The 72,089-nt window shown below is 38.9% G+C and overlaps 1 protein-coding gene and 1 long non-coding RNA gene across 6 annotated transcripts in view; both read right to left on the reverse strand.

Annotated features, from left to right (window-relative positions):
* Window positions 1–15,563: 15,563 nt before the first annotated feature.
* Window positions 15,564–47,225, reverse strand: LOC122180559. The gene is made up of 11 exons (XR_006179155.1): window positions 47,161–47,225; window positions 45,624–45,777; window positions 42,994–43,120; window positions 41,265–41,328; window positions 40,149–40,250; window positions 35,366–35,482; window positions 32,875–32,984; window positions 29,372–29,426; window positions 23,008–23,126; window positions 16,886–17,068; window positions 15,564–15,640 (listed from the first exon to the last, which is right to left on the reverse strand). It is a non-coding gene; the product is annotated as an uncharacterized LOC122180559 (long non-coding RNA).
* Window positions 47,226–59,540: 12,315 nt separating this feature from the next.
* SNCA (synuclein alpha) overlaps window positions 59,541–72,089 on the reverse strand; it is a 66,716-nt gene continuing 54,167 nt past the window's right edge. For all 5 annotated transcript variants that reach the window (XM_042872232.1, XM_042872231.1, XM_042872230.1 and 2 more), the window contains 2 exons: window positions 61,582–61,671; window positions 59,541–60,166 (listed from right to left, as the gene is read on the reverse strand). In XM_042872232.1, coding sequence (XP_042728166.1) covers window positions 60,134–60,166; window positions 61,582–61,671 — 123 coding nt within the window. In that variant the 3' untranslated portion in view covers window positions 59,541–60,133. The remainder of the gene's footprint in view (window positions 60,167–61,581; window positions 61,672–72,089) is intronic.

Raw genomic sequence — 72,089 nt, forward strand, 5'->3', positions numbered from 1 at the left:
TTATATTTAATAAGTCTCAAGTACTCCTGAGATAGAAAATTAGAATGTGAACAAACCTGAAATGGATAGTTCAAATGAACTTAGTTTTGTTATCTAAAGATAAAAAAAACTAGTTTTATCTTTTTGGTTTTCTGGACTTTTTGTTCTGTATGTCACTGCATTAGGGAGAGGCAGCTGCACAGACTGTTCTCCTTTTCTGATCCTTCCCTGCCTGGTTAACTATTTGAATATCAAAGATCATAGAAGATCTAGGCAGATCTTCCACGCTACGCTTCCAACTTGGGGGATCATCTTTTGGAGTAGAAATAAATGCAGAAAGAGTTTCTTCTCTCCTGGCCATCCAGATCTCACAATCTTGCACTTGAGGGGTGGGATGGCCCCGCTGTGCCCAAGGGCTCTCAGTTGTCTTTCTGGCCATCACTACCTTGCTCAGTAACCCCCAGTCACCCTCCTTCATTTTAATCCCTGTCCCAAGTATGTGAGGACATACAGCAGGGCAGGGTGGAAGTGCTCTCTTGCTGCATTTCCTTTCCTGCTGAGACTCAGTATACTCAGAATTAATGTTTGGTTTGGCAATAAGCAGTACAAACTCTGTTCCTCTCTCCTTGCACAGCTCCTGATCTCAACCTTTGCAGGAGAACAGAAATAATATTCCAGGATATGTGCAATGACTTTAGAAACAGTGCTTAAGCACCAAAGCTCTTCACATTTTAGTCTAATCCCATAGCATCTGAGGCTCTCAGAACAAAGCAGAGAACGTTTTAAGGCATAAAGGATTAGACTGGGCGAGTATTGCAACCACAGTCATTTCAGAATCAAAGAGCAGATAGTCTGTGCACGTTCAGCTGGATTCAGCCCTGAAAAAGCTTATATATCTCCTCTGACTGTAACTATTCCTGCTTTCCCTAAGCCGAATACAGCCAGGCTTATACACTATAGCAGACTAGCAAAGCAGGTTCAGGCAGCGCTTGGTAAGAAGCAGCAACACCGAACTTGGAAGTAAAATAAAAAGACAAGAATAATACATGTACACACAAATATTATATATATGTGTATATACATATATAAATTAGCCCATGCTTTGAGGCTGAAACATCATACACTAAATGACTTCAGTAACTCTAAAAGAGAATGAGAAATATTTCTGCTCTGATACTCAGAGCTTAGCTTACAGGCCCTGTCTTGCAGTGGTGAATGTAAGCAGGGACTTCCCCAGCTCTGCCACAGCTCCCTGTGCAGCCATACACAGCCCTGGGATGCAGCTCTTGTTTTTCTGGGCTGGAGAAGACACCGGGGGGAACCACTCCTGTTTTCAGCTGGCGGATTTTTAGGAAGGAAGTTTCATGAGAAGTAATTACCTGGGATATTCTGCTTTTAGGTGGGGGTTAGGCAGACAAATCGATAATGGAGGCAAGATTAAGCTAGAGGTACCATTCTATATGTGGCCCTCTGCTTCTCTTACTGGTCTGCATTGTGCACTTCTTTGCTGACCACTGTATTCACTGCTTCTCTGCAAGCAATATTTAGGAGCAGTTTGGCCAAATGTATGCTCCCAGCAGGTATAAAAGTCCAGCTGAATAGTGATTTATATGAATTGTCCTCTTTTCCCTCTAGAAAAATTCAGTAATTCTTGTCCAGACTTCAGTCTGGTCTCAGTTATCAAAGATGTGCTACCTGTAGCATCCTGAAGTTCATCCTGTCTGATGATTCACACTTTCTGTTTGTTGTGTGACTCAAAGAATGAGCTGTTTTTGGTACTGATTAACAGTTCCTACACCTTTTACATTTGCCTTCCAAACCCTGAAATTGCCACCCTGTGTTCTCACTGCAACAACACCTGCGTTCTGTCCCCTGCTAGGACTGTTGCCATGTGCCTAGTACTTGCCTGTTCTCTTTTTATGTTATTACTCCTGCTAATCGTTTGTTTGCACCTAGAAGCCCAGATGGAGATAAGGGCTGCAGCAGGCCACATACTATACAAACATACAAAGCAGCATTGAACTTAAGGGCTTTCAGGCTAAATAGACAGTAGATACGAGTGGTGGGGCAACCAGCAAAGAAAAGGGCATTACTCAATGCCATTCACATTTATTGTGAAAGCCAGGAGTAATGACAAGCTTCCCAAACACTCATCCATAACCATATCCCACTGGCTAAACCTCCTTTGGCCCATATGAAAGAGTTTTTCCTGTTTTGTGTCTTGCTGTAACGTGATGGAAAGCACAACAACAACAGCAGAGCAACAAGATTCCAAGCTGCAACAAGTCAGAACTCATTCAAGCACAAGAGCAATAGACACAAAAACAATGAAAAGAAGCTACTTACCTCTGGAAGGCCAAAAGTATGCAGAGAGCTCCAGACAGATACCCTCACCTTCACTGCCAACCCTTAAATGAAGTCTGGGAAGGGGTGGATCCTGGCTTCATCCCTCCTGGTTGCTCAGGTACATTGCATGCACCTGAGCTCTCCTGGCTTGGCCCTGCCTTCCACCAGGTGCTCAATCACTTGTTCAAGCCATGACTTAGCATTTCTGCTACACTTGCCTTGTGAAAAAAAAATAATAGGAAGGACTGAAACCAGTAACTACATGAATTGTGATCACAGAGTGAGACCATCTCTCCAGAGAAACGTGGGCAACTGCATGATGTATGTTGCTTGTTCCAGCCTGGAACATCTGTTCTCATGTCCTGCTATCTCCTGAACACCTTAGGATTTTTATTTCTGTGTTTCAGCTGTCTTCATATGCTGTTTTTGTGGTCCTTTAGTGAAGGGATATCCAGATTTTCTCTTGTGCAGGTCTGCTGTTTAAATCAATGAACATGGCTAGTACATAATTCATACACACACAGCCTCAACCATTGCTCAGTCACTACTCCAAACTCCTTTCCTTTTTCAGACTGTAGCTGAGCACCAGCAACATCTGGAGGAATGACAAAAGAGAAATAGGACAGAATTTACTTCATCTAAAAAGAACAGAAGGCTTCTCTAGCACAAGTTTTCAGTTGAAGCAATCCAACTGCTACCATAAAGGGTATGTATTTTTTAATTCTATTACTTTATAGTTGTTTTCTTACTCTTTGCATTCATGTTAATCTGTTAAGTGAGGAAAAATTAGTGTGCCATGTAGATAGATCCTTTGCAGACAGCTGAGAATAGTGAGGCTGTCCTGTTGCGAGCATCTCTGCAACTGGATCAATGCAATAAGGAAGAGTTGCAAAGGAGGTGGCTAACAAGCTTAAAGTCGCAGCACAGGCACTGTAAAAAGAAAGCGTTCTTTCAGTTAGAGGTTATCAGAGAAGAAAATGAAAGAAAACGAGATAAAATGAGTTGTTTACAAATTGTTGGTGTCCCCATAGATATCTATGTCCACATGTATCTGTGACTTTTCCAGGGCTCTGAGGCAGTCATGGAGATGAGGGCAGTATTTTTACTGTCCACAGGTTGTCCGTGCACCAGAATCATTAAAGCTGGAAAAGACCTCTGAGATCATCTTGTCCAATCCCTGCCATGCCCACTTAACTGTGTCCCCTAGTGCCACATTCACACTTTTCTTGAGTACCCCCAGGGACAGTAACTCCACCACCTCCCTGGGTAGCCCTTCCAAAGCATCACCACTCTTTTAGAGAAGAAACTTCTCCTAAAATCCAACTTGAACCTTCCCTTGCACAATGCACAATGACTTGAGGGGCCATTACCTCATGTCCTAGGTTCTCAATAGCTGCTTATTTTTACCAACTACCTTTCACACGCCATCTTATATAAAGACACAGGAATCACACATATCCATAATTAAATATCTAAACGACAAAATCCAAGGAAGCCTTGGAAGCTACCCACTGCAGGGAGCAGAGATAAGAAATTCTAGCTTGCTTTGCAGCACCAAGCAAACAGTGTCTGCGCTTTATCAAAGCCCTGGTGTATGACTCGTGGAGGACTGCTGCTCCTTGGAAAGCAATCTACAGGTTTAACTGTGTGTGCTGCTACTCATTCTGCCCTCAAAGTGAATCAGGAGCTTGTGTCCTACCACCACAGAGCTGAACAGTACTTCTTTTTCCAGTGGCATTTTCCCCTTAACGCTGCAGGTGTCACTGTGAAATAGAAAATCTGTGTTTAACAGCTTCTGCTCCAGTTACTTTGTATGGGGAGAAACACAGCTAGAATTTATGGTGAGCTGGCCACGAAAATGTTTGACAATTTTCTCCTGTAATAATAGATTAGAAGCTACCCTCTATTCTAATACAGCTGTTCAAATTGTATTTGGGGGTTGTGGTTCCCACAGAACATGTTGATGTTGTCAAGGCAGACTTTTCCCTTTCTGATGTTGCCATCTGTGAGAAAAATGCATAGTATTCCTGGTCTGAAAATCCAAAGTGTTGCTTTGTATGAGCATAGTGGAGCTGTGACAGTTCAGTGATGTAAAAAAGCAATTTTGTTCTGTCTCCATGGGGATAAGGTTGTCCATGGAGCTGTAGTTTTAAGGGATGCCTCAGTGATTCCGTGCAGAAGGAGGTTCAAGGGCTTTAATTAGAGGGGGATAGCCAGTCCACAAAGTTATTAGGACAATGAAAATGATGTGATTTATCTCCAGTAAGCCTGATGGGTCCTGTAGTATTATTGCTCCCCAGAGTCCCAGATCTGCCACGCAGAATTAAATTACAAGCCATAGTCCACAGAAGTGGGTTATTCCAAGTGTGGATTGATAACAGCCGGAGATGCAAACTCGGGCAATTTCCATCTCTCTTTGTATAACCACCTCTCTTACGTTTACTTTCCCTTTTTCTATATGGCTTTTTTATTTCTGCTCACAAATACATAAAGAAGCATGGCTGCTACTGATAACCAGCAGTAGGCTCATTCCCAGCTTACTTTGCCATTTTGGGAAACGCTCAATTAATGATATGCATTTCTGGAGCCTAAATACCTTGAAAAACCCAGTCCAGGACTTTGTACTCTGCCCTCCAAATCCCAGCTTCCTTTTGTCAACATGGATGTTTATAAAAGAAAAAAAGACAAACCATGGCGGTGGGTGGTTTTTGTTTTGTTTTTGTATTACTTGTAATCATCTCTGCTTTTGAGACATCCCTAGGGATGTTTTCTTAACATGGATTTTGGTACATAAATGGCTTACTTCCTTTAAATCTTTTGTATAACTTTAAATCCTAGCTCTAGTTCCTGTAACTGCTTCTGACAGAAGGTGCCTCAAAGAAATAATGTTAGGAGCATTTGTATTTGCAGTTTGTCTTCATCCCATTTGTTCTTTTTCTTCTAACATGAACATGTTCTTTGTAATATTATGGGTTGCAGATGCTATAGGAGGTATTAAAGCAGTGGCGACATGTCCCGGTGTTTCTGGTTCCCCATCACTGCAAAGCTTCCCTTCTGCCTAACATGAAGTTTCTAGCTGCACTTCAGCCCTGCTATTTTTTGTTTGCTTCCCTTTTTTTGCCATTGCCAAACTCAAGAATGACTGATAAAACATTTTCTCCTCACATGACATATTTTTCTAAACCTTTGCTCTTTCTCACATTGTGCTCTGGATTATGTACAGTTGCTCTGCATCTAGAACTGGACCCATGCTTCAGTTACTACGTTGCTCTAAATAGAATGACAGAATTAAAGGATCACATAATGCCTTGGGTTGGAAGGGTGTTTTAAAGACACCTCCAGGGATGAGACATCCACGACCTGCTCCTATGCCTCATCATGATCTGAGCAAAGAATTTCCTTTCCCTAGCCAGCCATGGAAGATGTCATAGGAAGCAGTCAAAAACATTATTGTCTGTGATGCCCCTCCGTGGAAAGTCAATTGCAGCAGCAGATAAAGTAGAAGCTACAGGTGAGCCATAGAAGTTTCCATCTCCTGTGCATTGCCAGTGAAAACTTCACATCTCCTAAATATAACCAAGATAAGCAAGCAGTGGATGTCTGTGTTTTTCCTGGGCGCTGCCATCCAGAAGGGAGCTGATGGGCTTTCCTTCTCAGCAATTCTTGGATAGCCCACTAAGATTTCAACGTGTTGAACTGTGACCTCTTGCAGCATCTTTAAATACTGACAGTTTCCTCCTCTTTTTAATTTTTTACTGTACCTAGACTTAAGGAAGTTCTAGGAATCCACAGACCTCCTTAAGCAGTTCTGATTAAGCACTCAAAGACAGGGAAATAAGACTAACCTGGTTTTTAAAGGTGCTAAGCGGTCCCAGGTTCCCACAGAGAAAGTAATCTGGCTATAAACATCAAACTACATGAAATAAAATGTAGAAGCATTGTCCCATAGGTGGAATTTTGTGCTTGCAGCAGGGAAAACATCTAGCACAGCCCACTGCACAGAGATCTTTTCCCTGTGATTAAATTACACCACTTCAGTGGATCCTCATCTTTGGAAACAAATCTCTCTCTGCAATTTGGACTACCTTAGCAGCTGATTAGTCTTTACAACAAAGGATGGGCTGCAGTCAGGTTTCACTTGTGGCTCCTCAGAATCAATGCTTCTCTCTCAGACATTTTACATCTTTAGTTCCAAGTGTCTTTTTTTTTTTCCCTACAGCAGTTCTTGTATCACAGCCCAGATTTTTAAACAAGAGGAAAAAAATCAAAAGTATTCATTACTAGTTCTAGACACACAGTTTAAATGACAAGCTACTGTGCATGCCTGGGCCTCAAGCAAAAGAAGATGTTGATAGGATCTATGCTGTGTTTGGAGACCCAGCACAGGAGCCCAGCTTTTGGTAGTTCCAGAGTCAAATGAGTCTACATTAATCAGAAAAAAATGTGAAAATCATGCAATAGTATCTGAGATGTGGCAAGTATTTTCATGTACCAGTGGATGGTGATCCTACCATTAGCTGCCAGCATACACAGGGATACCTCGAATAGCATCTCTTTCCCTCAGTGCTCTGTGACAAGGTGAACTCAGACCACATTCCAGCCCAGGTCTTGGCAGCACAGGGCAGAGGCAGGGCATTTCTTTAGCAGCAAGAGGCTTGCTTAGTAGCACTAGTCTCTTGGAAACTGCCCACTTCACCTCTGTTCCTCAACTCAGATAAAGCTTCATTAGTTCATCTGCTCATCGGTAACCATTTTACTAATTTTGTGGTTGACCTGCACAGGTCTGGCTTAAGTCAAAGTGGAGAACCCTATTTAGTACTTCCATAAAGCTGACCTACAGCAGACTGTCATTTGATATGAGATGTGAGCTAAAATGGAAAAAGTGAGAGGCTCTCAGAGTCTCTGTTTTTCAATATTTCTTTTACTGCAATTACAAGGCCTCCTTCACTTAGCCATTACCAGACCAAGCTGAGCTAACGCAGAACAGCTGGAGTTGCATGCAATTCACTCCTACTCTTTCTAGTATGTTTTTGTTTTCTCTGTAAGCCACCTTTTGCATATTGCATAGCAGTTTCACTGTTTCTCTTCTCACTTTGCAAAAAACACCAACTGCTGAACTATGGCAGGAAGCAAATGGTGCCAGGCTGTATAAGTACTATCCAGGTAGCAGAAGGAACCAGTCAAAGAATGGCAGTTTAAAGATGTGCAAATGTGCTTACTGAAAATACATCCATAGAGTCCTGCGCACAGGACAGAGGCTGAAGAGGATTGGTCAGGAATAGAGCAGAAGGCATCCTAGGATCAGGTATCCAAAGATTTATGGCCACGATGGTCAGAAATTGCCTTTCAGATCCAAACAGAACACTCGTGTTCAAGTATTTAAGTCAAGATTTTAAAGATTTATGGGTTTTTTGTTTGGCTGGTTTTGTTTTGCCTGTTCACATAATTGTGTAAGCAATCAATCAGGGCAAACTAGGTGATCAATGAAGGAAGACAGGACAAAGCTGTGCCACAATACACTTCTGCTTGGTATGAATCTATGCATGTTTTCCTAAAGTCAATTAGGGGCTGGAGCCTGAGATATGATAAAGTATCTGTAAAAAGAGTATCGTATCTCATATCAGCTGCTTTCCTGCTGTCCAAGGGTTCTCACAGCATTTTAAGCAGCATTTTTTAAGGATAAAGTAAGGACAAACATTTTAAAGTTAAACACTATTAGAAACTCTTTGTTTCCAGTTCCTAGCAAAGAGTAACCTCCTGGCGATACATATATATTTATACTATGTATACCTGATGGAATATCTTCTAAAAAGCTCTTGAGGACTCTTTTAAGAGTGATGAAGGAATCCCCAGAAAAAGGTGACCTTTTCAAATGACGTAAACCACCATTTTAATTTCTTACTGGGACTGACTGCTGAAGCTATGAGCCAAGAAGGAGTCTTCCAAAAGACTGCAGTCCTTGTCTTTTTTTTTTTTTTTTTTTTTTTTTTTTTTTTTTTTTTTCTCTTCAATTTTCTATTTTGGATGTATGCATTCCCAGCACTGTGCTCCTTAAGTTATGAGCATCTTCATAGACTTTATGTTGCTAAAACTGCCTACATTTCCTTTGGTTACACCACTGAATGCTTCACAGAATCACTTAGACACATTCACGCCAAGATGCCACAAGGACAGCTCAAGATCTCAGCAGCTGCAGCGATAATAAGAAGAATGATACCTTATTATGAACAAAATCCACTGAATAAAGTTTTCAAATAATCCTCCTTCTTCTTCTTCATGATCTGTTGTTGTCAGAAGGGAGCTAATACCTCCTATCCCATTTTAACAGGCTTTGCTCAGCACGTAGGTTCTCAGTTCACTCTGGGTTCTGCTCTGCTGGCATAGAGGGAGGGCTGCAACTTATGTATCCTGTTCAGGTTTGGGCCCCTCACTACAAGAAAGACACTGAGGCTCTTGACCATATTCAAAGAAGGTTAACAAAGCTGGTGAGTGGTCTGGAGCAAAAGTGATAGGAGGAGCAGCTGAGGAAGCTAGGAATGTTCAGCCTGGAGAAGAGGAGGCTCAGGGGAAACCTTATTGCTCTCTCCAACTATCTGAGAGGAGGTTGTGGTGTGGTGGGGGTTTGCCTCTTCTCCCAAGTAACAGTGATAAGACAAATGAGAGTGGCCTGAAGTTGTACGACGGGAGGTTCAAGTTGGATATTAGGAAAAACTCTGATCAGGCACTGGAACAGGCTGCCCAGAAGGATGGTTCAGTCACCATCACTGGAGGCATTCAATAAATACGTAGATGCGGTACTCTGGGACAGTGTTTAGTGACCAACATTAGTAGTAGGGGGTCAGTTGAACTACATGATCTTGGTGGTCTTTTCCAACTTTAATGATTCTATTCTATGTTCACACCTCCAGTAACAAAAAATATATTAAAATAATTTGTTAGTTTGCCTTTTTTGACGTACAGCATTATAAGTTCATCACAATTTGTATTCTTTAGCATGTAGAAGAAATGAATGCAAAACTAAATGTTAAATGAGAGCATATATGTTATGCAATTCCCTTCAGGTCACAGACTTCAAAGCTAATTATTTTCACAATGTGTTTGCTCCTTCCTGTAGCCTGAAATGACACTCTTGGTTCATAGCCAAGATTTTCAAGCAAGCAAATATATTGCAGGGGTATAAAGTAAGGTCTTTTGTATTCTTGAATCAGTTCTAATCCCTACAGTTTGGCAAGAATTACACTCTTTGACTGCAATAAAATCTCTGTAGTCAGCAAAAGGTTATCTATTCCTGCCTCATTCTCTGTTCTAAGAAATATTAGTGCAGAATCTATGCAACAAAAATGTAAAATCCAGAAACTGTAGATGACAGCCATTCTTAAGTGCTTATACTAGAATGATTCATCTACAGTGAGTGGTTCTAAAAGCAGGAGAAAAGAACAGGTACTTGTAAGAGACTTCAGGTGTCTGAATTCTCTTCATGAAGAACAGAGATCTCATGCTATCTTTCAAATATTCTTTAAAAATAAATGCATAAATTATTAATAATTCAAAATACAAAGTATACACAATAATTTAAAAATTCTAATAAAACCTATTACATTTAAAATATTTTTTATAAAAATGTTATATATAAAATTTTCAGTATATGTTGTATACTAAGCGGATATTTGCATATGATATGTATAAACAAAAATAGTCTCAAGAAAAATCCTTGCCCATTTTGGAAAACCGTATCTATTAAAAAATGTAATTCAATAGCTGTTTCTATTTCATGAGACAGCAGAGATTTCTGCAACACACTCAGTTTTGAACATCTTCAATGCTAGAGAAAAAGGTGCAAAAATCAAGAAAGTGATATTGTTTTATCTTTGCGTGTGTGTGTGTCTCATGAACTCACAGAAGTAAAATCCTAAAGTCTGGGAAAACACATAAGGCTTCTTCATAAAAGCAGATCAACTCCTTAAAATCACAGAGGGTTGTATAAGCTGAATAAAATCCAGTTCCTCTGAAAATTCAGGAAGTTTTAGGAACTTCGGTCAAGAGCAGTCAATGTTCTCCTGTGGACTTTATTACTTGTACAGTAAAATGCTGCTAACTCCAGCCCTGGTACTGCGAAACAATTAAATGCATGCTTAAACCACTCTGTCTTCACACATGCTTTGCTGAAGCACAAACAGTGTTAGGCAGTTTTCAGGTCTATTGCCCAGTGGATTGATGGTATTACAATATCCCATGAGAACTGCAGAAAATACCATTCCTCTAAGCAGATCAAAAAAGAGGAAACCAATTTCTTTTGTTTTTCTGGGCAGGAAAGAAAACAAGAGTAGAAATGCAGTAAGCACTTGGGCTGCTGGACTTGAGTGGTGCGTCACAGCTGTGGGCCTGTTTTCTGTGCTAGAAGTGATTATGAATGACGTGCTGAAAGAAAAGTGACTGCTGCAAAACAGTGGAGCAAATTTAATTCAGCAGTTTTCCTCACTTTTCATTAGCATGATACTGAATTCACACCGGACTAGGAAAGATCAACAAGCATGACAATAAGGGTCAAATGTGAGCTGAAGGGAAAGTACGTCATGCTGTCATGCCTTGTAATTACCCTATAGGACATGCACCACATCCAGACCTTGGTTGCTGTCCATCTATGTCCAGCCTATCTTCATGCTCAACAGGCAGTGAATGAATCATCTCCACTCCTGCTGGTGAGCTGGCACTGCAGGAGGGGGGTGCCAGTCTATAGCTCTGTGCACCAGGTCCAAAAGAAATAGATTTTTTTTTTTTTTTTTTTTTTTTTACTCTGAAATGACAGAGCAGTTTAAATATATATAAACATTAGTTTATACCAGCCTGCCTAGAATCCCTGCATTGCTACGGAATCTGCAAGAGCTGATCCTTATCAGCACAGCAAACTAACACAGGTTCAGGTACTAAGATGCACTATCATCTTCTCTTTCTCTGGACATCAGCATTCAATCCACTGCTGTTTAAAAAACAGGGAACTGGACAAATAGTAGAAAAGGGGACTTCAAAACAAGTAGGGTATTTTTTTTTTTTTTTTTTGCCATTTTATTGAAGACAAGAAAGTGTTAGTCTTCATAACAGGTCTGCATAATTATTTCAGAAGTACTAAGAGATGTGACTCTTTCCTCATGACATATATATATATATACACACAGATAAAACTAATATACAGATTTGCCTGATACACGGGGAAATATTACAAGAGAAAAAATGAAATAAGTACTGCTAAGACACTGTTTAGAAATGCACTAATTCACTGTCCTAAAAAATTTAGTTCAATAAGAGAGACACTTTTTTATGTCTCTGCCTTTTATCTACAGTAAGTAGAAATATATAATTTTGTCTAGTTTCATTATGGGATGTAATCTCTCTCCCTTTCATACACAAAGGCGTGTACCAGCAGAATGTCACATTAATCTTTGCCTCTCTTTTATGCAAACGTAGACCTATTAATTCTGAGATTTTTTTTTTTTTTTTTTAAGTATAGGCTGCCTTACCCAATTTATAGAAAAGTGCATGCGTTGGTTTTCCCTGTTTAGTGTTTTAAAAGCACCTAAGAATTTTTTTTCACACCTTCGTAAGTTAGCTACAGTTGAGGTACCAGTTTGAAAGTCTAAGTATTACATGCAGTGGAAGACTGTTTGTTATTAAGGACTGTAGCTTCCACAAATAAATCATTATCATATCATTATTATTTGAATATGAAAAAGAAACCACATTTAAGAAATAAGTGTTATTATTGTTAAATATTTTATTATTTATGTTTTATTGTATTAATATTAAATAATATTTAATTAAGAAATATATATACAGAGAATTTAGAAATTTTAGCACTGCCTAAAGGCCCAACGTTAAGTTAAAAAAATAAACCCTTCATTGTCCTATTTGTTTGCCACATGCTTCCTGGAGGTCTGTAAAGTTTCTGCACATTATGTTTTTCACCAGCAAAATCCTAGTGCAATAAAAGATGAAGGGAAGAGCCTTGAGTTGCCCAGAGCCCACAGCTAGACTTCACATTTCCATGCCCCTGGTATTTAGTGTACTAACAGGCGTATATTCTAACAAGTTAAGTTTCATATTAAGGCAATATGATGATCCTCTGTAATGCATTTCTCTTTTAACTACTGATTTCGCAGCTGGGGCTGCCAGAAGCCCAGATTCTTCTTCTCCTTCCAGGGAGGTGGTTGAGTCACCATCCCTGGATGTGTTTAAAAACAGTTTGGGTGTGATGCTCAGGGACATGATATAGTGGAGGGTTTTTTGGGCAATATGGTTAGGTTGCAATTGGACTTGATGATCTTTAAGGTCTTTTCCAACCTGAGCAATTCTATGATTCTATGATTCTCCTTCTTAAGACACTTTCACACTGCACAGTTCCCTATTGTCTCTATCTACAACAGAATTTTCTTGACTTCTCTTGGCGTTGCTGGTAATTATACAGTCCCTGGACAGAAAGACTTTGTGTTCATTGCTTATTCAGGCATTATGCAAGACGTAGAAACCACGTGGTGGCAGCAAGTGACAATGTCAAGAACAGGTCACGTTTCTTAGTAACTATGCATCAACAAGGAATCCAAATCTAGAATACTTTCTTCTCATCCTGCCTTAGCGTAAGCACAGCAACCAGTCAACTGTCATCATTCTCGCACTCTTGAGTCAATAAATAAATAAATCAGTGCTATGCAGCATCTTCAGAAGTTGCTGGAAGTCCTGAAGGTTCAGCACCTGAAATATTGTATTAAGTATTTGTATCTACAGAACATTTCCTTGGAAAAAATCTTGATTTTCATCTTCAACTATATTGGCACAGCTTCACTCAGATTTCTTACTATTAAATGTCACTGTTATCAAACAAGCCTTGTTAAAACTTTTAGTTAGCTCAACTGCTTACCAAAAGTAGTGAGAAAGAGAAAAGATTTCTTATTGAAGCGAGTGCTGCCTGTGAACTGAGGAATTTGTTCATTTTAACTGTAGTTAAACTAGTCGAGGAATAGCAGGGCTAAATCATAGACCTTTGTGCTTTCTTTCCATTACATAAAAAAGAATAGCTACTCACCTTTTGCCCGTAGCTAAACTATATTGGCATGTCCAGCTCTCTTTTTATACGTACAAAGAAATGAAGAGGCCTACGTGATGTACTCAGAGCCCATCCACTGGAATAGCATTGCAAAATTCTGCCTTTAAATGCTAAGATTCTACAAAGTCAGCAGTGTTAGAGTTACCACTAAGTTCAGGGAGAAAAAATGGAACAAGCATTTATGATTTTATGCATTTAGGCATAAGTAGATTCATATCCAATTTCTGGGATTTAAATTTGCAGCACTGGAGACTGTTCCAGTGTTAGAGAACAGTGTTTTCACTCCTTGTATCAATGAACATTTTATAAAATAAAGATAGTACGTTACTGTTATTCTATAGTAGATTGATAGTGAGCCCTAGAATACCTTGAACTTACTTACCTAAGTTAATAATCACACAACAATAGAAAAAGAAACATAGTACTGTAAACACACTTTTTCCAACTCGATAACAATGCATTAGATAATAAAACTAGAAGTGATACTTCAACACTATAATGTGATAAAAAGTACAGCAATAGCAGCCAAGTGGCACAACCCCAAGCTACGGAAAATAAGAACAAGCCCAACCAAATGCAGAGGCCATGGATGCAAAAGCAAAGGAAAAAAAATTGCTTACCTTTGCAAGGTCTCAGGAAATCAGGGAGCTCCAGCAAAATATCCTTGTCTTTACTGCCAGCCCTTCAATGAGGTCTGGGAAGGGGTGGCTCCACCCCTCCTGCTCACTCAGGTACATTGCATGCACCTGAGCTCCCCTGGGTTGCCCCTGCCTTTCTGCCTGTGACTTAGTATTCCTGCTACACCAGAATAGATCAAATGCGAATTCAAAGAATTAAGCATTGGTATTTGAAAATTTTAGCACAAAAGATATATATAAATCATGTATAAAATAAGAAACCATTAGTTTCCTTCTCACAAGTAATTTTAAGACAGATTTTCATTCCTGCTTCTTATCTATAGACCAAATGGTATTTCTTGTTGTAAAGCAAGAATATTCAAGTCTGGATTTTTTTGTACTGTCCTGTTTCATCCTCTTAGTCCTGAAGCACTAGTGGGGTCAAACCACCAGCATTCTCCAGAGTTTTTTAAATTACCATTTGTCTTCTTTCTTCCTCTTTTCTCTTTCCTATTCTGTTAGCTCTGTGAGCTACATCCTGCTCCCAGCTCCATTTTTGTAGTTCTGCAGCTGTCCATTGGAGTCACCACTACAAATCCATTTACACTGCTTGTCCATGTTTGGTTATAAACAGCACTGCAAAATTTTAAATGAATATTTTGAGTTTTCCATGGCCGTCAGCCCAGATGGTACCACCTTAATACAGGCATCTGTTGGCTCTGGATCATGCCAGTTGCATACCGCTGGTTTACTATCAGCCTTTGTGGAAAGAAAAGGCTGATCATCATTGAAATTCAAAACTATGTTTTAAGCTGCTTAAAAACAGCATTGCTAAGTGTTGACAAAGTTGTCATTAAAAACTCTCATTCTTTCTTGTAGGAGTAATAATGGCAATTTTGCTTCTCAGCCTCAGCTGCCACTGAGCCATTTCAAAGCTCTGACATACTGTTGCTATTTGTATGAACAATCCTGTCAGCAGCCAAGAACATAGGAACACCAGAGATTTCCGGTTGCTTAAAGACTTGAAGCTGCAGTAAAAGTGACGAAAGAACCATCAAACTGTCCATCAGGATGGCTCCTTCCAGGGTACATTTCTACATTACTGGAAACATCTTAGAAAAAAACATTTTTTCTCTTTCCTGCCCACCTCCAATAGATGATAGCATTGCTGAAATGTCTTGTGTACATGAAGCCACTACACGCTTTCTCATAGCATTTACTCTTGGGCTCTGCTTTTTCCATGCTGATTGGCCGAGTTTTGCAGTAAGGCAGATCCACTCTTCCTTTTGCTTGAACAGAAAATTCCTGTTGTGCTGAATACTTACAAAGAGCATCCAAAGCATTTCTGTCAGTTCACCACCTCTGTCTGTACCAGGAATCTCAGAAATCCTGACCTGGCAGGAGGGAGGGATGTCTCTCAGCCATAACATGAGCCTTCGTTTGACTTAAAGATGCTGAGTAAGAGACTGCACTGATGCCTCATACCTTATCACAAGCTGTTGAACTGATGATCTTGCAGTCTTCATCCTGTTATCTGTCCATCATGCTGAAGAAGTATGCACAGAGATCTCAACATTGACTTCTTGCCAAGGAGAGTCTGCTCCTTGTTATCAAAAGGAAAGAAATGGGGAATATGAGGAAGTAACCAACTCTGTCATGCTGCCTTGGCCTTAGATGACCTCATGTGGGTATTCCCCTCATTGCAGCCCTTCTCCATAGAGGAATTGAGACCAGATCTCAGACATTTTCATCTTCACACTGGCTCAGCAAGATGGAAGAGGCACAAACAGCCTCACCAGTGTTAAACTTTTAGATAAATTATTTAATTAGAGATCTTGCCCTTTTAATGGTTGACTATTTCATATTTCAGTCGGCCTCTGGTTTACCATGAGAAGGAAAAAGGAAAAAAATAACACTGAAAGAAAGCTCCGTCCACCCTCAGTAGCAATCAAATTGTTGACTTCCTCCCCCCCCAGTCACTTCTACTTTCATTTAAGTGAACTAATATGTAGACAGTGTCCTTTCACATTTTACAGAAGAGAGGCTTGCAGTTAGGAGTCCTAGCTAACTAGAGTCTGAATCTCAGATCCAATGGCTTCCTATTGTGTTTTTTTTTTTTTTTTTTTTTTTTTTTTTTTTTTTTTTTTTTTTTTTTGTTATGCTAAGCCCTTAATTTTAATTTCTATTTACTCACTTCTATTTTTCAATTGAAAGCTGGGTACTTTATTGCAGAAGATGGTGATCCCACCAGCTCAAGCATACAGCAATTTAACTCACTGTGTGTGTTTCTGAATGCTGAGAGAAAGTAGTGCCACAAAAGAATTATACAGTTATTACTAAATTCTGAAAAGTTTCTGAAAAGGCATTCTGATACACCATATTTTGCTCATTTCAAAAGAAAGGCATAAAATTCATCTCCAGTTTTCCATACTTTATTACTGATGATATTTGAACATGTTTAAGATCTTTCCCCAGATGCCCTTCCCAAATATAAACCTTTTGCTGTTCTTTTTCTTTCCCCACTGTAAATCTTATTGTTTGGTTGTCCATATGTCTTCCTCTGACTTAAACATCCCTAGCAGTAGCTTCCTCAGACAGTAAAATTTTATTTTAAGATACTGAGATATAAGAAATGAAAATAATCTGAATCCACTGACTCTAATTAACATATGGTGATCTTAAGAAAACCTTGTTCCTGCCATGTTTTATCGTGATATTAAAGGCATTTACCTCTCTCTTGTTAAGAGTAAACAGAAAAGATATTCTGCTATACCATGCTGGGTACTCAATCTAGTCTACATATCAAGCTATAATAATTAATCAAAACTGCTGTAGAAACACATATTACCTCTCAATTTTGGGCACAAGCTACATTGCCTCTGATCCTTTTAAAATGGGACAGCTTCATCTCAGCCCAGGGACTTTTCCTTATTGTGCAAAATTGATCCCTTCTTTCTTTTGATTAAGAATTATACATCTTCTTTGAGTGATCTTCTGCATGTGTATAGTATCCTTCTAAAGACCAGGGCCCCTGTGGAAAGATAATGAGAAATGTACCAGAGCTGCTTCACTCTTGCATTAAGACCTGCTGTAGGAAGTGCTTCTGCCAGGAAGAGCAGATAAACTGGAATACTTCCAGGAATTCTGGCAGATAAGGATTATTTATTTTGGAGACAGCAGGTTATCAGTATATATTGCCATATACCACTGTTATTCATTAATCTTTTACCTGTATTTTCCTTTGGCTATTGTTATTAGGAAATTTCTTGGTTTTTTTTTTTTTTTTTTAAACTTTCATACATGCTTGAGGGAGGATTCAGCTGAGAAACTGTGAGCCAAAAAGGAATGTAACTCATTAATATTTTCAATAAAATGAAGATGCAGACCCTCCTGGAGACAATGCTGGCTTTGCACAGGATCACGTGAGGAAATTATGAAGTCAGACATTTTGCCTGGAAAAAAATGGAATTAATCATGACAGAAATCTCACCAACATCTCAAAAACTGCTTGGCTTTATCCCTGTTTTTAGTCAGCTGTGTGATACGAATCATTATCCAGGCTTTCACCCATATATGCAGTGCAGTGCAAGTCTTTCAACAGAGCATAATTAGCATGGAAAAAAAGTTCTCTTGCTGATACTTTTATAGCATGCAAACAAATCTTGGAATAAAGCCAGCCTGCCTCAGAGAGAAAATATCCTCATTGGCAGAAATGAGGGGAAAGTCAGAAGGGATTGTATGAATAGATAATTTCTTCCTATCATAACAACTGAATCAATCAGTCCTAACATCTTCTCTCACAGCTTACATTTCAGACACCTATCTCTAAGTCTGTATTTCATTACTGGATTGGGTTTTTTTTTATCTTGTGATCCCACTGATATTTTGTTTTCCTTGTATTTACCTCCATTTACTTTAACTCCTCTCCTTTAGTCTCGCCAGTTGCTTACTTTTCTCTTTCTTGTGTGTCCTTATCACAGCTTTTATACTTAACAAACATTATTATCATGTTATAGATCTCCTGGTAATGGGGATTTGAATCTCTTCAGGAAGAGATCAAATAACCAGTTTTAGCAAAGGGAAACAAACTTCCTTTCTTTACCCTGCTTCTCTAGCTTTCCTTGAGGGAAAATTCCAAGCAGTGCAGTACAAAGATCATGGCTGCTCTCTACACCGAGACAAATCTGCTGAGTCAGCACTCTTGCGGAGGTCTCAGTCTGAGCCTTTAATACCACTGAGACCAAAAGCATGTACAAATTCCAGCCTGAAAAGACTTCCAAAAAGCTTTAGTTTGACAGGAGCCCATCTCCTTCCCTGGACGATGACTCTTATATCCAAGTATTTCTGCACTAAAAACTTGTTGCCTCAACTCAAACTATACAAATTTACAGGTCAGCTTCCAGGTGTTCTGGCAAGTACTATTTAAAATCTAATTAATGTCATAGAGGCCTTTGCTCTGATGTGATTCCATGAGCAAACTAGTCAACTGTGAAAATGCATCCTTGTTGCTAGATCTTTCTGACAGGTGTCACGTTTGCTTGGCTAGAGTGGCACAAAGGATTTGCAGAACAGTTGAGATGTTTATTTAATTTATGAAGAATAGGAAAGAAACAAATAACAGCAGTGCACTTTTTTAAAAAAAATAAACCATCATTTTACAAATCTGTAAACTCTGACTCTTTTTTCAATCCCCCTTTTTAAGTTAAATATCATCCAACCTTTTGGTTGGAAATGCTATCTGAACAGCTACTGTAGCTCACAACAACTGTATGAATAATAAAGTAGTAGCCATAATATTATTTATTACTTGGATTTTAAGGTTTTAGCCATTCAACTGAGAATACTGAATGTAAAACATCAAAGGATGACCGGAATCAATTGTTCTACAAAATTACATTTAACTACAGAACAGCACCCCTATCAACTGCACACTTCTGTGTTACTCATTAGCAAGTTTTCCTTTAACAATTGTAACAACTGACAGGTGCAGATTGACAGGTGCAAGCATCACATGAATTGAATAAGAGATCAGAAACACGTGGTGAGAGTTTTATTGACAGATAAACTTTAAATCATTTCCAGTTTTACAGAGAGCGTATCTTACCATAAAGAAAAGAGTTTTGCAAAATAAAAATCACTTGAAACGTGTATTGAATGTATTAAATATCTTAGAGATCAGTAATAGATAAGAAGATGGGAAGATGTAATATTTGAACCCACTAGTTAGGGACAATGCCTAAGAACTTGTGTTTTCTCTTGCAGGGATACATCACAAAATCTGCAATATCATTGCATGAAAGGGGCTGAAATTTTTGCAGTTAGCTGGTATGACCATCCTGGTAGCTCCAGTAACTCCTGTCTCCATCTTAGATTTCACTGAGTGTAAAACATGAAACAAAGCTTATACCAAGCAAAATGTTGTAGCACATTATCCACTCCAGCTTGTAACACACATGCACACCCTCATTATTACAAAAATCTCTCTGCCTTATTCTCTTCTGTATCCGGATTTCTTTTTGTTCCCCTACACAGAAAATCTTGAGATCTGAATTTCTAACTTCATACTTTTCATCTCCTCCCATCCATATTGAGGATTCTGTTAAATTCTAGTTTTTCTTTAGCGTCACTTGAATCTAACATCTTCCCCTTTCTAAACACCCGTAAGTATTGACCATTACAGTCCTCACCAAGGGCTCTGAGCAGCCTCTCTATAGCCACAACTTTGTCCCTCTTCTATTCCTTTTTTCCTCCCATTTCTGTGTCCTTCTTCTTCCCTCTTTATATCTACCTGATTCTGCTCTACATCTTGTCACAACAGAAATCATTTCCGTGATTGCATCTGTAAGGGATTACTTCTCCTAGTAAGCAGAAAGCCATCCAGTGGGTGAAGCATTCATTAAAATCTTTCCTCGGTCCTATTTTTGACAGCTCCATTGCGTGAATATACTTGCAGAGAGATCGAATTATGGTATTTAGACTGGAGTTAAATTTGTTACGCATACCCATTCTAAGCATTAACAGTGGTTATCCTATGTAAATTAAATCACTTTAAATAGAAAGCCCTGCTGTTAGTCAAGAGACTTTCTGAAAAGTTAGAAAATAATCCAAATGTTTCATGACTACCTGAAAAAATCATGAACTTATATTCTCAGATCATGGGATACACTGTAAATGGCAATTCTGGAGATTCATGCTATATTTACTATTCCAGGATATTAGATGATCTTGGCTGTTCCCAGTTAGTGAAGGTATCACAAATAATACACATTAGTTTTTGTTCCTGCCTAGTAGCAGGACTTCCAGTAGACTACAATGTCAATTTTTATCTTTTGGTGACACTGATTTCCTTTCATGGAGCGTATTTCCAATATAACAGCAAATATGAAACTACCTAGTAACAGCACAGGAAAAACTCCCTGGGCTGGCAAAGGAGCATTGCAGCAGCTGACCACATGATCCTCATTTTTTTTGCTGAGGAAATTCATCATAACGACAGACACACGAGAGAAAAGCCATAGTTTCTCTCCCAGTCACGTATCCACGGAGCGTGTATTAGAAACAAAGCTCGTCTAGTCCTCTTCCACACAAATGTCTGGTTATTATCTGGCATTCAAAGCATAGGAAGCCAAACAGATTGTGGATTGGACAACATACATGCTATTATCTTCCTTATGCTTTATGTTCTGAATGAACACTCTGAATTGGTTTCTTCTGAAGCAAAATGTTTTCACTAGCAACTGATGTGTTTCCTCCACTGATATTTGACAAAGAGAAATGCTCCGGGCTTTGCATGGGTGCATTTTCCCAGTTCTGGAAATGCTTCAATATTGTATTATTCTGGGGAATGCCTTTATGCTCCTCAGGAATGACTGACCAATCAATTATTCCACATTCTCTAAAGATATTCAGTCACTCACAAGCCTACCTCTTATTTACATTAGAAACACTGCATTTCCTGAGTTAAATACATAAATACTTTAGAAATTAAAATAATTCAATATTGTGTTCTCACGGTGTTTTGTAGTCAGAGCCTTAAAAATGTGAGCAAAGTGAATTAACATTACTGGAAAAAAAAAATAAATTCTGTGACTGCTTGAGTGATCTGTTCAATAACAGTATATAAAATACCTTTTCCCTCAGAGTTATTTACAGATGTGCTGGGATTAATACACAGAGATATGTGGACATCCAGCAGAATAAATGTAACTAAACTGAAATCTGGTTATGGAGATTCTGCTTTTCTGTTTTTCAGCTCTGAAACACCTCTCAGAGACTAAACCTTGCCTGAGTGTAATCTGCAGATGGAAGGAAGGAAATGAGGAATAGGAGACCTCATGACTACATGTAAAATATAAGAGCTACAAATCATCATTACACAATACAAAAAATAAAAGGTCAGCCAATAAAGGTGATAAGAGAGGTGAGTTAAATTTGATAGAAACACTTCCCTCTGCTGAAACACGGCTGAAGAGTAGCTCCTCCCCAAACGAAAGCCAGACATTAGAGACCTTTCAGAGACTACAAAGGACATGCTTGAATTTCAGCAATATCTATGTTCACACCAAGACCCCTAGAAAGCCTTCAGCCAATTGCACTTTTTTTTCTCTGCCTCATACTCAGATGATTTGTGTAATGTTTTTCCAAGCTACTTGCTTTGGTGAAAATAAGAATTTGTGGAGAAAATCCTTGTTGTAGTTCATTCAAATGATTGTGAGTAATTTGCTTAAAAACCTTTGAAAATCCAACTCTAAATCTCTGAGGGGTTATGTGAAGATATGCACAGATACTATTAACGAACACAAGTTGAACAGTGAGGAATGTATAATTAGGCTGTTTCTGATGTTTATCAGAGTGGAAGGAGCTATGAATTAAAAGCAGGCGTTTAATCAACATGGTGAGACGTGCATGCTTGCTGCAAGCAGACTTTCTCCAGATCATTTAGACTGTTAATGTGGAGATGCACTAAAAGGTGTGTGGAATGGCACGATGTGTGGAGCACACATTCACCCCCGGGAGGATATACAGGTGCACAGCATTTCAGTGCTGAGGCTGTCACAAGTCAGCAAATGAAAACGGAAGTATATTTCTGCCTACACTCCTCATGGAGCATGTTTGCAAAGAGAATATGTGAGTTGTAGTCAGGTCATAAACACTGCTGTCCTTTTGATTTACCAGTGGCATGCTTGGGACTTAGCATGATGCTGGATGTTGAGTGAGCTGATTTCCAGAGATGGCAGTAGTATGCCACATAGAGTCATGGTTTTCAAGGCAGTTTTTAAGAATGCATAGGAAGAGGGATGAAAACATGTAAGGTTTCTTCCACTCTGAAAACATCCATCCATCTTGTCAGTCAGGGCAACTGGTAAAACAAAGACGAGTTAATCTAGAAGGGCATAATTCAATGTGGAAGAGTGAGGAAACTTTTCAGCACAGAATAGGAGAAAGAACTGTGGACTACTGTCTAGAAGGATGGTGCTAGTTAAATGCCTGATCCAACATCTGAGAGCTACATTTAATTTTTCATTCAACCAGACTAATCCCATTATTATTCTGGCTACATGCCCCTGTAAATAGTGCAGCAGAAGCTTTTTCTTCCAGCCTCTGTGCTGCTCACTTCCATCTAAAGCTGTCCCCAGGACAGGGAGAATCTCTGGGTCAGGGAGGTTATCATGAAATACTGACCTCAAAGGCAGCTTTTAAGCTAATACCATACTACCGTATTTGATCTAAAAGTCTTCTCACTCATAGGGAAAGACAGTATTTTCACTGCATAGCTACAAAAACAAAATTTAGATAGAACTAGATAGAACTGCTAAAGAAGGCTGATTACTGTAGTTTAAGAAAATTTCATATGGAGCAGATGAGGAAAAATAGATATTACTCTCCCGCCATGCATCCTTTTCTATTGTTGCACACAAAATACCAACAACTGAATGTCTCTCCCTCTGGGGAGTGTTTTTACACTCTCACCTTTCATAGCAGACTGTCAGGATGTGACATGGCCCTTCCAGCATAGCCCCACACCAGCCAAGCAAGGCATTCCACAGACATCAGCTGGGTCTGGCCTCTCATTCCCATCAACATGATGCCTACAAATTAAAGGTAAAAATAGCCTGAGGTGGCTCACAGAGATATGTTGTCTAATAAGGCCTATGTTTTAGCTATGACATAAACAAGCAGTTTTATTTTTTTAGGTCCACTTCTACATTTATACCATTTTATCAACAAATGTAATGTTCCTTAGCTTCATGGTCACGTTCGACTTGATAGAGGGAAAAAAAGTTAGATATATCTAGAGGAACTCCAGGAATTGCCACAGAAAACATGACTATAAACACTTGGGCAATAAACACCTGGAAAATATATACCAGCATCTCTGATCTCCACTGCAAGGCTCCAGATCCAGCACTGATCCTCCCAACAGAGAAGCTGAGCTTCTTCTGGATAAGGTAAAAGTGTTTCCTTCTATGATACATGAAAGTGAAATGGACAGATAGTGAGGAGGACAGCAGAAAAATAAGCTTTTCACCCTCCCAGCTTTCTGAGACATTAACCACTGGTGGGATAGATAAAAGCTCATTCAGCTAATGAATCTTCTAATGAATACATTGAACACTTTTCCAGATACAGATACACTTTTCTAGATACAGATTGTCTCTTTAAAGTCATCATAGACCAATTCAGCTCCGGTGTGACTGCAGTGGCTTCAGTAGGGCTGCATCATCCTTACAATGAGGCTGAAATCGTTTCTTTGTTTCATTTCCTTTTTCCTGACCAGCCATAGATCCATTGTCCTGGATTTAACTCTTCTAACAAAACAACAATTACTGCATACAGTGTTTTTGCTGTCCATTTGCAAAGGGTGACCTTCCTTTTCCCTTGCACAAGTCCCCAGATGGAAGTATAAGCTTTCACAGCTGAATGACTTTCAATACACAAACAAAAACAGAGTGAAAACCTTAGCATTGCTATTATAGCTGCTCTCTATAAACAATTACTTATCTTAACAGGGATTAATAGAAGAACTAATCAGTTACAGAAATAAACTGAAACTGCTGCGAAGCCTGTCCTGGAGCTGTAATTTGCTCCAGTAAATAGAGCTGTGGAATCAAGTTGGGCACTTTTTACCAAGGAAATTACCAACAGTGTGAAAGTGCAAAAACAGGGTATGCCAGTATAAGTTGGGAAGAAAGTCTTCTCAAAATTAGCAAAAAAGAAAGAAAACAACATGTGAAGACTGCGAATACATGATGACACATAAAACACATGCTACATGCATCTTGTTAACAATACAGGATTTACAAATGATTTCAAATACAGGAAAAAGGACCAAGGAGTGCAGAAAAATAGAAAGCATCAGAATGAGGTAATCATTTTACATTTTAATAGTGAATTTTAATAGACTGTTCATTATGAGCAATAATACAGAACCAGCAACTTAAAGATGCTGTGCACCAGCATGATCAGTTAGATTAAATGTAACCTTGTGAACCACTAATCAGATTACATTTCAGTGAGCTAATCAATGCAGTGTTGTGATTATATGGAGTTTATACAGATTATCAGAATAGAAGTAAGAGCTGTCATTTTGACAGAATTAATAATCTGACTTTTCTCATTTCTCCTCAGTATCAGGAGCTTTACAAATCTTTTGTTATGTCCTGTTTATTTGCCATTCACTAGGATAACGTCATTCAGCCAAGCAAAGGGATCAATAGAAATCTCTTCCCTGTCAAACTAGCATCATACTTTGTCGTGATGTGTGGAGGAAAAAAAAAAAAAAAAGACAACATACAGAAAGATCCATGTTTTATTTTGTGAAGGAGGAGAAGTTTCACGAAGATGCTAATAATAGCAGCTCAGTCAGAGCTCCTTTTATCTGCTGGATTTGGGGCCCTAAAAGTGTGTTCATTCTGTTGTTCTGATGACAGTTAATAGCCTTTTCTATTTCAGCATTGCCTCCACCTCAGCTGTCTCCTCAGCTTCTCAGTGAAGCTCAAAAGACGGCTCTGAGCTGCTTCTGCAATTTGTGGCTCAGCGTGGGATTCACTCTCCACTCAGTCAGCAAATTGTGCTGAGCTGTATGATTCTTCTGAAGCTCATATGTGTGGCCAGTCATAGCATCGCTGTTGTAGATGCAGAGCTTTTCCAGTCACACAACAATGTGTTCTCCACTTCTCTGTAAGTAGAAAGGTTATACCCAAGCCTTGTTACCTCTTCCAGTCAGCTGTCTCCTGACTGCCTAATACTGTATGACCTTTGAGCAACTTCTTATCTTACCCACTTATTTTTTTATACTTATTTTTTTTATTTATTTTATTTATACTCTGCTTAAGTGTAATTAGATGAAAACTGTTCTACTTTCTTGTCTTAAAATAACAATAATAATTCTTACTGACCTAGAGGTTAGTTTGCTTAGCCAGCCATTTAAAACTACACAATATCTATATTTTTCTCTGCCATTTTCAGAAGTCTGTGTATTCTGAGGTTGGATGACAGAATCTAATATTTGCACAACTCTTTTTTAGAAGACATCTTTCTCTAAAAAAAGTGATTCATTTGTTATTCTGTGGCCCTTCAATCTATTGTTTGTTTAACATAAAAACTAAAAATCTTTGATGTCTTGATCTCTGGGAAGAAGATCCCATTTTGCTGACCACGCTGTCTTTTTTTTCATGTTTACAGCATCATCTTAATCTAGTTTCTATGCCTGTTTATTTCTATAGGCCAGACCAGATGTTTCTGTAACCTTTATGAACTCCAATGCAAACTGTGCTTATCCCATTCTCTTCACTGGCCCATTTATTCTTATCTTTTTCTCTCCACAAGACTGCCCTAATTTCCCTAGCATGATCAGTGTCTGCCTAAGCAGCATCAATTGTTACTTTATTGTTGTTTTACAATCTTCTAATAATCTTTTTAATATCCCCCAACTGCAAGGTTTTATCCTTTCTACTAAAATAAATATTATAATATTACTGCTACATTTTAATACATAAAAAGAATAAGCAGACAAATACAACTGAAAGAAAATCTAAACGTTATATCCAAGCAGATCAGAGTGAATGCTTGGTGGTACCAGCCTGATCTTTTACATATTTTTTAAGTTTTCAAGGCTAATCTCCTACAAAACAAAAATTTCAAGTAAGGAATGTTCTCCTTTGTTTCTAAAAGCAGAATTTGTTCTAGAATCTTTTGCGTTGGAAGGGATCTTTAAAGGTCATCTAGTCCAAAAGGACTAATATTCTAAGGGGAGGATGGTTGGTAATGCTATCCTTGCTCTGATTGGCATATATTTAAATGTATGTTAAGCAAAGGAAGTTGCCAGGTCTTCTGGAAAACTACAGAAGCTGAACACATATAGTAAGGAAAATACACACTTCTCCATCTATACTCAGAGAGCACCTTCGTGGTGGGACAAAACACTGAATAAGAGAGGCATATTTAGATCATCTGTGCATTCTCTGGTGAACTCTGCATAATCACTGTGGAGGAAAATAGCATATTTACAGAAAATAATGGTGTTAATACTGTCTGAAGGGCTACGAATGATAATACAGAACAAGTCACCTAACCATTACTACACGAGGATAGTAACAGTGATTAAGAAAGATACAACCCAATTGCCCTAATACTTTACCATCACTCACCAGATCCCACAGTTTCTGGGGAGCCTCAGTTGAGGTATCCAACTTCACTGCAAGAGGGTCCAGCTTTTATATTGTTGAATAAAAAAGTTCACATGACAATTAGGTGGAAACAGCTGGTTTCACTGTCTATTTGTATTCCACCTCAAGCTGGCCAGGGCTCAAGAAGGAACCAAGGAAGTTTGTGTACCAGTAGGTCCTGACACTATGCTTCTAAACAAGGAAAGGTTGATACACTCTCATAATGCTTTATCTAAGCTACACCTCTAGCTAATGAGATGGTTTGTCCAAGACACATATTTTGGTAATGATCAGATACCCATGATATATAATGCTGGGTTGCGAGATTCATCTAGAGATCAACTTTGGTTCAAGACCTACTGTTCAGGCCTACTAAAATACAATTCAATTGTATTACAATTACAAAAATACAGTTTCAGCCACTGAAATACAATTACTGTTTCCTTGCATCAGTTCAAAACGTAAATTGCACTTTTTTTATTTTCACATTTGTTACGTACCTCTTTCTCGGGAATACAGTTTTCTTAAGATGTATTTAACCTGCTAAACAGAACCGTAAGTCCCTGGCTCAAACATTTTAGGTATTCTTGGTATCTATCTGAAGAGAAGTTAAAAACTCATTTTACTTTTTGTTTAAACTTCATTCCATTCCAGTTTTAATCCATTTTAAGGTCAGAAGAACCATTGTAACAATCATTGCTTAATCAAAATACACTGGAGAAGGAAAATGTCAAGCAATCTCCTCATGCTTTCCTGTTTTTCAAGCAATGATAAACACCCCCTGTAGATCTCCTGTTGATACAATTATAACATAGCAGTGAGTGTATAGCCTAAACCCAAGCACATACCACCAACCACAGAGGCATGATATGCAGAAAATCTAAGTAAAGACTGAGTCCGTAGCAGAGTTTGTTTTTAAATTTGAGTCATATAGAGTTTGCTTTTTATCACTGTCAGAGCCGGTATCCCAAATACATGAGTTCAGGCATTTAGAAAAAAATACAGCCAAAGATGCCTTGAGTGACCTCATTGTGGAGTAGTCTGTCATAATACAAACAGGAAGAGGCCAACAAACACCAATACAACCCTTACTCTTTTGATTCTTGCTTAGGAATAATGGAATGCAATCTGAATTAATTTTTGAATTCCTACAGCTGAGTCAGATGTTGTATCAGGATATACAAGAAGCTCTAGCAGGGCCTTCTTCCATAAATCAATCACCAGAGTTTCTGTTGGGTTGTTGAGTATGATAGGGCTGGAGAAGCATAGCACAATGGTCTTCAACAGAAAGACAGACAGAAGCTTATTTCTTGGTATCTTATTGCTTCGGTACAGTCTTCTAAGGAATGATTGGAAATGGCCTAGGAAGAATTGATGATGGATGAAAATATGAAAAGAAACATTTATTTACAATCCTTTGTCTAACAATGATAAGAAGTTGTTTATACATCAGCTAATGCCTTTATTTTTTCAGTATAGTTATCAAAGAAATCTAGGTAACTGGACTTACACAGCAGGTTTACCTGAGCTTGTCAGCTGTACATTGCCTAATATTGCTCTGTCCAAAGTTACAGATATTTTTGTTTCCTTTCTTCTTTTCCCCTCTCATTTCCTTTGCAGTAAACTCTTCCAAACCTCTACTTTTATACAGCTGTTTTCTTTCTCGCTACTTTTTCTATATTTTTTCCCTAATGTTTTACATGCCTGTATGCTACCAAAGGGAAAAAAAAAAAAAGAGTATAGCTTAATTGCCTAACAAAAAGAAAGCTAGAGAGGGACAGGATGTTATAAGGAAATAAAACCCCATATGTTTGCCTATCGTGACACAGTACTACCTTGTTGTCTTCCCTAGCCCTCCAAAAAGGAAAAAAAAAAAAAAAAAAAAAAAAGAAAAAGACCACACATTAAATTAATGGACTCAACTATAACAGACAGTAGATTTTTCAACCTATAGATTTTTCAACAAAGTTAAAATGCTGTCATTGTTACCTTTGGAATTTCTGTTTCCTTTTGTAAGCCCCAGAACAACTGTGTATCACTTAATAACAGAAGATAATTAGCTCCCAATTAACACACCTGCCACTGCAAATTTTTATTATTTTACTTTTTACATACTTCCCAGCTAAACCTGGTCTAAGCCATTCTGTTATGAATGAACAGCTTTGCCTGACTCTTTTCCACTGTCAAGTTTTGTGTTGGCTAATATTAGACTGTTATCCTAGAAAACTAAATTCTTGGCAAGATTTTGAGCACTGATGCTCATGTACAGCCCTGCGTGTTAGACACCACATCCTGTTACACTGCTCTGGATATCAGGACAACTCTTGCTAGGTTTATATTATTCCAGATACTCAGAGAAGACAAAAACACTTTTTCTAATACACTTTTAGTGAAATTCAGGTTAAGTCAGAGCAACTCAGAATTTAAGTCAGCAGAGAGCTCTGCTGACAGGAGCTTGGCTGAATGTAGGGGAGGCAGCTAGTGTTGTATTCAACAGAGCATAACACAACAGAAGAAAAAGAGATTTTAGTTCATAGCTACATACGTCTCACAAGTGAGGGATGTTTCTTTTTAGCTCCATATACCCAAGTGCAGCACATCTTGGGCTTCTCATATATCACAGATATGTTAAGTAGAAAGCACTTGCAAAGTGAAAATACACTCACCCTGTAGAGTTAGAAGGATGGAAACCTCCTTTCTTCTCACCATCCACCATTTCATCTGGCAACAGTTGAACAAATAATTACATTACCACCAAATTTATATTCATGTTGAAATTGCTCCTAAATTGGTCACTTAGAAGATGACCGAAGGTTGTATATGTTGTTTGATGACTGAAACATTCTAGAAGGGTCATGTGGTAAGTGTCAAAGCAGACTCTGAAACAAATTTAGCTTTAGCATTTGCTGTTTGTTGAGAACATATGTTTGTGAAGAAGATTTGAGGATAAATCCTATCTTTAGGTTTGTATGCTTACATACATTCAAACATACAAACAGCAGATTCTCTAGATAAGGAGAAACATTGCCATTGGACTAGAATATTAAACATCAATCGTTGTTAGTCCCTAAATAAGGATGTGGCTCAAGGTTAGTCTTAACAGTTTCTACATATTTCCAGCTATTGTCTCATCTTCTTCGTGCATGTTCTACTTCCCACTAGTCATGATGACAAGCAACTTCCACAGTCACTCATTTTTGCCCAGACTTCCTCTGGCCCGACCATCTTTATTATGTTCGTAAGGTAAGGTCTTCCTTTTTCCATACTCTGCTTTCTGTAGTGCAGTTTCTCATTTGCTCCCCAGTGATATAAAGATTTACTGTGGCTTTTTCTAGTTCACTCACCCCCAGCCAAGGGAATAAAGCTCTTCTAAGCTGAAGTCATCCAGTATTTCCTACAACAAGAGAATTCAACACCATTCTCTCTGCCTAATACCCGTGTTTCTTCTGCAAAGTAATAAGCATCATGTAACCTACAGTACTTCCCAGTTCATCCACCAGGCAGTATTTTCCACACCTTGCATTTGCACAACCAGTGCAATCCCCTCAAACAAGGAGAAGTAGGGGAAGCAGCATTATTTTTTCTATTTTACCTGGGTATTTACAGGCTATATTTCCAGTCCATTAGTAACGTCTGAATATGAAATGAAGCGAGAATAATTAGAGGTTAAATTATTTAACAGAAATTGCACTACAGATACAATAGTTGGCTCTTCCTTTTTGCTGAAGGGGTGAAAAATAAATAATAATAATAATAAAAAAAAACAGAGCTGAGACTACATGCAGACTTTGCATGTTGCTATGAGTTCATGTTCCCTCTAGGCTGTGTACTTGCTGGGTCTCAGCTCAGGATCGGAGCCAAATCTTGTTTTCTCTGCCACTGTTCAGGTACACGCTTTTTGTCTTCAAGGACCTGGGTGATGGTCAGCAAGTCAGTGGTGACACTGTAGTGAACTGGACCCTGAAAGAATCTGGCAAGTCCACCTGCATCCCAAAACTTCAAGGTGCAGGTCCAAAAAGAGTGGGAGTTCCTAATCACAGAATCTTTCTGTCAGGTAGTACTTCTTGAAATCAAATTATTGTCCTTGTCAGTAACGCCTGAGTAGAGGTTGCCTGGACTATCTTGCCTAATTGAGAGGAATGCAAAACAACTCAAGCACTTCTTTGCAATGATCTCTTCTGTTTGCTCAGGCTTATGAAATGCTCACCCAGTGATCAGGGTTTGGAGATTGAGCCCTTGTCTTTTTCTCATCTTGCTGAATCACTATAACTTGTCAGGTTTAAAGTATTTCTATTAAATCATGGCTTTGAAATATGTGTTCTGTGACTATTCTGTAGTAGCATAATGACAGGCAGTTTTCTTGTCGATAATAGTCTCATTTGATTATTCCTACAAATGCAAACAGAAGGTGGAATGTAAATGTTAGCTGATAAGTCCTCAATTATGCATGCTAGCTATTAGCCCTAACAAAAATTAATTACAACTTTTAACAGTTGGCAAAGCGGTCTTGACATTTCAAAGGTGAATTTACACATTAAAGACACTCATCTCTGCTGGGGAAGAGGAATACGGCAAGATCAAAATGCATGCATAGAACTGGTGCGACAGGACTGCTGCACATCTTGAAAACTAAACTGAACCTTAGTAAAGAAGGTAGCAGGTGAAATTATGTTGGGTGGGGCGGAGCTAACTTGTCAGTTTTGGGTACCAGACCAAGAGCCAATGAAGTCCTCTTATCATGGCAAATGGGGATGCTGTATCCACAGCAAGAAGAACTGGCTCCCGAGCGTGTGCTCTTCCAGATCTTGCAGTGGTGAAACCAAAGATAGAGATGACTGTATGCTGCTTAATGGACAGAGGAATGAAGCAAGTATACAAGAGCTGCTCCATGTAAAAATTTAAGCAAACAGACAAAATGCAACAAAAGTTCACCTTCCCACCAGGGGTCCATAAGTAGCAGACCAGCCATGTCCATGCTGAAATACTTATGGTCTAGCAACTGCCAAAGCTCTAAGATGCTATGCTTTGCAAACTGGTATCAGGAGAGAGGAGTTTTAACCAACAAACATATTCTTTTCCCATAGGAAAATGCTCACAGAAATGCATTAGTAACAGACCAGCATTTGCAGTGATGCTCTGGAGCTGTTTTCACCTCGTTATTTCCCCAACACACGGTGTGTGGTTTTGTGCTTTGTTTTGTTTGTTTGTTTTTCCCCTGAGAGATACGTGGTGATGGGTATGAGCTGTTCTGGGAATTTATCTTTATTCCTACCTGCAGTCCCGTTAAATTGCTGTCATTTGGTCCAAGGTTTGACCACTTCTTCACAAGCAAAGCAGCTATACAAAAGTTGGGATCTGCAAAGTCCTAAGCTGAGTATTACATGACACCTGCATTGCTCAGCTTGGTGTCGGCTCTAAACTCGGCCCACAGTGCACTCAATCCCATCGCTTAGGTCATTGGAATAGGTCAAACTGTCCCCAAGCACGACCGTTTCAGCCGTATTATCAAGCCCTGCACGGCGCGCCCTGGATTAGCTGCACTCCTCGCTCTATCAGCTGGCATCCAACGGCACCGCGAGGCGCGGGCGGCGAGAAAGGTCGCGCGCCCCCTGCTGGTGAGGGCGTGTGCGAGCGCGTGGGGGGCGCTGGGCGGGAAGTGCGCGCGGCACAGCCCGCTCCCCGGCCGCCATACCTAACACAGTCACCAGGTGGCGGTGCGACGTCGGCGAAGCGCAGTTTGTAAAGCTGCACTGAAACCTTCGAGTACCGAGTACGGCCCTTTGCTAAAAAATAACGCCCAAACACTAAAAAACAAACAAACAACCTTCGCCTCCCCCAACAACGACAACAAAAACCTTGCTTTTAGTACACAGGTAACTTTTTCCTGACCTATCCGGGCCTCTCAAACCCTTCACTGAGTGCTTCCTAATGTCCCAGAAGAGAAGCAGAAAGAACAAACTGTTCTCATGGAGCAAGTTGGAGAGCTGGTTCACAGCCCTCTCAAACATGATAACAAGAAAAATGTAGGTAGGTTTTACTCTGGGAGGAAGAAGCAGTAACTAACCATGCAGAAAAGAGGTTTATACAGAAGGGGAGTCTGAGGTGCTGGTAAGAAGTAAAAGGGCATCACCAGGACAACGCATTCACACGATCATCACAGAGGACTTACATTTGTTCTGCACGGCTGGGATTTCCTCCATGGTGCCTCTGTCTGTGCTGGTAATACTCATCAAATGCAGAAGTAGCCATGATGGGATTTCAGGCAAACACTGACCTGTCCTGAAATCAAACAAAGTTAAAAGGAAATGAGCAGAGAGGTACATAACATTACCTTACACGCTGTGAGAGAAAGGACAGAAAGGCAGATCTTAGCCCAGAGCTGCAGCCTCTCAGAATGCAAATGTTAGGTGAAATAGGAGAGATCAGTGCAACCAGCCTGACTGCGACAGCCATCACATACCTGAGGAAACAAAGGGCAAAACACATCTGTTTGGGTCCTGCCACCTGAGTAACATGCAGTTTTCATTTGACTGAAGAGGAGAAGGGAAAAAAAAAAGTCTATTATCTGCTAAATCTGCAAACAGAGCTGCATTCTTGATTACAGCTCCAATTAAAAGAAAGTACAAACTGTTCTCTAGGTCAAAGTGAAAACAAGCAGCAAGAATTCAGTAGTATCCATGAATTCCTTCTGAAATCTTACTATGAGAGCATGTGGGAACCCAGCAGGCAAACCCAGCTCATGGGCACTGAAGATGCCATAATGGAGCCCTTACAAAGACACAGACAGATCATGGCAAGCATTTACCTCCTCAAGCTGTGCCCTCCAGGTAAGTCTCTAAATTTAGTTTCTGACTTAAAAGTAGATTTTTGTTTGCCTAACACACTGTGCTGTTACTTGCCACACAGCGAAGAAGTAAAGTAGCTAAGTTAATTTTACTTTAAAGAAACAAGTTCCACATGCCTTAACAAGGGCAGGAATCACCTCATAAAGTTCAAACTCGTCTGCCAACAACAACAAAAAAAAGTACTTGAAATCAACTGAGCTGTCATTTATTGAAGAATAACTGAGTTTAAAAGCATGATTTGGTCATAATTTGGCCTAGTAATATTATAATAACAAGGGGCTGGCCTGGTGCATGAGCAAATGAAGGTAACTAGTCTCTTGATCACCTGTATGGGCTCTGGGCTATTTTTCCTCTCCCTGCAAGGGAAAAATGGGTAAGTATCTTTCAGCACAATGCATGAGCTGACCCCAGATCTTCAGCATCCCCGTGTCTGAAATGTAACAGGAATGGCAAAGTGAATAGGAGTAGGGGAAAAAAGGAAAAATTCAGAATGCTTGAGGTTGGAAGGGACCTGTGGTAGTTGGGTGATATCTGGATGTCATCTTGTCCAAAACAGAAGTTTTTAACTGTTAAATAACTGTTAAATAAATAAAAAACTAACTAAATTACCTGGATAAAAACTGCTGTTGAAAAAACAAACAAAAACCTGATCTGAGCTTTTATGAATTATCTGGAGAAATTTCTGTTCAAAGAAATTCTCTTCATGCTGTGCTGATAGCTTAGATTTTATTCTTTTGTATGCTGGATGCTGATCTGAGCAAGCATGGGATGCGCACGCAGGTGAATACAGGCATGTAAGTCAGGACTTAACTGGAACAGAAAAAATTGAAATAACAAATACTACCTGAGCCTTAGCTATGCAAAGAGCAGAAAGAAACTGAAACTGCAGTTCTGCTCATGCATTTGTAATTTTCAACAGAAAATCTGAATAGAGATCATCTATTCCTGATGGGTAATTTCTAGGAAAGAATCTTATGTAATTGAGTGCTTGTTACGCTCTATATTGTATGCATATAAATTAAAGTAAGAAAACCTCTAAGCCATAATCCAAGCCAACTATGAGCCTAATCTGTTTATCATGCTCCTTATAAGTTAGTAATGAGAGGCTGGTAGGACTTCTCTAAACTTGGGATGGCCTGGAAAAGATCCAGTAGTTTTACAGATCTGAGAATTCCAATAGGAAGAAAGAAATTAAATTGAATGTACAGTGTTATTATAAATAAAAGTTCCCAAATTTCAAACCCAGTTTGAACCATGGCCCAGACTAAGGGGTGATGTGACTTTGCTGCTACATCGTGTAGCACAGTTTCAGCTTTCCATTTCTTTCAAGCCCTGAGGCTTCCCTCCCACTCTTCCTCTTTATACTAGCCCAACCGCGCTGCCTAACATGTGATGGGAAAGGGAACGGAGATCAAGTTCACATCCTTTGCTTGCCATCTCCAGCTCCACAAAGACTTCTGGTCATTTAGTTCTCTCTTCTACCAATGGAATAATCTGCTGCTTCATCTTCCTTTACACGAACATGCAGTTGTACTTTTCTTCCTTTTTCCTTCAGACATGTTTGTAATCTAGGCTCCTAGGCCATTCATACATGAAGGGAGCGCTACAACACTTTTGCCAAAATTTTTTTTACAAGTTGTTATGAGTTACATCCTCTTGGTATGTCTGTAAAGCATCACACTGCTTTAGTGCTGTGCCATTTTCAGGCTAATGTGTTTTACCTCTCTGATGAACTGGCATATGGTTATGGCACAATTTAATATTATGGTCTACTCCTTACAAGAAGCTACAAGAAGGTGTTCAGCAATATCTTACCAGTATAATACAGACTTTTTCTCAATGTACAGTGAATAATTTGCAGCAGGAACACAGGGACCACGAACAATAACATTTATCTTCAGATATTTTTATCATGCTCCTGCAATCTAGGCACTGCAAAATAAAACCAAAATTAAATTCATAGATAATTCTTCAGAATTATCTTCAAAACCAATGCAACCTCTGCTAGGGCTGAGTTGGAGTTATTCAAAGAGGAGTAAATGTCCCTGTGCTATGTTTGGAGGTAACTCTTCCATCATTGGAAATAAAAAGCTATGCATGATGTACTTAAGCTATATAAAAATTCCCAGTTGGTAATACGTATTCTATTTTGAATGACATAATTAAAAATGTTCTGTACAGAAAGCCCACAGCAAGTTATGTAGAAATATATAATATGACATTTCAAGGTTTTGATTTTTTCAGGACATTCCTGCATTTCTGAGTATTGTATTTCTGAATCAAATGTGTTCCAAGAAAACAAGGAATTCAGCAAGCCCCAAATATATCACCAGAAGCCCTTCAAGTTCAGGTAGCCAAGCCTGGAGGATTATGTATGAGTACTTTCTGTTTGACCACCTCATGGCTAGAGCCCAGTGCAGGTAATGCACTTCCCAACGCCCTTGCAGTCTCCAGACTTGCTGGGCCTCACATCCCATCCCAGAAGTCCTTAAACTCTTGCCTTGCACCATGCCTTCACTGTACAATAAGCATAGGGCTGCCTTGCAGCACTTGTCTCTCATCACAAAGCCAGAACCTGTCCCCAGCCTGCTTCAGTTTCTAGACAAATATCCTGAAATCCCTAAACCAGAGCTGTACAAGGGCTCTCAGAAATGCCAACATTTCTATGGCAATGCTGAGATGGAAGAAATGGAAGTTTGGGGCTGTTTGTAAACTGTATAAAGCAGGGATGCCCTGGAGCTTTCCATGCTGCTTTGTGAACCTCATTACTGGCACTGAGAATATCCCTGCCCCCTGAAGCAGCTGCTATGTGAGGGAAATATTTTGGTTCAGATACAGTGAGTACAAGTGCTTCTGAAATCAGATTTTCTTTGATTTCTGGTTCACAGATTTCTGCTGGAAATAGAACAAATTGAATGAAAAGAATTAAATAATGTCTCATAAGCTGTGGACCTTGGCTCTACAGTCATCTCTGCTTGGCGCTGTTCTGTAGAATAAAAGTTGATTTAAGGACATTTCTGATTGCTTACCTGCTAGTGGATAAAACAATAACATGGTTGCTGGGTTTAGCTGTATAGCTGCTTGTTTAGTTACACAGATAGTATGAGGTAAGTACAGCCTTAACATTTGTGCTCAGAACAAACAAAAAGTGCATGGTTTTGCCAGCATCAGTCAATGCAGGACTCTTTAATGCAATGTGTGAAGTGGGAGTAGGAAATACTCCTGCTCTGATCCATCACTGCATTCACCCAAATAATATACTCTTTTTAGAAACGTTACCTGCAGCAATATCTATCAGAGCAAAGAAAGAGGGAGAGCAATGAATTAACATTAACGCCTGTTAGTTGCTCCTTATGAAATGACTAGTCTGGTGAATCTCTTGAAATCACCAAAAAGCATGATGCTTTCCTTTGTATTGTTTCTGAATCATGCCATATCCCTACAGGATTTTAGCTTCCTTCTCATTAACTACTTGGTGAAACAATTGCTGTACATGTGGGTGGGTGGGAATCGAGTAGCAGCCACTCTCCTTCCTATCTTCCTTGAGCAGCGTGCTGCAACCTGCTGCTTTGTTAACATCCTGCTGGCATTCATCCTCTTTACTTAAGTGGTATCTAAGATAGGAAAATATTTGTTTGTCGTTTAAAGTGCAGCTTCTTCTGAGAACGAGGTCAAGGCATATGAAGTATGTGCTGTTTTTTATACAGCAGGCTTTGGTATAGGGTCAGTTGAGAACTGAGTAATGGCTTGTTTTCAAATATTTCCTATTTTAACAGCTATCTCTGAACAAATCTGAGCTTCTGAATGACAACATTGCCATGTGCATAGTTTAACCTGCGCTAGTTACCTTGACATACTAGCCATGGAATTGAAGTCACCATGGAGCTTCAATGGTGACTTGAATGTGCAGCCACCATGGGATTCAGGAGGGAAGAGGTACAGCAGTTCTGTCCTTGCCCTTCTCAGCTTCATCCTCTTTCTGGCTTCTGTGTCATTCTCTGCAGCTATTGCCACCATTGCCAGTAATTTCTAGCTCCTGTATAGCACCTTTCATCTATAGCCTCTGTAGAAGCATTCCTTTTACCTTCATTAAATACCTAACAAGGCATTTAGGCTCTTCCTCCTCCAACCGTGTCTGGCATCTACAAATCTCTTCTTGCTGTCTTGGCAGCCTACTGGGCTAAGCCTTAGTCATCTAAATAGCAGCTGCATCAAGGGAGTGCCTCAACAAAAAGCAGCAAACTAGTTTTTGTTTCAGAGAGGTATTTAAGATGTGAAGTACCAGCAATGCTCCTAACTGAAGGCAGGCTTTGGTCAGTTCACTGTCTAAAACAGCTACAGATTGAGAAAGTCTCCGTATTACTTAAACAGTTTCCTAGGGTGGTATTGGGGGGCGGGGAGGGGAGGCAGGAAGGAGAGGGGGAATGGAATTATTCGTTGAGCTTAAGAAGAAACCAAGGCTAGGCTACTTTTGGAATCACAAAACCAATTGAAAAACAAAAGCAGTTATGCATGCAGAATTACAGCTCACCATCTACCCCATATCCTCTTGAAATAAACATCTAAGAAAGTAAAAAGCTCAGAAAACCCAGATGTCAGACTCTCAAAGTTGAGGGTGACTTTACAGGTAGCGAGAGTGGGAACATGGGGAAATAGCCGAGGCTGCTGTGATACCAACTGTTCTCTGTCTCTCCTTACCAGTTAGGAAAACTTGTAACCTAAGAAAGGATAACATGCTCTTCCTCTGTTCAAGAAGAGATTTCCAGAGTTCACACTCAGACAGTAGCCTTCTTGATGAGCATCCTCACTGCCTATCTTAAGTGCTTAAGCACAGTCTGCTATCTGCAGATTTTTAGCGATGCAGTGGTCCCATATAAATACAATTCCAGGTACCTAGAGAAGGTGCACACTGCAAAACTGACGTGTATTGCTCTGGTCTGAAAAGGGTGTGAACGACTGCTGCTAGCGTAGCACGTTTGTGGCCAGCATGGACCCCTTTGTGGATGACTGGCTCTGTATTTCCTTGACAATTTGGAGGCATTATTTTGAGTATGTTAAAACAGAAAACAAATATATATATATATATTTGGCTCTATTTGCTTTGTAAAATTAGTTCCATAAGCATTTTTTAGGATGACTTTCTAAATCCAATAAGGATCTAGTAAGCATTCATTAAATTAGATGAATTATGGGTAAAGACAGAATTTGCAAATATATTTTTGCTTGGCTTTGCCTCACTGTTGGCGCAGATATCTGGAGACTCTGATTCATGAACACTGTTTTCAGATCAGATTTACTTTTAAGACCAGAAGTACACTTACATTAAATGAACAACTTTGTGATGTGTTTGCCTCAGATTTTCTGAGAGAACGTGTCCTGGCAGTCAAGTGATGATTACTGTTAGAAAGCTTGCAAAATTCTTTCTCGAAAGTCCTTGCAGAGTTTAAAGTGGTCTTCAGGCTTTTTTACGGAATGCAGAACAGATAACCAGAAATAGTATCGTTATATTAAAATGCTTCCTAGAAACAACTGATATAATTTAAAGAAAGTGACTCAGAAAGAGGTGTGGCTTTGTACAGTAATCCTCAAGCAGTAGCTAATAGGCTGAGATTTACAAAGTATTCTGTCTGTGTTTCTGCTTGTTTGTTAAATCTTCTCTACTTGATTACTTTGTGGGATTGAGAAGAACTTTCAGGGTGTGTCTTTCCAATTTCAGGAGAATGAAAAAAAATGAGGATTCTATTAACAATTTAATTGAACAGCTGGCGTAAATCATAGTACTCTATGCTAAGAAGTTTGTAATTTGTCATGTTTTGATACTACTTAGTTGATTAAATACTCCTTGTTGCAGTAGCTAAAGAGCAAAATGGCCAGGGTACCGATATGAAATCTAACCAAAACTAGAGTTTGTACGGAAATCTAAGGAACCTTAATTTGACACTGATCTTGTCAACCAGCACAAGGTAAATACTACAGAAAACATTATGAATTTGAGAAGAAAAGCTCTTGATTGGAAAAAGAGATAAGTTCAGTACAAAAGAGAATGAACAACACTGTAAATTGCAGCAGACTATGAAAAAAGAGTGTGTTTAATTAAAAAAGCTGCTTTCTCATGTAGGAACATGCTGCCTGGGCTGTGTAAACATGCTGTCTGCCTAATCAATGTTTACAAAGACCTGGTAGCAGTGAAATAAAGTAAAACCCAAGGCAATGTGGCATTCTTCGATTTTGTTAATTACCCCCTACTTTATCTTCTTTGTTCCCAGGCACGAAGCAGCTTCACACTCTTTCACAGACTTGTAGTAAATTAGACTGTTCAGTTAGGAACAGTAAAACAATAGGATGGAGGTGAATCTGAAGATCTGAGAGTTTCATCTAATAATGAGACCTTGGAAGTTTTGCAGTGCTATTGGTCCAAGACTCCATGAAATTTTTCTAATGAAATGTAAATTGAGTCTTTGCTGAACACAGATGGGAGAGGGAGGTACACTGAATGTTGTACCTGATCTGCAGGGGAAGAAAAAGGCAAATCAACTTCTACAGTGTACATTTAGATTCCTGTAGACTTATCAAGCCATTTTGAGGGTAAAAGCCTCACCTGAAGGGCCTCATCAACTGCTGAAATTGACTCTGACAGACTTTGGCTCAGGGAAGAGGATCCTCATGGTACGAAGTGTATTCAGACACTGAATCAACCAGACTAAGGGGGAAAAAAAGAAAAAAAGAAAAAAAAAAAAAGAAAAAAAAAAAAAAAAAAAAAAAAAAAAAAAAAAAAGGATTAAATTCCAGAACGCAAAGTCACAGCTCAGGGACATCTCAGCATAGTTTCCCATGACATAAAAATTGTCCAAGAACACTGAAGAGCACAAATATCACTCAAGTGCTATTCTCTAATTTTGTACCTTTCCTATTTCTCTAATTGGTGTGTCTGTATGCCATTAATGCTGCAGCCAATGTTTGCAATTTATAGATACTATTAGGCAGTAAAGATTTAATTATGTACAGATTAGAACATTTTTTTTTCTTCTGTAAATTTCAGACTGTGTTTCAGCAAGACATGTTTTCTTTTCTGCATGTAACACCTTTTTGGGAATAATAAACTAAAATGAAAAGGTGTAGTAATGCAAACAGGAGTGACTTGATCCTCAAATGCAATCAGAGCAACTCAAAGATGAAGAGCTGGAACAAAACAAATTAAATGGTTTTAGTACTGAAACTTTTTACAATTTATACACACAAAAAAAGACATGAAGGAAAGAAATTTTGTAACCTCTGTTCAGCCAGTAGTGAAAGAGATTCTGATTATCCTGGATTTTTGGTGCATTATGTGAATCAGTAGTGGTCCATTGACAACAGTGGTCAGAAGCTTCCAGTGGCAACAGCATCAGTAGACAGTGCAAAGCTGTGAATGCAGCTCCTATATTTATGCTGTCATTTCTTAAATACAAAGTTGAAAATCTAAATTTTTGGTAACCAAAAGACAAATTTCCTAAAATATACATACTTCCATCTGCTGTTTTTGCAAAATGACTTTTCTTTAAAGTGAGCAGAACATATAATTTTTTTTTCTGTAAAGACCAGATATTACTAATACTACCGCATCTTCTTTTCTTCCTCTCAACATTTTTTTCCTTCTTATTTCTGTCAAGGAAAAACAGAATAATAGAAAAAAAGAAATACAAACATAGGAAAAGCATGAGAACCAGATGTTTACCTAATGATGAGTTTCACTTTCATTCTGGTCCTGAACATAACGGAGCCCACTTTCTCAGGAATACCTAGAGTAAAAAACCCAATCCATTTATTGTTTGCTTATCAAGCAACAATGGTTATTTGAATCTGTTTTCAAGAGAAGAAAGTCATTAAGTCTGTCTGCAGCAGTCACATCAGTGAATATCAAAATATAGGCATTCATTCTGGCATGGTCAGCTGGTCAATTTTTTCAGCCCAAAATTCAAAAAAGGAAGATGACCTAGACTATAACAGGACAATTAAGTCAGCATCAATATCAAGTAAAATCATGGGGGAACTGCACTACAAAATTCAAGCGACACACAGTTAAAGATGAAATTAATGCCATCAGCACTGCTTCGAAGAAAACATTTATGAAATCTGTGGTTTAACAGTGAAATCTGCATGTGTGCAGTGTAGCCTACTTAGTTCTTATTCAAGTGCTCAGTTTATCTTTGCAGCAAATTAGATAAATAAAAATGAGCTCACACAAATAGATTTGGTCAGATTTCAAGAACACAGTTTTATGAAAGAACAGCAATTGAAGTCAGTGTGATATTTTGGATATCACAATATTTTGCAGTATATGGAACATATTAGGTCTGATAAAACTCAAGTTTTTCCACCAGTGATCCAAAAGTACTTCCAAAAACTTTGTTGATCAAACTGTCAGATAACAAATATGGGTACTATGAAAGTTCTGTGACTGAAAAGCAGTCACACAGAATGCCAGAAATAACCTGAGAAATTGGTCTTAGCCATGAAGTTTTCTTTCTAAAAGTCTGTGGTGCAAAGTACCACATATAGATGCACAGAACATAGAAGACAGAACAAGCTTAGAAGATGGTGGCCTCCAGTCCGGAGCAGCAGCTCAGGGAAGACTGCATGATATTTAGAAATTGCACCCTAAGGTCATGGTGTCAGGATAAAGAAAAAAATGACCTGCAGCAGAAAGAGGAGAGTAAGCTAAAGACACTGAGGTAGGTGTTACATACTCCTTTGCAGAGGTTTGGAAAACATGCAGAAAAGACTTTCCACAGTGATCCAGGAGACAAAGAACACACTTTGCTCGTGCAAGAGATAAGGAGAATAATGTTTAGTAAGCATGAAAAATGAAGACTGAAGGGTGATGGGATTACAATGTACAAACACCTCCCTGAAAAGAAACAAGGATTTCCTGAAGTGCTCTTCAAATTTAGCAAGGAAGGGCATAACTTGAATTACTTGATGGGAGCTAATGCCAGGGAAAATCAAATAGAAAGTACAAATCTTCATCATGACAGTCATTAATCAAAGCAAATTATGAATGAAAGCAACTGATTCTGCAGTTCTGGATACCTTCATCCAGACAGTGTACCCTGCAGGAGCATATATGAATACAGCAGAACTCAAACAGTGGCTAAACTAGCATCATAGCCAGAGCCATTGTAGTACAAAAAGGACTCTCACCATGGTCCAGACACTGAGAGGAGTGCCAGTGTCCAGGAGCAGGAGCCATACTTACATCTGCTGGTGATGGACTAGGGCACTGCTTCGTTTTTCTCCTCAGACGTGGACCCTGCCCATATTATCCTGCCAGCAGCACTCACTGAGAAATAACTTTGAAAATGAGAGTTGTGGTCCCCCATTCTCTCTGCCTCTCAGGTTTTCCTCACCCTGGTACATAAAATGAAGGGAAAATAGTTGAATGCTCACTCTGCTAGTTATGTTACCTCCTAGGGGCATCTTTCCTGCTCTGGTAGCTCAGGTCCAAGAGATACCCAGAGCTGCCATTCAACTTCAGGAGCATGAACGCTGTTATGTCTCCAGTGCTTCATAAACACAGAACAAATGGTACCCCTGGAAATTAAAGATCATCAATAAAACAGATGCCAGCTTACTTGCGAGTGGAAACAAGCATTCTCACCGTTCCCATTTTTCTGCAGTATTCACTGCAGAATCTACTTGGACAACAAAGTAGGACATCAGATAACAAATTAAATGTGTCAGAAGCGTAAAGATAAAGCTTTCATAGGAAAAGGAGTGGGCACAGCAGTATAAACTCAGCTGTGTTTTTCAAGGTGAACAAAGAGAAACTGTACGGAGACAAAGGTGTCCCAAACAAAGCCCCACGATTTGAGTCAGTTCAGACTGAATGATTGCGGCATAAATGATCCTGGCTTCTGGGCACATCTGGCATCTTGTACAACAGATACAAGAGCCAACTGGACAAGCATCAACTCTGAGAGCAACAGCAGCATGTGCTACAGATGGAAATGACTAATGCTGAGAAGTTCAAGAATGAAATGTTAACCCACACTGCACTGTTTTAGATTTCATCCCTTCCAGCCCTTTGGTTAATTCCTTCTTGGCAAGATTTCCCCGAATTATTCTCCAGGTTGATATCCACGGTTTAGGTCTGATCTGAATGAAAGGTATCTTAACAGAAGGCAAAGCAATGGGAGTTTCAGAAGTCACGTTTCAGCCATAGCAGCTCCAGTCCTGGCAGTAAGTCAGAGCATGTAACCAATTAGGACCGCTATGGGACCTCTGACCAACAGAGATTTGGCATCTGTATGAAGTGCTCCCCTAGCCCACTCTCATTCATCCTTCCAACATGCTGCCTTCTCAGTGTCCTACAGTAACAGGAATATGTTGATGGTCCAAAGCACAAACAAAGGGGTCAGGCATGAACGCATTTTACTTTTTCAGGAAGTCTTCCCGAAGAATGGAAGACAGCAACAGACTCTTTCCTCTTCCACATATCGATTGAGCCATGAAGATTTACCTGCAGCACAGTAAGAGATTTGGTATGCTGCCATCTCTGAAACACATAGTGAAGTTTTGCTTATACAAATTCAATTTTTGGTCAGCTACTCTTTCCTAAAGCAATGATACTTGCTCTTGTTCGATACATAATAATGGTAATTTGTATCCTGTGTACACGTGATGGAGAGTGGGGAAAAAATATTTGTGCAATCTTATTCTACTGAAAAAATCACAGAAAGATAAAAGAGTAGCCAACACTTTCCCCTGGGTAATAAGAGTATTTGTGAATTCATGTTTAATCCTTTCTTCATTTCTACTGCTTTGATTCTACTCCTTTCCTTCCTGGATGTTACCTAGCTCATGCACAAATCCATGAAACATATTCAGCTGACAGCAGAAGACAGCAGCCATTTTTGACCATGTAAAAAGGATGCTGTGTAATGCCTATCAAGCACCTTGCTATAGTGTTCATCTGCGTCAGTGAAGTAATCAGAGGCAGCTCTGTGTCACATTTACCTGGAATAACACTAGATGATGCCTTATGCCATCTCTCCTATCTGTGACAGCCACCTGGGGCAAGCACAAAGTTGTGCCCACTCCTTCCCAATCCATGAAGCAGGACACAGGGTTGAAAGGTCCTGTAGGAGATGACTGAGCACTGAACTCACTGCTTCCATATCTCTCCAGGAGAACATCCTTTCTCCACAGAATACATCCGATTCCTTCAGATCCCCCAAGTATGACAGGTTTAGAATAGTGATTGGTGGCATAGATATCAGTCAAGTGTTTCTCATAATTCCTGAATTTCTAAGCAGGTGACAGATCTGACTATGTTAGTACAGACACCGGATGTTTGCTCTTCACTGGACTCAACCAGACTCACTCATGCTTATGCAAAGCAAATCCAGGTGTGTGCCAGGGCTGAGATGACAAGCTGTACTGAGGCCTTTAAACATACATGCCATATTGCTGTGTTTTTCACAAACTAAAGTATATAAAGAAACAATAACTAGCCAGTATCCAAAGTGCCAATGTCAGTGATGTCTAGAGGCAGACAGCATCACTGCTTAAGAGCAGGTTAGCGTTATACTCTTCCAAGGAAGGTGTCCTCAAGCTCTGTAACAATTCCCTTTCTGGGAGACCCACTGAGCCTTTAGTTTCATCTGAAAAAGATACAACTCTTAGCTCATGAAGAAAAGCTCTACAGCTATGTTTATGCAGGACAATTATTATATTACATAAAATTAAATGACCTTCAATAAATGAAACCAGGAGACATGTTTTACTTTACTGTGCAACAGATTGGTACAATATATTCCTTCCATTTCCCATTACTGTGATAGGAGAGCACTTAGTAATGCAGGTTTGCCTTAAAGTACTATAAAAAGTTAGCATCTGCCACTCATTGATTCCTGGAAAGAGTGTAATACTTGGCCCTCCAAAAATGCCCTCTGAAATAAACAAAAGCAGTTGGTAAATATGGACGCTACTTACCAATCCAATACTCCAGTGGAGCTATTGGAAAGAATTTTAGGCAGGAAAGATGCGTTTATGACTGGACAGCACTGAGGACATTAGAATTTCAAATACTCACTGAGCTGAAATGTTTATGCACTGCCACCGTCTGATTAATAACATTATCAGCAGGGTTGACAATGTTATTAATTGTAGGGATGAGCACCAGCTGATCAGGAGCTGCCATGGAAGCTGTTCCATCATCTTGGACATAGGGCATCCAGATCCCACTTCTCAGATGTGAAGTCACAGGCCACGAGATGAGAGAAACATTCTTGTTCACTTCATTCTGACCTGAGTCAACTACAGACTAGCTTAAAGGTCTAAAGCCTAAGTTTTAATATCCTTTTCAACCTCCACTATCACATTCTCAAATAGAGTTGTGGTCGCATTATATGGCTGCTTTTCAGGCTAAACTGCACAGTGTAACTGCAAGAACACAACTTTCATGGCACAGGAAAGGTAAGGCTATGATGCATTTCAAAGCAAATGTAATGTAATGGAAAACACCAGCCCACGATAGAAAAGGGTGGACCAGGAAGCCTTCAAACAACAGCTGTCACAACACAGCACAGGCAGGCAGTTCAACTGCCCCCATATTAAAGGTGCCTTGTTGAGTACCTGTATGGGTGTCCTCAAGCTACATACTTTGTCAACATACCATAACTGAGAATATGATGAAAAATATATGGGAATAAAAAAATAAAAACAAATTAGTTACAAAAATAAACAGTTTGCTTGGTAAAAAAGCAAAATATATTATTGCTTTAGTATCTGCACTGATTATTTTCTTGACTGCTAACACATCCAACAGTATTACTATAAGAGCAATGGAAAGAAGAAAAATTGAGTGAGAAAACAGAAGGCAGGTGCAATACTGTGATACAATGGAAAACACAGCAATGACAGCAAAGTCCTAGGCTGAGGACTTTGAACATTTGCCCAAATGCAACAGCCACATGCACAGAAACAAAGAAAAGAAAATGCTTACCTTCAGTAGGCCTGTGTAAGGCAGGGATCTCCAGCAAAAAATCCTTGCCTCCACTGCCAACCCTTAAATGAGGTCTGCTAAGGGGTGATCCTGGCTCCACTCCTTCTGGTCACATTGCATGCACCTGAGCTCCCCTGGGTTGGCCCTGCCTTCCACCAGGTACTCAATCACTGCTTCAGGCTGTGATTTAGCATTTCTGCTACAGTGGGTAAATATACATGCTAATTTAAAATTTTTTAAAAACACAAACCTGCCATCTTGAGAGAAACTATGGCCTTCCGTTTTTGGTTTGAAAATGAAAGCTGTAAGCTACATCAAAATAAACAATGTAAGTGATTAAGAGGTGCTGTCCTTTACTAAAAATTTATATACCATTAAGGCAGAGAGAGATCTGTAAGAACAAGATGTCCTGTGAATTCTCTTTTGTCACTGTGTTACCACCTGGTAATATCAAATCAGGTCATGTAGAGCTCTGCCTGTGCTTCATTGTTACTTAGAGGAAGGAGACAACTTGAGTGATGACACAAGGCTTTCGAAACTATGGCTTACTGACTGAGGCACTGACTGACCAAAAGCTGGTAGAATTTGGCTTTATTTTTGTGTGTGTGAAAGAATTTAAGCTTACCAGAATGGTCGTGGTCTTCAATTATCATGAGCATTATCAGGAAAAGATCTTAAAAGACTTGCTTTGAGACATGTTATTTGTCAGGCAGTCTAAAGTACCAACCAGTCAGTCTTGAGAAATCACAGTGATTTTTTTTTTTTGCGTGTATGTTTAACACATACCCCACCGTAACAGCTGAGTGCTTTCAGACGTCAGTTACAGCCTAGAAAATAAAAAAAAAAAAAGAGAAGTTTACAATAAGGTTAGAAGAAAACATACACCACAAGACAGCGGAATAGAGCTTGCAAAAGGATTTTGGACAAATGAAACGGAAAGCTGTGCACGAGAACAATTATCCTGCAATGATATTTTCTATGATTTATTTTCAAGAAAATCTCCTTGTTTAAAAGGGTAGAAAAAAACATGATTTGTTTTCACAGTACGTATTGTCTCATATGTGGTTTAGGAAGTCCTTGAATCCTTATTCTCTCTCTTTTCAAGAGTGGGAGGCAGGAGTTGAATTAGTACCTCTGCTCAGGTCATTGTTGCTCCTCATTTCTGGGACAGGTTTCTTGGTGACTTTTTCCAGCCCTATAGTTCATGGCACCACACCTTCTCCTAGCCTGCCCCAACACACTGTCTGCTCCTCATGTTCCATGCAACATCTGAAAATGAGAGAGGATGTCAAGACCCTACTGCTGCAGAGACTGAATCCTAAATGACAATCCTGCACACTGAACAAGGCAGGAAGAAGCTGCTGTTATCCTTGCTTCACTGATGGCATTGGCAAACAGTGGTGGAGGAGATATTTTAAGCCCTGTGCTCCAAAATAGAAGAAGTTGCCCTTTCTTTCATTGATTTCCTTAGGGGTACTTTTCTCAAGGTACTGATAGAGTACGATACAAACTGTCCTGCTGTAAAGGCAGGAGAATGCAAAGACTACATGGAGACAATCTTTCTGAATGAGACGGAGGTCAGGCAGAAAATAAGACACATATTCAATTGAAGTATGAATGGCTGACTATGCATTAATACAAAGGAGGCAAAACAATACCAAGTATTTCTTTCTTTTCTTGCTTTCTTTCTTCTTTTTTCTCAAGCCCTGTTTGGCTTTGAAATCTTTTTATATGCTTTCATATATAGTCTGATATCTTTTGTTATTAGGATTTCTAAATATTTTTTGTTTCTTTATTATTTTTCATCCCCTCAGGAACAGTTAGCTATTACCTTCTCAGCAGTTCCCAAGATTATTTGCAAATAGTCTTAGATTGCCTGCCTCTGTGAATTGTAGAAGGAGCAGAATTAAGCACTTTGCAGGTAAACTTAATAAATAGAAAGATGCTGGGTAGGCTTAGGAAATGATGGAGTTAGTTTAGGAAGGAAATGAGCTGATGGGAAGAAAAATGTTTTTGCTTCCTTTTTCCTACAAAGCAGTTCATCTCCAGAGAAAAAACTAGCTTTCATCTTCTGACAGAAACCTGCTTTGACAGTTCTTGGGGGGGTTGCCTTACAGAGCATCCTTCAGATGCGCTTGTACCTCAGAGTCCTTTACTGATTTCTGTTTGTATTGTTCTTGCAGCTACTGGAAATTTCCTAATGTGTACCATGAGCTGTCCTCCAGCAGAAGTGATTAATGTTTTATACAGGAAACATTCTGGTGGTTTGGAAGGCTTTTTTTTTTTTTTTTTTTTTTTTTGTGCTAACAAGCTCCTGTGTTGGCTTTCCCTCAGAACTGTAGCTGGAACTCCCATTCTGTCACTTATTCTGCACAACTACGTCACGTCTTTTCACCAGAGTCATCTCTATGATGTTGAGGCTGTACACCTTCTTTTAATATACTTCATCATTCCTTAAAGACACACTTTTATAGCATTTTACCTACCAGCTCTCAGTCCTGCCCTGTGCAGAATTACAGTACACACAGCCAAGAGCTGTGCTGTCCACCAGGTGAACAGCTGGATTTTAAAAGCAGATGCCTAATGAATTGCATCTCTCTCCATTCTCATTCCAGCTGTGTTTTGTTTTTTTTTTTTTTTTTGTTTGTTTGTTTTTCTGCTGGACAGGATTAATATTCATTTAAACCCTAGAGGTTATGGAAACTTTTCAGAAGATTAAAGCCTTATATAAGACCAAAGGCCTCAGACAACTAGAAAACATTTTCACAACAGACAGAAAAAAATGTTGTTTAAAGCAGCAAATAATTTTCCATTTAAAAACAACACCATTGGTAAGATCAGTTTTTCATCCTGTCTGCCACCTCCCCTCTGGGGAGACTCCACTGTTTCACCTTGCTCTTGGAGCTAGGCCTAAAATGCAAAGAGAAGACTGTAAGAGTGAGAAGATTGTAACTGTTCCTTGGAGTAAATTGAACAGTTCAGTCTGTTGCATTACAGAGCCTGGTATGCATTTAAACCTCATCGAATCCCTTGAAAAATCCCATGATGTATAGAACACTGGCCAGCAAGTCTATTTCTCCTTTTATTACCCTGAATTTTATACATTTTAAGGGTCATTGACTAAAAATAGTTTTACCCAAGACCTAACCATCAGGTGCTCTATGGTGGTGATTACTGAACCCAAATCAAAACAGTATCCTTGGTATTCCCTATAGTTTCATATAGTAGTAGATTTGCAGCTTATGGATACGTGATGTTCTACATGTAATGTTTGTGTATATATATGTACAGATGTAGTGTTTTTTTTTTCAACTGTCCAATATGGCATGGAAGTATAATTGTATACATTGATAGGGAAAGTTTTAATTTTAGCCATCTTTTAACTATCAGATCAACGTATAAGAGTAATGATATACCTAAAAATCATCCTTAATAAACTTAATAGACTTGTTTTGCTAAGATAAGTCGTGCATTTCCAACATAACAGAAGCTGAGCATCATAAACTGCTGCCCAATGATTATTAATTAAAATACAAGGAAAAAGGGAAAAAGGAAATAACAAAAAGTAATATTTTTAAGAAAAAATGTGATTGGAAAACAATTATGAGCTTAACAATGCTACTATTCCAGCCATTTCAACTGATTAAAATATCAAATTGTTTTAGGGAAAATGACACTGGGGAATAGACATCTGGAAAAAAAAGAATATCAGGAGAATTATCTCAGCTGAAGACATAGGTAGGGAGGTCAAGCCAATTCTTTGAGTGGCAGGCTATACTGAACAAAGTTTTTATTTGGAAAGCTAACTTACCATTTATATTTGGTAGGCAATCTCCCAGTAATTGTGCTCACCGCATAACTCTTTGTTTCTAATATTTTCAGTGTTCTGCAGAATGGATTTGAGGCAGTAAGACACACAGTGCAGGAGTCTCTGTCTCCATGACCTCCATGCTGATTCTACAGCAGTTCAGGACTCCCAGCCCTCCATTCAGCTGCCTCAGCGCAATGCCTGGGATTGAAGCCCAGCGCAGACACCATGTGCAGTGAGCAAAACCTCAGGATGTCTGAATTTTCTGTCTGAGCAAGTAAGTGAGGTTTATTTTTCAGTTCTCTTTGGAGTTAAAACTTTGGTACAGCCAAATTAATATGCTTGAGAAGAACCAGACCAGGCTGGAAACAGCCAGTTCAAGGGCTATAAAAAACTGAATTAAAGCAACAGAAACCTTCCCCCACCATGTTTTCTGGACTTCATTCCTGCAAAAAGGTATGTGGGAACTGAGTAACAATGAGAAATCAGCACTGACAAGCCAAAAGCTAAAGCTGTTATTTTACTGACTAAGAGCACAATTTACACTTGAGAAATCAAATACTCCATCAGCAAATCTTTTCTTGTTCTAGAATTAAAAGCCGAATTTGTATTGCAACTCTCCAGCCCTCTCCCCTCTCTCCATTTAGAAGTAAACTCATTAGCCAAAAATGGGAATGGTGATAAAAATATATAAAGGGGTAAGAGTAGGGTAAGAGAACAATGGTGCTTCCTTAAACATAGTCTATCTTCAGATTTCCCCAGATGCTAAGGAAAAAACAATGAATTTTACGGAGGCAAAGAGAAAACAAAGAATTAAAAACAAACTCCTTCACCATCATGACGCTGGTGTAATAGCTTCACTACAGGAAAACAAAGGAACTGTTATCCAAGAATGGGGAAAGAAAGTTGTATTCCTCTCAGGACTAAAAATAAGCGATACGTGTTTTCTGCCTTAACGTTTCTATGCACCAAAGAGATCCTATCCAAGCTATTGCAAGGCTAGAAACATTCTAGTAGCACTGGTTTCCACTCACCAAGCAAATATTGTGTTGACAAAGCCCTGGTTTGGTACTTCATGAGTTTTTTCCCCACAATACTGAGAAGTATAAGGACGTTCAAACATTTTAGGTCTGTGGAGAAGAGCTATTATAGTTCTGCAGAAACTGATTTTACTGAGCTGGTTCCTTCCCTGTTGCTTTTGCAGCATGAGCACTGTGACTGTGCTGTGTACAGAAATCTGACAGTGCTGAAACAGCAGGAGGCTTCCTCGGAAGTGGCTGAGCCTCAAAGGGCAATTTCAGAAAGCGAGTGTGCTGTAACCATGCATGCCAGGATGTCTTTAAAGACTGTTTGCTTTTATTTTACATTCTCTTATTATTAACAATGCACCTAAGATTTAAGTACTGTACACAAAGTCTCTGTTGAGAAGTCTTTGCAGATGAAACAGTTTAAAGCAACAGTTTCCATTCCTGCAAATTTCACCAAGCCACCAGCTGTATTTGGCAGAGCGACTGTTGCCTTAAATAGCTCCTTTCAAGACAGTTGAGGTGAAGCTGGTAACAAGACAGATCTTCCTGGATTGAGTTAAAAAAAAAAAAATTGAATGGTCTACAAAAGCTCTTTAGAAGTGGGCATTTTAGCTTTGTTCCTGTGTTGCTTGCAACTTTATGCCAGGGCCATCCTCTGCCAGTGCTTCCCTTCCTGACTTCTTAGAGCCTCTCTTCTTCCTTTCAGCCGGCGATTCTCCTTGGTCAAGCATCTGCCCTCCTTGTTCTGCCCAAATAGCTCTCAAAGCCTCTGCTGTGCTGGCCCTTGGCTTCTTCAATTGTGCTCATTTCTGTAGCTACTTGTGTCTCTGAAGTGAAATGGCCCAAGCCTTGTGTAGGGAACAAATGCATAGCACCTGTCCTCTGAGAAATACAATCTGATACATTGCTGATGCACAACTGAGAAGTACTTCATGCTTTTTATGATTTTTAAATAAAGTCTGCAAGATATTAACCTAAAGATTTGTATTTTTGGATGATAACTAGAGCAAGCTAGCTGACTTTTTTTTTTTTCAGAACGTTCACCTTTTGTTTGTTTCCCAAACAAATTGTTGGCAAAGGAGATTAAAATAGAAAGAAAACCCTTGCTTTTCCAGTCATCACAAAAACATCAATTGCTGTTCTCCAAACTCTTCAAGAAGCATTTCCAATCAATTTAGGTTAAGATACATAAAAAAACTGAGAAAGTGATCCAGAATACAAAGAATTTGTTCTCCACCTCCCAGCCACCAACAAAATCAGACCTGCAGCCCCACTCACTTGAAGTCGTCTTCAAGTTCCAAACAGTCCCTACTGTAAAATATAGTTTAAGTCCAAATAGAAGACTATTCATTTAAGATACTTATCACTCATCTACAGTGAAGGAACCACAAAACTGTAGTTTCTACAAGAGGGTTCCTGCCTTCTGCTCCTTTGCACAGTTCTGTTCCAAGATGAAATAACCATGCTAACAGGGAGATGAGCAGGGCTTCTAACATATGGAGTACCAATTCACACAGTCTTCTGTTACAAAGAAAATAACAGTAAGTCTCAATAGCTCCTTCATTAGGATAATTGCTTGCCAACAGGGCAGAAGGAATGCTTGACCTACTTATTGTATGTAGCTGGGAATAAAGGTGAACCTCACAGTGCTGCCTTAACCTAAGTTTTCATCTTAGCACTGAGCAAATACCCTAAAGCCCAAAGAAGCTGATCATGACTTGGAAAACCTTGGCTTGTATAAATGTGTTTTCATAGACAAGGTAGTTATTAGCTTCTATTCTATTTTGCAGTCCCCAAATACCTGCTGTTAACATTCATCTTCTTCTAAGAATATCAAAGCATTGCAAGACAGAAAAAAAATTATTCTACACCTTCATACATTTAACAATTTCCAGACTTAGGGTCTTTATTACAAAACTTTTGTAGTTAAGAAGAGACAGAAAAATTCCAAATGAGTGAATCTATGTTTGTGCAGTCTTTCAGAAGAGCACATCTGGAGCTGAGAGGGAGACAGAAATTGTGAAAAGAAAAACCTCTAATAGATTGGTTGCATGTCAGAATCTGTCAGCAGCGTGACTCATTTGTACTGCAATAAATTACTCCTTTTCTAGGCTTGAATTTCCCACTTGATGTTTCACGACAGCACTACATGAAGTAAACCAGTGCTGATCCCCCCACTGCAGGAATGCCATGTGGGGTTAATAATTAGCAATATAATTTTAGAAACGGCTGGAGAAGGGTGGTGCAATGCACAGATAAATAAATATTAAACAAATAAATAAAAACAAGCAGGAGGTGGATTAGAAATGAATGGCAAGGCCTAACTGCAGTATGCTATTTCACACTGTCATCAATGTTTCCTTTAAAATGCCACTTAAGAGCCAAGTAGTCCAATTTGAGTGTGACAGGGAAGAAACTTGCTGAAACTCAGGAGCTGATGCAAGAAATACGATTCACTATTATGAAATAAAGGCTTTTGATACACTTAGTGCAGAGTTAAATACGTGTTTTTAGAGCTGCTTAAATAGAGCATGCCTCTTTTGTTCCATACAGGCAGATGTTGTTTTCATTCTGAGTTACAGACAACATTTGACAAAAGTATCACGTCTTCTAATCAACATTAATTTAAGAAATCAAGTACACTCTCTTCGGTGTGACTGCACAAGAGCACTGAGCAAGCTTCTAAGAGCGTGACCTCCCCTCAAATATAACAGAAACCAAGAAAATCATGCTAGTCTTCTTCCTTGCCTGTGTCAGAGATAAAAAATTACAAGACTTTTTTAAAGTACCCACATAAATATGCTACTTAAGTAAAGGTGAAGTGTTCTAGGTGACAGCACAATTATCCTTCACCAGAAGGTGCTTAGGCAAATGGTTATATCTGTCTGTAACCCTAATATTTGTGTTTCTGTGTCCAGCAGCAAATGACCTAAAGTCTTGACCTGGAAATTCCCAAGACTCGTTTAACTCCTCATCAACTGTGTGAGACATTTCATTTTGAGTATGCACATATGGCACATACAGCAGGAAATGTGGGGCAGGAAGAGCATCAGCAAAGAAGGTTGAGTGGGCACTGCACTTAATATGCAGTGCTTCACCTCCACTGAGTCTGGCTTACTGGGAATTAATCTTATACAATTTTACTGCTAGATAGTAGGGGAAAATAAATGGTATGTGATCATTTGGTGAATCATTTATTCAAAAAGATCTTGTACCTAATTAGATTATCTGCTCTTCAGCTCTTCATCTGCTGACCTGAGTGCTAAATAACATTTAAGGAAACATAAGTAGGCATGTTGGTGCTACAAATCGGATGATTTTAAGTTCTTACTAAGAACCTATTCAAAACCTGTATGCCCGAAGTAGGTAAATTTTAAGGTATAATCATGCATGCTGTTGAAAGGTGTTACTGGTATTTAAGGTACCCTTCCTAACAGCATTAGATTCAGAATTTGGGGAAGTCTTTGTCTACAATAACAGCAAAGATAAATATACAGAGCCAGTATTTGTTCTGATAAGGAGAATGGGCATAAATAGTTCTGTACAGACAGTAAGGCAGGCAGTTGTAAATTAGATTCTTATTGCAGAGGACAAATACTGGCAAGATATTATAAGAGTATGTGGTGCTAGAAGTAATGTGAACCATTTCACAGATTTCCACTCATTTAAATCTCTCAGGGTACTGAATGAATTTTGCCAAAATCTCACTGAGCAGAAAAAAGCGTGTATCGATAAATATTTTTTTTTTTTATCTTTGTATTTCCTTTCTGTTTTGAAACCTTCCAGCTTTCATACATCTAGACTTCATCATAAAACCCATTTTTTTTTTTTACTCAGCTCTTATATCTCAAAGGGCTGGCATATATTTTATTCAGGACCAGCAGTGCCACACTAGTTTTTAGCAATTTACTCACTGAAGCTTAGGATGGCAAACCTGACCTTGCTGTGACATCTTAACACAGTGAGCACTGTCTTGTCCTGCTACTTGATGCTTGATTGTTAAACATACTCTCCTGTTTACCTGCTCTGGTACCAGCATGCACAATATAGTCAAACATGTACCACAAATAGAGATAGCACAATTACAAGAACATTGTATGGAGAGTCTGTACTCCACCCCCAGCAGGTCAGTCTACAATCTAGCGTTTTTTTTTTTTGCAATTGATTCTAAAAAAACATCTCCCTCACTCTCACGCATAGGTAATTTGAGGCAAATAATGAACTTCTGACATTTAAAACTAGCAATGCATGTTTTTTCCCTGCAATGTTGTTGTTTATTTGCATGACACTGGAGATGTGCCAGATGTTCTAAAAAGTCACAAAAAACACATCTTCCCTTCAGCTTTGTAAATAGCAGCAAATCCATTTAAACTCTTTGTCAAACCTCTTTCTTGAACTTGGTATTGGGCTCCTATACCAATCTTAGCTAGGGCCTGTAGGTATTCTTGTAGTAGAGACAATAAATAACACAACCCAAAGTATCTGGGAGTTCATGGATATGTAACTACTATGACACTGAGATCTGAAATAAGCTGCAGGCCTGCTGAGAATTCACAATCTCATCAGAAAACAGATAACACCAATGAGTTGGCCAATAAACTGTACATGACAGTCACAAACATTGCTTTTCTATTCACCAGTAGGTGAATATGGGTGAATGCCAATGGAAAAGTAAGTCTCTCAGCTTCAGTAATCTTCTCTCTCAAGCAATAGATAAAGACTTGCATACCCATAAAGACTGTTGCAAAGCTCCCTTGAGAAGATAGTAGTCCTGTTTTCAATGTAACTGACTACATGAGGCATCTGTGCCTGAAAGCCTTGTAAAACCCCATGCTATTCTTTATCACTAGCTTCCGGACCAAAAAGCAAAATCCAGGGGAGGGAAGCACAGCAACAGAAGCTCTCACGCCTCTTTTGTTTCTCTGCCTACCTTATGCAGCCACAGGGCTTCTCTAACTCAATACTCACCATGTCTTTGGATAACAGTCATGGAAGCATCCTGACGAGGATATGAGCTGTGGTCTTTCAGCTACGTAGAGGAAGGGTCAAAGAGCAAAGCTCAGCTCTCCAAGCATACTAGACACAATGACTAAAATAAGATTTTCTACTAAAATTGACATCTGGCTACAGGGATAAGGTGCAACCAAAATATTTGATAATTAGGCAGATGAATGTAAGGAAATGAAATGTGAGACTGGTGAATAAAGAGAAAAAGAATAGAAGTTGAGAAAGAAAGATCCATGTTTCCCTGCAGTTTCTTGCTCATAACAACATCCTTCTTGTTAAATCCCTTAAGTTAACCAACAGAAACAAATAGGTGCTGTGGCATCTTGCAAACAGGTCTCCTCGCATCTTGCAAGCAGCTCAAACAAGCACAGTTGTAAATTTCACCTGTTCACCCGATACAAATATTAACAGAAAATGCCAAAAATCCACTTTTAAACCTCCACTGGAGGAAGCATTTTCAAAGCTTTTCTTCCAATGTGGAAGAAATCTCAGCTGACCTAGTTTCCTACCCTGTTTGTTACCTCTTGGCTGTCTCATCTGAGGTCCACCTGCTGTCTCTCCATCTGCCAGCCTTTTTTTAGATCAGATGAACCTCCAGAGTTACACATTAAATGTCAGGCAGGCTTGAGAAAAGTTGTTTATGTCTGCTTTTAAGCAGATTGTATTTTCCATTAAAAATGCAGCACGGAGACACTAAAAACTCAGATCTCATTTGTTTTTGGTTAGTGTAATTCAAAAACAAGCCTGTTTACATGTAAACTGATGCTATTTGTTCAAAACTGTGGATATCCGTACAGAACGTAAATCAGTGGAAATACTCCCTTTGTTTTCAGGGAGTTAGGGAGCAGAACACTGCATTATCAATTCCACTGTGTACCATCAGTCTGACAAAAAGGTGCAGCACAATCACTACTCCTGGAAATCCCCAAAAGTTTCAAGGATTATCTCCCTAAAAAGCATAGAAAGAATGATGGGAAATTCATCACATGAGCATGCGTTGCTGTGCGGTGCTAAACTTGTGCTGGCTCTACGGACGTTGTAAAGCCTCCACGTTAAGGCAACAGGAAGCTTCAACGTACGTTGCATCACGTCTTAGAGGTTACTAAGAATTTAAGATTTTTAACATTTTATGAGTAGGCAGAATCCTCTACCTATCTTCTATTTTCCTCTTGGATGAATTTCAGCCATCAGATGCACAGCCCCGCATGCTCGAGTCTCCCAGTTCTTGGAGAGAGTTGTCTCCCCCTGATCCTCATGGAGCTGATGGACCCTCAATCTGTGTCAGATGATTCTCTGCAAGAACCACAAATTCTAGAGTGCCCAAGATATGAAACCAAGGATGAAGTTCTTGAAGAGATGCAGACATAACACTTCCTGAGTTTAAGACACCGTAAATTACCTTTTCTACAGCTATCTTGAGGAAATAAAGAGAAGTCACAGTGGGGAGAAGAGAGCATTTCTTGCCCTATTCCTCATGCAAATATAATAACTTGAATGTCATTATAACAAAAGCACGTAGCACAAGTATTAACACTATAATTTACAGTAATAAAAGCATTATTACAAGTGTTTAATTAGTAGCCATTATAAGACCAATTAAGGCTGTCAAAATAGAAAGGAAACAAAATGTGATTTTTCCCCTGGAGAACTGGGATATGGTGGGACTCATTGTTAACTCACAGACTGAGGACAGAAAACTGCTTTCAGTTAGAAATAAAATCTAGGCTCCTAGAGAAAAGTGAGCTGAGAGGTACGTTGCTCTCCAATAGACATTACTTAAGCCAATATCACAACACAGTAGAAGCATTTTTAGTACCCTTTAAAAATTTTGAATACAGAAATAGCTATTCAGTTTACCTTTAGCATCATTCTGACATTTGCAATCCACATGTCATCGTTAATTTCACTGCAGGAAATAAGACAAAAAAGGCATTTATTCTACCTGGAAAGGATGGCTGGACAGCCCTTAAGGAATCTAATTAGAACACAGCTTGTTACCAGAGCAGTGTATCACACTGCGCTACCATAGTTACCAGGATCCCATGCACCATCAGGGTCATCTGAGGGCATGTTGGCAAGAGGCATGAGAACTACACCAAATGCTTATGATACATTTTGGAGGAACAACTTGAAAACTCTGAATAACTTGCTGGTATTAGTCTATGAAAGAAAAGAGTCTCTACATGCTCAGAAAATTGTCATGTCTCAAGAATCAATTTATTCTTATTACTCCTTTTTAGAACATACTGCTTCCCAGATCTTATTTAAGAAGCATGTGACTTAACTGCAACATCTGAGCAACAAAGCAGTTTGACTCCCTAATACAGGAACAACACAGCAGTTGAGACCTGGGGAAGACTAATGTCAGAACTGTATTTTATATCTAGATGCTGTTTCCAGTGTCTGCTGTAGTACACCAGGCATCTGACCAATCATCAGGGTGGCAGCTCTGTTACTGCTTTTGGTGGCCAAGACTCTGCTAGCTCACTAGGGGAAAAAAAAAAACACCTGCATCACTGCAGCTCAGTGATGACTGCATCACTGAGCTTTTCTTGCCAATTCCTTCACATAGAAAGATCCTTTAACAATATTAATAATTACAGAAGCATGATCATACATTGTATGCCATCCTGCTATTTATTTACCATGGAAGGAAACAATAGACATTAAAATAGATTATAACAGTAAATACGTCTGTGTCAAGAAATTCTTTTGACACACTGTGTCAAGGACTGCAGACTGCAAACTGACAGTCGTTTGTTGCAGGTTGCCATGAAAAAGTTCTGCAGAAGAGCACAAAGCTTTAGTCTTCATTATGCACTTTAACTATTGCTGAAAATATCCACAAATTGTTTGGAAAGATCAAGGAGATGGTAACAGTTTTTAAACAAGAGTTTGATTGCAATTCTTTTGAAAAATAATTTTCCCTAGATAGTTTCTCTTGAGGCTTGAGGACAACAATGGAAATTGCAACACCAGTTTTCAAAGCATGTAAGGCCAGTCCTGATACTCACATTCTCCATTCTACTTTTAGTATAGAGCAGGCTTGTTTGCTTCATTTGTTCCCCCCCGTTCCCTCTCAGGAAGCCAGAAAACCTGAATCCTTCAATGCAAGCTCTTGGAGAGAAAATTAGCTGTTATAAATAATGACAAGCCTAGAAATTCATTTTTAACAGGTTACATTTTATTTGCTTCAGTTGAACACCATTATTTACAGACACAAGTTAATAAAACACATCACACAACAATAAGATTTCAACAGTTAATATTTATAGGTGCATAGTTCATGCTCAGTTACTTTTTTATATATATAATACATAACATTTACATAAAGCTTTCACAATAAGTCTTTTCTGCACAGAAATAATAGTCATAGGAAACAAATAAAAATCGTATCATAAACAATATCAAATTACTGACAGCCTATCAACAAAACATGTACAGAGTTAGAAATAAGCAGTAGACACTTAGGTGTTTTTATTTAGTATTTTGTTTTTAACTTTTAAAAGTGAAGCCACAATATCCACAGCACAACAATGACCCTGCCAACCAGCTTTCATTTCAGCAGGAGGGAAATGCTGAAACAAGGTGGATGCAGTCACAGATACTCCAATCATTGCTGATGGAAGACTTCAAAATACACTGTAAAAACTGTAAAAAAATTTTACGACTGGGCACATTGGAACTCAGCACTTGTACAGGATGGGATGTCTTTGTTAGTAGATTTCAGGAGATATAAAGGAAGAAAAGATTTTTCATGCTTCAGGTTCATAATCTTGATACTCTTCCTATGAAGGAGAGCAGAAATCAGTGCTACAATTTCAGACAAATATATCCTAACATGTATCTTAACTTTTACTGATTGTCCTAGTCACAATGGATGCAGCAAAAAAATAAGGATTTGTGTGTGATGAGAATCTCGTCTAGTATTTACTGTTTTGTTCCATTTTCCAGATACTCTATTTGACAAAGTGTGGCGTTAACAGGAGTATAAGCTTTTACAGTGGTTAACATACCATTCACAGTTATCACAAAGACTTACAGCAATGTATTTGTGACTAATTCCCAGCAGAGAAGGAAAAAAAAAAACCACAAAAAATAACCTGTTTGTAGTTTACCTACACTACTCTTTATCCTTTTTTAATTAATTAATTACTTTTTTTAAATCCCATTCATGTGGGTGGAAACAAGCTGCTACGTTTAAGCCGGAATCCAGCAAAACAATTGGACATGTTCTTCAATGACAAAGATCACAAATATTTGAGAGCATGCAACTGGGCTCTTCAGTCTGCTTACGATGAATTGAGTCTCTTTCTGAAGGATCAGGAGTGCAAACTGTTTTACAAAGGCCCACTGCAAAACACTTCATTCCTTACATGCTTTACTGAAGCAATAGAGGCAGTTAAACTGTATATCTGTGCTGAGCTGTTAACATACATTTTTTCAGGCTCATTATCTATGTGACTACAGGACTTGATTCAGCTCACTCGGAACTACAAAATGATCTCTTCTGGTCCCCATTGACATTGCCAGAATTCCGTGAGACAGCCCACGTCAACTCACTTAGGACAGGAGAAGAATCTTTGAACAGCACACCAGGTGCTGCAGATACTCTGAAAAACTGAAGAGCATTCAAAGTTCAGGTGCATCAATTTCTAGATGCCTAACATCTCTGGTTTTCAGCCTGATTATCTGCACTACTGTAAAACTGCCACTCCAAATGCCAATGCATCATAGTATCATACACTGTTGTAAAGTTTCAGAGAGCACAATCAGGATTAGCTCAAAACCCTAAATAATTTACTCCTATATTTGCATTAAGCTGTAAATGTAATAACTATGTTTTACGAAGCATGGTGCAAAGAAATACATTAAATGTCCAACCTATTAGAAGAATCTATGGAGAGGTAGAAGTTTCTCTCCACGGTTCGTATCAAGAGAAGAAGTTACTGCTGATTACTCAAAAAGTGAAGCATGCATGTTTTGAAACAAAGATAGTATTTTCTCATTAAACCTCAAGAAATTGATTTTTTTTTTTCCCCAGCACTGCACCTCAGAGAGATTTTGGCCACAGACTTATTTCTCCTTTGACCCTGCAGCTCATAGTACCAGTCTGTGCCACGTTAACGCAACTCCAGCTTTCAGTACCCTGTCTTTGCCTTTCTCCTATGGGCATGAACAGCAAATACCACAACAGATGTACCTCTGGAGGCATTTCATAAGCCTCATTCTCAGGATCCACAGGAATATCAGTATTATTCACCACCCCTTCCTGCAGGAAACCTTCTTCATTCTACATATAAAACAGGGAGAGAAAAAGAAAATAATAAAGTGTCAGATCAACTGCTTGCCCTCTTGTATTCCAAAGCATATCTTACCTCCCCACGTGGAGGATACTGACTATAAAGTGATGCAGAAGTAAGAGGAGGCCAAAAGGAATTTGACAGCATCAAGACATGGAAATAAAACAGTAATTCTTTTATGTATTTTATTATAGGCAGATAACTCATCCTCCTACCCCTTTATTCCATTTTACAGTTTTCACCCTTCTCATATTATTTTTCAAAGTGGCCAAACGAAGAACAACTGTAATTTATTGTATGCTTTTTCCTCCCTACAGTTTTAGTACCTAATGATATTGGGAAACATTTTTCCCTTAACGAGTCATAGTTTTAATCCTTTATTATGTTGAGTAGCACCTCACTGTATGCAGTATATTTATGACACACGACACTGCCTACCACACAACTTCTTACACGCTTCTCTAGAGATCTGTTATTGACCATTAAAGAAGGACTTCTAATGCCCCCTCCCACTCATCCCCCTTAGTTGTTAATGCTGAAGGTCACAGAGAAGAAATGAAAGTTTTACCAGAACAAAGACTGCTGGAGTTAGTCCTAGAAAATTGATATGAAAACCAGAAGATTATCTCAGTGGAACTATTTTGACTATACTGATTTATAGCAGTTGTCAATCTACACAGAAAAGTACTAGAAAAATCCTAACAAACTCAGGAAGAAATTCACTGAAAAAAACCACAGTCCTGAGGCTAGAAGTGTGGAAAGGAATACAAAATTAATTCTGTCACAAACAAGACTAATGAGGAAACTCTTCAAAATTCATAATTTATAGGACAGTTCCTCTAAACTGAATTTAGGATGTAGATGAAAAATGAACAAAAGAGCAGTTAAATTGGAAACTCACCTCTGCCAGTTTAACAGAAGATACAAAGTAATACACAAAAAAAGCGGCCTTAAAACTTCTTTACCTTAATGCACTATTTGTCATGCTCCCTTAACGATTCCTGATGACTATCTTAATTTTATGACAGATGAAGGGCATGGAGTGAGCACTACTTACTGAAGAAATATTATCTTCACTGGGAAAACTGGATTTAAGACTTTTTCTTCCCTCTGCCAAACAATTATTTGGAATGAACATGAGGGAAGACTAAATAAAAAGGTGCACGCATTGATCTACAATGTTATAACATGTAGCTCAGCACTGGAAACCACTTCCCCATGGTCCTTAACAAGTGTGGTGGTTGGGAAGAATATTCGGGATGAATTCCTAGTATATGAAGACATACAGCACATCTGAACTTAATTAACTATCTTCATTGCATTTCCTTAAGTGGACGAATTCATGAAGAGCTACAAGACCTCAAGGATACACTGAGATTGATGAAGTACACGCAAAATTTCATATTGAATTTGAAAACGCTTAGCACACGACCAAAATTTCGCTAACATTGTAACTGAATTCAATTAATTCTTTGCTCTTTTTGATACTTCCTAATCTTTATCCTTTCCCTTATAGTCTTCTTTATTAACTTCTTCATATGAACATTTTGTACATCATAGTCATAACATGTATTCAGTACTACTAAGAAGTCTACACTGTTAAAACTCTACAAACGCAGGAAAAAAGAGTTAAGTCTTGAAAACCTCAGTTTCAGACACTCAGTATCAAATACCTTTTATTTCTCACATCGCTCACACTTTAGATATAATTTTTAAATGATTACTCTTCTTTCACATTTTTATATTCTCACACAGCACTTAGCACTGACTTTCAGACTTAGTCTGCTCCCTCTTTCAGCTGGTACTCCCTTTCACCATTTCCCCTCAGGGATCAGCAGAAGTGTGAAGGCTATTTACTTCATTCCAGGCTCTCTGTGGCGTAACCAGCTGTCCTCAGTCATACTCAATTCTTAGCTTGCTATATCTCTCCATGCAGCAATAGTGACCTTTCCCACCAGAAATCCTGCTCTTCCTCAGTTTGGTCGTATCTTTTCTTTGGCACCCTTGCCTGTACGTTGACATCTTTAACCCTCATCTTCCAGGCACATTATGGGCAGATTTTATTTCTATTATGTGAATTTCTCTCACGCTCTTATTTCAGACTACTATTATAAGAGTGACCAGCATCAGTTAGCAGCTCTACTGACTGATTTACCTTTCTGAGACAAGTTACAATAGGACACGTCTGTTCTCTAGGCAAGAGAAGCACACAGTCTTCTGGTGAAATTCTCATATATACCCAAGCATAAAAAGATTTAGAACAAGTCACCAGTGTAACATGAAAGGTCCAGTAAGAAGATAAACCTTGCTCCTACATGGTATCAGGCATCATTTTTCATGTGGAGGTAAGCAAAACAGTTTGTGCAGAGCCAATGCATGGTATTCTGCCCAGCTCCCACCCCACGTGCTCACTATAAAGCATGTTTTTTTTTTTTTTGTCTGTGCTGCTATTTATCACAGACAACGTGAATAAATTCCGTAACTGAAAAGACAGAGATAAACAGAGTTGCTAATACCTTTCTTTAGCCCTGTGTTTTCCAGAATTAATTATTCTGGATGCTCAACATGACATGCAGCATTACAAGCATAAAACTATCAGAAAATAACAGGACTACTTACAGTTCTACCCTGGTTTATCAAAATGCTCAAACTCCAATTGAGCACTGAGGTTATTTGATGCGCAATATTTAATTACCATATTTTTTAAGCATATTTTCACAGTAATTCATGCCTGGTTACTTCTCTGAGAAGTAGACTCAATCCCTACAAGCTTTGACTGAAATAGCTAAATTGTGTGTGAGAGATGCAAATATTAAAGCTGCCTCATCTGACGCATTAGATCTAAGGGCCTTCAGCTCCTTTTTGCTCTCACTCTTATTCCAAAATGCCATTCAATTTCTGCTATCACCCAAGAACAGCTTCGGCTAACAATTGGTGCATCAAGTGAAAGTATGCCCCAAATTCTCCCAGCGGCTGCACAAGGAAGAATAAAATGTAGTTCAACGTTATCTGCAGCAGGAAAACACACAGCAAGTGATACTGCCAGAACTGCTAGTAATAGTAAGGCAAAAGATTTGCCAGCAGAATTTCAAAGTAGAGTTTCAATGCTCATATGCTGCTTGCTTTTAGGAACCTCTGAACCGCCCATCAGAGTTACAGAGAAACAGTGATTAAAAGAGGCAGAATTTATCTTCCCAACTTCCTTTATCGAATTCCAATGGTAAGTTCAGGATGAAGAATTACGTATGGCTTCAGATAGAAGAACCAGTAGCACTAATAAAATACAGAGATCACAACATCAGTATTTTTCAAATTCACTAACAGTACCAAACCAACAAGGGAACTCTGCCTAGTAATGGCTTGTCACCTTTGTAAGCGAAACTCTACCTCTCATCTCGATGTCACTGCAACTCAGATGAGAATGCTGTTACTAAAGGTCACATCTGCTATATTTAACTATGTAGCACACACAGGTGGCACATCAGTTTTAATGGCTGCTCTCTCTGCCTCTCATGTATTTTCTCCAAAGTTAGGACATCACAAAAATAAAAAACCTCCCCCAGTAACACAGAGCCGCTTACAGTACACCTTATATCATTACTTATTTCCTTTAAAACAAACCAATGCAATTTTGCTTTCTTGTGATCAATACTTTCATGTCTCAATCTAATTATAGAAGGGGAAAGCCACCTTACAGAACAATGTTCATCTTATTACAAAAGATTTATTTTCTTGAAGCTGCCACTTGTCCTTTTTAAACCATACAGAAAAGCAACTCTAGAGGGAAAACTTTTAGTAGAAAATGCGAAAAGCTAAACATTAAGCATCTGAGAAGTGAAATCAATTTTTAAATTGGGAATTCAAACTTTTTGCTGGCATGGTATTAAAAGAATGGTGAGGAGAATGCCTGCTTGTCCCCCTGAGGCCTCCCTGAAGAATAAGCAAGGTGCCTGTCTGTATCTTGTTTTGAAATAAAGCAGCTCTGGGAGAGACTTGTACTTCAGCATTCTCCAGTCTTCTGGAATCACGTCACTTAGGAATTCCTCCCTTGACAAAGCTTTGAGATTATCAATCTTGGAGAGCCCAAGACCTACCTGCCACCAGACAGCCTTGCCAGCCCTCATTCACTTTCTACAGGAATGAAGGGCTCTCTTCCAAAATTTGCTGTTCTCAAGCAATTTAACAACACTTTGTAAATGAACTTAACAACATAAATGTAAATGGAGAGAGCAGCACGCCATGGTAAAATTGTATATCTGCATGAACCCGAACATCAGTTCTAAACTAAACAGACACAACTGCTATACTAAAACAGTAGAAGTCAGATATGAAGTAGAACTTATTACATTATTTAGTACAATAGCGCCTAACGATTGACTCCTCCTTCATTATAGGGACAAACCCTGATAAGCAGTGTGCATGACAGTGCTAATTGACCCACATTTGCAATACAATATTAAACTAACATTAAGAAAGCCTCCCTTGCCATTTCTTTTTATAAGCCAGGGAAAAGTAAACAAAAGGGTTTCTCTTATTTCATTGCCTTTTGTTAAAATTACACCCTTCACTCACATAACACTCTTGAGCTAGAAGTAGGAAAATTGTTGAAGATTGTCTACGCTTGGAAAACAAATCAATTGGTCTGCTCATGCTCCAGCAGTTTAGGCAGCACCAGGTAGCAAAACGGTAACATTTGGTCTTCTCAGTGATGTGTCTTTGAATGCTCAGTTAGTTTCATCACAAATAAATAAAATATTTTATCTCAAGCCAGAGACAAAAGCTATATTATAAATGGAAGCAGCATAACTATAACCTAACCTGGCAGTAAATGCAAGTATTGTAATTTACTATCTCCCTGGGTTATCAGCACTTTTTTTTCCCATTATAAATCCTGAAAAAGTCTTACAATCACATATAGCCTCATAATTACTGGAGAGTAATTCCACCTGGAACGCTTCTGTATTCTGAGATAAGTAAAACAGAGAAGCTGCATGGCAGGAAATAAGCATGTGTAACTGCCTTCAGCCAGTTTTCAGATAACCCAAGAAAGGTATTATCCAGAATCCAATACCAAAGAAGGAAAAGTTTACCCCACTCCCAAGGTTAGGGCCCATTAAAAAACTCCTAGAAGGAAGTAGTCTCCAAGTAGAGAATTTCCTTACATTTGCCAGCCTGTAAATGAGATTAAGGAGGGGTGCACCCTAGTCGTGCAAGTGAATTGCTCACACCTGTGTTCCCAGGGCTGGCTATGCCACCTCACCAGGTGCTCAATCACTAGTTCAGGCTGCAACTGAACAGCTCTCATACCCATCTGTCAGCTCCTCTAATGCTTACTCTGTCAAGAGGAGACTGCTCCTCTAATGCTTACTCTGTCAAGAGGAGACTGCTCCTCTAATGCTTACTCTGTCAAGAGGAGACTGCTCCTCTAATGCTTACTCTGTCAAGAAGAGACTGCTCCTCTAATGCTTACTCTGTCAAGAGGAGACTGCTTGGGAGGTCAGTCCCACTGTTCACCGAGGTAGGAAGGCACCACTGGAGTCCAGACCCCTGCTCACAGGGTTGTTCAGGTGCCTGGTTAGGTTTTGACTGTTCCTACAACCTGTAATTAAGCAGGGCTACCTTAAGAATGGTAAAAACCCATCTCATTTTTTTTATTATGCACTTGCAGGAGCTTCACTAACGTAATTTTCATTACATAGTTAATAAGGAAAATCTGGGGATTCCTGAATGAAAGATTATCTTTCAGTTGTTTTGCCTGATGTCCAAATGTATCTCTTGATACAAGATGAATTGCATTTTGCTCTGCCAGTGAGGTTAAAATTCCCCTTTGAAAAGGAAATCAGTTATATTTTTTCTTTTCCACCAAATGTCAGATTATTTTAGGGGCTGGATACTGGAGCTAAGTGAACCAGTAACTGCTGTTTCCATTTAATAACTCATCTTTTACAGTTATTTTGACCATAAAGACCAAATTACCTCAAAGGTGAAAAATCCTTTAACAAAACAGCAAATACCAAACAACGCGCATAAGAAAGATGTGTTAAAATGGCCTTAATTCATTTGCTTTCTTAGTCCTAATGTATTCGCTGTGCAAAGCTGAAGGGTCAGCTTGCCGGTTTAGTTTATGATGCCCTAAAGTCCCTGCCCACCGGCTACAACAGCTGATGCTGCACATGGCTGGAAGCCCCAGCTGTGAATGACACAGCACTAGAGGCAGTCTGGTGATTTTATTCCAGTGGCAGCAGGACACAGAGAGCAAATGTACCACCGCAATGCCTAGAAAGAAACAAATGTTTTTAATTAACCCTATGCTAAACACCCAGGTGAAGAAAATGAGGAGAAAGCACCATGCTTGCATGCAGCCTGAGTGTAAAGGAATTATCTGTCCCAGTGCATCACTCAGAATACAAATAGTGACAAGTGGCTGCTATTGTCCTCCTTAAACAGATAGAGTGAGTGAAGAAGAGATAAATGTCAGAGCAATAGCATGAGTCCAACATTTTCGTGGACTCATGCTGCGAATCGTGAGAATGACAAATAAGTGAAAACAGTAAAGACTGAGGCCTCTGGATAGAAGAAAAAAATGTTATGACTCCCTAAATGTAGTTACATCTATCATGATGTCTACAAGTGAGTGTAAACACCATTCACAAAAGTTTATGAACTGCTGCAAAATCCTAAAATCATATTTCAATACAACACAAAATGTGTTTATTTTATTTCTTCGTCTTAAAATCCCCCATTTGTAAAGATGGGGCTGAGCTCATTTCAGAATACAACAGGAATATTTTTGTGAGCAATCACATTTCCTAAAACCCAGGTAGGTGTTTTGCAGTAACAAGGCTCATAAAGTTACCAAGTCAAAAGTGCTGATATTTTGTTACTTGTTAAGAAATGTCCGTGGTTGACAAGGCAGGAGCTGCCCATCACCTATGTCAGACCAGCAAGTGACACCCATTCAAAAGTGACAGCCAGTGCACTAGTTATACATGACTTCAAATAACCAGTTGTGTGGGGCTGACTCAGCGTGCTATTTGTAATGCATGCAAATGCATCCAGAACACACAACACTCCCAGCTTTACACACAGCTTTATCCTCTTCAGCCTTGGAACATTCCAAATGAATCCCACTGAAAACATCAAGCATCCTCAGTGGAAACTGCACTGCTAAAGAAAGAAAAAGCTAGGTCTTTCTTTTTTAGTAGCAGGAATACGGGCTAGCTAAATATCAGATCAGGGGGCATTGTGCAGAGCTGTGGAAAAGCCCCAAACTCTCAGAATGACCAGGGTTACTCTGGCCTCGTGAAAGCTGCACAGACTTCAGAGCTCTCTCAGCAACATCATTGAAGTGAAGGCTGAGAGGAACAAACACATCAGATTTTTCCATTTCCTTAAAAACCTTCATATTCACATTGTTAGTGCCACTGCCTCAAGCCCTTTTTTACTTTAGTAACAAAGAGAAAGATTAGAGGCTGTGAGAAGAGTCCTTGCTGACTTCTGTTCCTCTCCATGCAAAACAGCTTAGCAGGTGCTGCAATTGTCATGAGCTCCCCAAAATGAACTCAGACAGAGATGCCTGCACTCTCCTCAGAACCCTGTGGGACCAAGGCTGCTTTGCATCCGCCCTGCTTGCACAGTAATACGACAGAAATCCCTGAGGCTTTACTGAATGGAAATGAGGGACTGGTATTTTGGGAAAAAGGCAACTTGCACTCATCTTTGCAATGAAAAGAAAAAAGAGTGGAGCTGAAATACAGAAGAATCAGCTAAGCTCAATGGCTAGAGAAATGCCCAAATAAAAACTGTTTGAAGCCAAAAAGAGAAAATAGAGAAATGAATTCAAGCCAAAATCAAAACAAATAGTCAAACTAAACTATTTTTTTCTCCTCAGTCACTAGGATTCTCCTTGTGTATGTTAGATAACTTTATTTTACTAAAGGCTTTGCTACGTCACACTTGACATTCTCCTGAACAACGTAGAAAAGCATAGGTCAATAAAAACATTTTAGAGTGATTGTAAGTAGCTGTGTTGATGACAGACACTCAAGCAGATAATTCTCAAAATGGAAGTCTCTATCACATATAATTTCACGACACCCTGTGTTCAATAACACTAACACATTCATTAAGGATTTGGAAGAAATACTGAAGTCCGTACTTACTGTATGTTTGATCTTCAGCATTAAAGTGGGAAAATAAACACCCTAAATTTATTTTAGTGATGTTACTACAATTCAAAACTATCAGGACAAAACTGAACAAGTGACTGAAATAGCTAAGATGCAGCTCAATGTGTTAAAATGCTGCACTTAGGCACTCATCAAAGCAAAGGAAAGCAAACTGTGCACAAAAAAAGAATTATGAAGTCAAGGAATAACATTAGCCAACAATGTCATGTTATTGCAAAAAGGGCAGACCATTCTCTCAAGTCTTAACAAGGGTAGTGGGTAATTGTCTAGGACAATTACAAGCATGCTTCCTGAATACAGACTGCAGGCTGCAGTATGTGTGTTAAGAAAGGTGTTGGGAGATCTCAAAGGAGAACAGCAGGAAGATCATGTCTTAGAATAGGGAGGAAAGATGAAGGGACCTGGCAGGAAAATTGAAGTGAATTAGGTTCGTACAGTCCTAAAGGAATCACCTTAATTTAAGTGTTTAAGAGGTCGGTGTGCTATAGGAGCTGTATGGGATTAGCTAAACCCATCTGACCCCTACACAGTGGAGGATTCTCTGATCTGTATTAATTTATCAAGAATGACCTCCACGTGTGACACCTGAGCTCTGTCTTCATTAAATAGAACATAATTATTAGATTAGAACAAATTGGAACATAATACTAAATAATATTGATTGATCATATTAACTAAAGCAATGACTTTAAAGTCAGCATAGAAACAAGCAACTATGTTCAGACATGTCTCTGTCAGAATTTATGTTGGTAAAGATTATTTAAAATAGAATAGTCCCAGTCTATGCTTCAAAGTTACACTTTACTGAAGACCACTTAAAGATCATGATCGCATTCCAACATCCCATAAATTTTTAGTGCAGATAAATTCCACAATTAATTGTACAAGTTCCTCAAGTACACATTCTCTTTACTAAGAGAATAAATTAAATGAGAAGAACAAGCTCATTTTAAAAAGGTTTCTACCTCCTACAGATATTATAATAAATAGTATTATCTAAAAGAAAAATCTCTGAAACGTGTTTATCTACAAAAAGCCCCCTGTACTGAGCTGCAGGACCAGCAATCCTCTAGCACGGTGAACAACACTATCTCTGACTGTTACACGTTGCCACGCAGACAGTATGCATTTCAATTCTGTACCACATACATTTTATATGAGTGTTTTCACTGAGCAATTTCAGTAACATGCACCAAATTGACTTTGTAGGTCCCCTTCAACTGAAACTATTCAATTCTAACTTTGATGCGTTGCCAAACTTCATATTAAAAAAAAATTAAGTATAAATGCACACACACAGGCATACACACAAGCACAGATGTGCTTATGAGAGCAGGTATAGAGTTGAATAAAATCCCATTTGCTTTTCACCTAATCGGAACTTTCCAAAACGCAAAATATTATAAATGCAGGATCAAATGCATTTCAGATAAAGTCCCACTGAAGTGGAATATGAGGAAATGGAGAAATGAGGAACTTAGGTATGATGTCTGGGTCATCACAACTCTGAGTGGAGTACCCTCTCATCCAAGTTGACTTTAGAACTGTGCCATATCCATGTAAGAACAGTCACATCAGTCTCTTTATAGCTAATACAGACAGACAGGCAGTTTTGGGGAATAGGATGGGACAGATCTCCACCCACATGTCCACTCTGGAAGGAGCACCTTGAATCTCACAGGGACCTGTTCTGAAACAGAACATATCTAACTAAAGAGGAAGATGGCTCCATGAGAGATGGAAAGAGGATAGGGTATGAATAGGCAAGCAAATGCAACCAGCACTGACTCATTTGCTGTTAACTCTCTGTGAGGATGAAAGGAGAGCTAGTGACAGCACGGTCACATCCAGATGTTTCATAACTGATTCACAGAATGTTATTCACAGCAAATCAAATGTTACAAATGACTACAGAATTGACCTGTGTTATCAAATTTATATTCCTCCAAAATTTAGCTTAATCTGAAATTAAGCATCTGAACTATTCAGAGCTTTCACTAGCATTGGGAAGGATTACTTGTCATCTCACTGGTACAAAACACAAACAAACTAAACTCTTGTTTCCAGTAAAAGTAGGAACAATTTACTTATACAAGTAGAAAGTATTATTTAATAAATCTTACTTAGAAAACCATAGAAGACGAGCAGAGTCCTAAAGGACTAGGATCCTAAACACACAGTAGCTGAGTATTCCTGTTTTTCTTTTTCTCTTCCTTAGA

Source organism: Lagopus leucura, unplaced genomic scaffold, assembly GCF_019238085.1.
Source record: "Lagopus leucura isolate 7727_CA_CO unplaced genomic scaffold, USGS_WTPT01 Super-Scaffold_100004, whole genome shotgun sequence".
NCBI lineage: Eukaryota > Metazoa > Chordata > Aves > Galliformes > Phasianidae > Lagopus > Lagopus leucura.